This window comes from Nomascus leucogenys, chromosome 7b (assembly GCF_006542625.1).
Source record: "Nomascus leucogenys isolate Asia chromosome 7b, Asia_NLE_v1, whole genome shotgun sequence".
NCBI lineage: Eukaryota > Metazoa > Chordata > Mammalia > Primates > Hylobatidae > Nomascus > Nomascus leucogenys.
In genome coordinates this window covers 52,248,516-52,319,335 of record NC_044387.1, presented here as the reverse complement: position 1 = coordinate 52,319,335, position 70,820 = coordinate 52,248,516, and the positions used below count along the sequence as shown (strand labels likewise).

Sequence of the window (70,820 nt, the reverse complement as noted above, 5' to 3'; positions counted from 1 at the left end):
TAAAAATACAAAAATTAGCCAGGCATGGTGGTGCACGCCTGTAACCCAGCTATTCAGGAGGCTGAGGCACAAGAATCGCTTGAACCCAGGAAGCAGAAGCTGCAGTGAGTCGAGATTGCACCACTGCACGCCAGCCTGTGTGAAAGATTGAGACCCTGTCTGAAAAAAAGAAAAAATGCATCTTGCCTGGCACTGAGTAGATCCTCAATAAAGATCATAGCACTTCCTCTATTTATTTTGCTTCATTTTACCCTGGCATGTTAGAGAAGATACTGAAACTAGTTGTTCGCAGTCATTACACTTGAAGCAGGAAGACCCCTTACCAAAAATAACATCTCCCTAGGGCATTTCTAGGAACCAAAATGGCAAAAACATTTGCATTTACAAACAAGAACAATTACTGTTTTGGCAGAAAGAACAAGGAGTCCAAAATTTGATCCTCTAACTGAGGCCCCTGCACCATTTGAGTCAGCTGACTCAATTACCCAGGGGTATTTTTTTCTGGTGTTCATAGTGTATGAATTTCTGTTCCCTGGCTGTCTCTTTGGTTGTCTCACTTTCTCCACCCCCTCTTCTTTCTCTTTCTCTTGCCTCTCTTGACACTGAACAGCTTTTTGTGTTCACTGCAAACAAAAGGGGTTAATGACAGTGATAAAATTGTCATAACTGACCTGCTGGATCCTGTCACTAAACACCATCCCCAGCCTGTAATCATCACAAAGAACAGAGAAAACAAATAGCAACCCATTTGTACTTAGCTAATAATGCTCCCTTGCAAATAATTACGTTTCCCACCCCCAGAGGATTTAAATGACTTAGGGCTCACGCTGCTTGTGATAACAGACAAAACTCCAGCGTTCCCACAAGATTCATAATGTTCCCTTTTCTTCTTTTCTATGCCTTTCCATCATTAGAGGAGATGTTGCTGAGATGGGTGCATTAAAGTTTAGGCTTTCCAGAGTTTATATTGCTAACAACTTGAAAGGAAAAAAGCTAACTAGAGAACTGACTGGTCTTACTTGTTTTAGATTCTGGGCTTTACTAGGACTTCCTACTCTCAGAATCTCTGGACTATAAACGCTGGGTGGGGTGGGAGCTGGGAATGTCATTCTGGGAAATTAATCACAAATGAAAAGAAAATCAACTCTAAGACTTCAGTTAGAGGATTTTTGAAAATGGTAGAACATGACTGGCCTTCATTCAAGTCAGAATATTTAAAGCAATCCTAAGAAGAACTTGATTTTGTGTAAGCAGTCCCTTAAATACAGTTGCTTCTCAGGAAAACCACACACAATTGATGTTTGAATGACTTTATTTACAAACATCTCACTCTGTAAGCCTCTGCAGGTATTTCTAGCCTCCCGGGGGGGCCACTGTCCCGTTTCACCTGTAATTTGGATCGCAATTCTGTTTGTTGTCACACACATCATACGAACTGCTTTTCATGCTACTTTTATCCACAAAGCTTTACAAACTTTAATGGCAGCCCTATATATGACAGCTTTATAAAGATCTGCCAAAAGGTATGATACCAAGCTTTGGTTTTATGAAACTATTAGCTATTAGCATTGAAATGATGTTCAACACAGAAGTACTTTCCTTTCAATATGTGAGTGGAAACACATTTCTCTATGGGGACTGCTGGTCAGGGAGTCAGTCTAAAGAAAAGCCACAGTGTTGTGGTTCAGAGCATGGGCTCAAAAGTCAAATGGAAAAGAAGCCCAAGACCAGTCCTTCTGAGCTGTGTGACCTTAGACAACTTGTCCGATCTCTCTGTGTCTCAGCTCTGTCTCAGTGTTGTTAATGGGATTGCCGTGAGAGCAATGCTGTAACATGTAAAAAGCACTTAGAACTGTGTCTGGCACACAGAAAGCACTCGATAAATATTGACCTGGTTAGCAGCAGCAGCAGCATCATTGGAGCATCTCTACATCATACAGGGCCTGAAGGAAAGAGACCAGCACTGAGAATGAATAAAACAGTGCTGGCTCTGACCCGCTGGCTCTGGCATTGCTGAGTAACTCTAAGCAAGTCTCTTAAGCTTTTTAAATACCATTTTTCACCAATAACTAATGAAGGGGTTGAAGGAGCAGGTCCCCGGATGTCTTTTCAAATTCTGAAATTCTCCAGCTTTATTTAATCCTGCAGTGAATCATTTTGCAAGGTAAAGAATACTTGCTCCCCTCAATAACATCTTATGAGTTTAGGTTTCGGTGCATAGGGCAATACCCAGGGCAGATGTTAGTATTTTTAAATGTGTCATCCGTATCTTTCAGACTGCTTTTTATTGTCTCGAAAATGTTAGGTTTTATCTACTAATGAAGAGAAATAAAACTGTCATTCAGACTGTTAGAAATAATAGGGTAATTTTACAAAAAGAAACATATTCAACCTTGAAACTAGAAACCATTTTTGTTTCCCCTAACAAGGGCCTGTCTGTCAATGTCCCACATTTTCAAAGCCCCACTGCACAACCTGAATGAAAACACAATGTCAGCCGGGCGCGGTGGCTCACGCCTGTAATCCCAGCACTTTGGGAGGCTGAGGCGGGTGGATCACGAGGTCAGGAGATCGAGACCATCCTGGCTAACATGGTGAAACCCCATCTCTACTAAAAAATACAAAAAATTAGCCGGGCGTGGTGGCAGGCGCCTGTAGTCCCAGCAACTCGGGAGGCTGAGGCAGGAGAATGGCGTGAACCCGGGAGGTGGAGCTTGCAGTGAGCCGAGATTGCGCCACTGCACTCCAGCCTGGGCGACAGAGCAAGACTCCATCTCAAAAAAAAAAAAAAAAAAAAAAAATGAATTTATAGATTCACAATCACCTAAGTCGAAAGGAGGCTAAAATCTGAAGTTAGCATTCAAACAACAGTGCTATTGGAAAAATAAGTTTAAAAAAGGAAAACTGGGGCTAAATAGCTGAATAGTTAATTATAGTACTTGAGCTATTAACATATTAATAATGAATTACTAATAACAATGATTAACAGTTTTGATATTTAGATATGAAAGAGTTCCTTCCAGAAGAGTTGTATCTGTCCTGTTTCACAAACAGGCAGCATCATCTGTAGCAGGGTATGGAAAGCAGTCACCAAGCACGAAGACACTAGAGTCATTTATGTGATCAAGAAAGGGCTTTGGCCGAGCGCGGTGACTCACGCCTATAATCCCAGCACTTTGGGAGGCCGAGGTGGGCGGATCATGAGGTCAGGAGTTCAAGACCAGCCTGACCAACATGGTGAAACCCAACTCTACTAAAAATACAAAAATTAGTCGGGTGTGGTGGTGGGCACCTGTAATCCCAGCTACTCAGCAAGCTGAAGAAGGAGATTCTCTTGAACCTAGGAGGCGGAGGTTGCAGGGAGCCAAGATCATGCAACTGCACTCCAGCCTGGGCAACAGAGCAAGACTCCATTAAAAAAAGGGGGGGGGGCTTTAGTTTTTAGGGAAGCAATGCCCTTTTCTCCCTATCCTTTCAAACAGAAATTTAATTTTAAAAATCCTGACCCACTGGGATTTTATTCCCCTTTTCTCTACTCATCAAAGTAATAGGTCATTAAATCCACGTTCCAAAGCCTGCTGTAATCAGAAGGCCCTTTCTGTATCCAGCTCAGCCTTTGTTATATCACATGGCTTCATGTGTCATAGTCATTATAAAAACAACTGATTTAAGAAGATACATGAGTTTTGGAAAATCTCCAGAGGATGCAGAGGTACAGAGTAGTGGTTCTCAAGCTTTGGGAGCTGCTAGAATCTTCTGGGCAGGCAAGTGGAGGAAAGAAGGACTGGTTCAAAATGCAGATTCCTGGCCCCAGCCCCAGAGACCCTAACTTGAAATGTCCAGGGTGGGGCCTGAGAGTCTGTACTTTTGTGCCAGCATCTTGGACAACACTGAAGCAGATGTGGTGTGGATCATTCAAGAACTCTATCTGGAAGCTCAGAGGATCAGACCCTTCCACCTGAAGACAAACCCAACAGCCACTCAGTGTATTTATTTTATGGGGGTACATCACAGGGTATGTATGATGGACCGAATATTTCTGTCTCCCTAAAATTCATGTTAAAGCTGAATTCCAATGTGATGTTTTTGGAAATGGGAACCTTTGGGAAGTAATTAGGTTTAGATGAAGTCATGGGGGCCAGGTTCCCATGATGGGATCCGTGTTCTTCTAAGAAGATGAAGAGACCAGGGCAATGTGCACTCTCTCTCTCTCTCTTTCCCTCTCTCTCTCTCTGTCTCTCTTTGCCTATCCCTCTCTCTCTCTCTCTCTGCCATAGGACACGGTAAGAAGGTGGGCACCTGCAAGACAGGAAAAGAGCCTTCACTGGGGAACTGAATCTGCCGGCACCTTGACCTTGAACTTCCCAGCCTCCAGATCTGTGAGAAATAAATTTCTGTTATTTGAGCCACCCAGTCTATGGTATTTTGTGATGGCAGCCTGAGCTGACTAAGACAGTGTGTGAGCATGTGAGTGTGGGGGTGTGATACAAGATGAACCAAAGCCAGCTAAAATCTGCCACAGGCTGAAACAGCTCATCAGCCAAAAAACTTCAGGTTCAGGCTACATAATATTGTTAGAGATCATCATGTGCAGGTTTTAAGTAAAATATTTTCTCTTCTGTAAAACTCATGAATTTAAAAACTCATGAATATGTTACTGTGTTGGAATTGTTTACATACTTTGCATTTTATAAAGGAAAGCTTCATTCAATCAATATAGTCAGGCTCTGACTCTGATAATAAACGTTTTAATTTCTCATGTGTTTGAAACCACCCCTATGAACTTTATAAAATTAATCAGGAAAAAAGGGAGGAGGAGAAATGAAAATGAAACAAGATTGTAGCACATTCAGCATTAATCATTAAGTCAGCCTGCTCTCTGACCTGCTTCCTCATATTTGTGTGGTACCTATTGTCCTACAATCACGTAGACTCTGTTACAAGATTATACCTCCCCTTAACTGCTCTATAGATAACAACCTGAACATTACAAAACATTAAGTTTTCCTTTTGAGATAGTCCTTCTGGTCCTGCATACTAATAAGACTATAACACTAGCCAATCTGAAGGACCCAATGAGAATCTGACTGCCAAAGAATGCAGTTTTCACATCCTAATGATTTCAGCCCCCTTTCCCTGATCAATCAACAGTCCCAATTCTCTAGTCCCTCACCCTCCATGATCCCCTTAAAAAACCCAGCCCAGGGCTGGGCATGATGGCTCATGCCTGTAATCTCAGCACTTTGGGAGGCCGAGGCGGGCGGATCACCTGAGGTCAGGAGTTCAAGGCCAGCCTGGTCAATGTGGTGAAACCCCATCTGTACTAAAAATATATATATACATATATAAACTAGCTGGGGGTGGTGGTGAATGCCAGCTACTCGGGAGGCTGAGGCAGGAGAATTGCTTGAACCCAGGAGACGGAGGTTGCAGTGAGCTGACACAGTGCCACCGCACTCCAGCCTTGGTGACAGAGTGAGACTCTGTCTCAAAAAACAAAACAAAAACAAAAACAAAAAAAGACCCAGCCCAGAACTCCTTGGGGAGATGGATTTGAGGGTCTCCTCCCATCTCCTCACTCAGTGCCCTATGATCATGGATCTCTTTCTCTGTTGCAAACCTTGCTGTCTCAGTGTAATTGGTCTGTTACTGCACAGTGGACATACAAACCTGTTGGTCCTATAACATGATTGTCCTTCTAGGGATGATCAGCAGAACTGTATTTGCCTGAAAGTGTTCTTAGCTGTAGATGCTGGAGGCATCTGAGTTTTAATTATAATATGTACCTAGATGTGGGTAGGTACAGGCACATGCATTACATACATTGTATCTGACACCTCTTGGGCACCACTGTGGACTTCTGGCCTCTGCTATTTTTGGGACCCATGGCTACTGGCTCTATTCCGTTGCCATGGGGGTGATTGACTGTGCATGGGCTCTGACCACCTCTACACAGGGAAAGCTCTGCAGCCCTTGCTCACCGATCATGTTGATGCTGAGACTTAAGAGCAGCAGAGCTGACTCAGCCACCATTCATAAGCAACTTGGGTTTTTAATGATTGCCCTTTGCAGCAAACCTTTGACAAATCTAGACTGGAAGTTGATGCATTTGTTCCTTCCCCTTCCGGCTCCCAGTTGAATGATATTTAAACACAGTAATTCATGTAGCCCCACCAAAGATGGTCCCATGAGAGGGGCAACCAGTAGCTCTTGATACCAAGAGATGACCAGACAGGATCGCATGCTTGCGTTGTCTCTGCTTTCTTGCCTGTCTCATTCCTCTTTTCCTTCACTCATATTTCCCTGGGACTGCACCCCCGCTTGTAAAAGAGCAACACGTAAGCTTTTGCCTCAAGTTCTGCTTTCTGGGAAATGCAGGCTAATGCACATGGACATACAAACTCCATAGGGGCAGAGACTTTTGTCCATTTTGTTCACTGTTGCATCTTCAGCACTTACTGGCACATAGTAGGAGCTTAACCAATATTTGCTAAGTGAAAAGTAAATATGCCAGGCTCTGTGCTAATGTCATTTCATTTTCACAACAACCCTGTGACATAGGTACTATTATTATCTGTATTTTACAGGTGAGGAAAGAGTCTCAGAGAGGTCAAGCAACTTGCTCAAGGTCACTCAGCAAGAAACTGATAGAGCTGGGATAGGAACACAGGAGATCTGAGCCACGATCCAAACAAAAGTGGTATATTCATGCCACTAATCAGTTATTCAAACTGGTAACAGTTAATCAAACTGTTACCTTCTAATTTTAGAGCTCTCTCACCTTCCTTTTTCCTTTTTAATTGTAAAAAAACACACAATGTAAAATGTACCATCTCAACCATTTTTAATGTACAATTCAGTGGCATTCGTTTACTCGTGTTATTGTATAACCATAACCACCATCCATCTCCAGAAGTCTTCATCTTGCAAAACTGAAACTCTGTACCAATTAAACAATAACTCCCATCTCCCCTTTCCCCGTAGCCCTTGGCAACTACCATTCTATTTCCTGTCTATGAATTTGCCTATTCTGGGCACTTCATTGAAATAGAATCACACAGTATTTGTCTTTTTGTGACTGACTGATTTCATTTAGCATAATATATTCAAGGTTCATCCATGTTGTAGCATGTGTGATAATTTCCTTCTGTTTTAAGGCTGAAGAGTATTCTGCTGTATAGATTGATGACATTTTGTTTATCCATGCATCGCTGGATGGACCCTTGGGTTGTTTCCCCATTTAGCTATTGTGAATAATGCTGCTATCAATATGGGTGTACAAATACCTCTTTGAGACCCTGTTTTCAATTCTTTTGGGTTTATATGCAGAAGTGGATTCCACTTTCTCTTTTATACCACTCACTGCATAATGGTCAAAGAGTCTTGTGCCTCTGATTCTCCACCCTCCTCCTCCCCCAAGCTTCATCACTCCTAGCCAAGGGCCTTTAATTATTCTCTCTGGTGTGGTGGGAAAGAAACAAGGGAAATGACAGGAAGGCACCAGGGATGCAGATGTAGTAGGGATGGATGAAATGTTAAGGGGCCAGAAGTGAAGACTAATGGAAATGGGATGGGAAGGTGAGGATTGGAGAGCAGGATCCTTCCACCCCAGTGAAACCACCACAAGAAACTTCTTAGGGCCCGTCATGATCTGTGAATATTCAAGGACTCCACTGGCAGCAGGTCACTGCCTCCCAGGAGGTCTTGCCACCTCTCTGGGCCTCAGTTTTCATGAGCGTAAAACACGTGGCTTGGATAAGTTTAGGGAACTGAACCAGTAGTTTAAAACTCTTATGATATGTCACAACCTGTGCTAAGCACGTTTCATGTATTATCTCGTTTAATTCTCTCAGTGCTCCCATGAGGTAAGGGTGGTCCCCATTTTACAGATGAGGAAGCAGAAGCACAGGGTGAATGAATAACTTGCCCGATGTTTTGTTGCCAGGAAATGCTAGAATTTGTGCCACAGAGTTTGCATCTAAGCTCTCTGGACATAATCACTAACCTGTGCTGCCAACTGGCCACAGGCCAGCCTTGGAGATCCCTGAGCCAGGCAGTGCCAGTCCTCTGGCTACTTTGTCATCCCTCTTCCCCCAGCCCTACTATTGAAGACTATTAGGATTCCCAGAAACTGGAGCGTGGTGAGATGCTTAAATATGGGAACAAGGAGAAATTACTAACTTAGCCAAATCATACAGAGTAGGGTGAAGCTAGGCTCAAAAAATGAAATGAAGTTAAATATAAATGAATGAATAAATAAAAAGATATGCAAGGCTGGGCACGGCGGCTCACGCCTGTAATCCCAGCATTTTGGGAGGCTGAGGTGGGTGGATCACGCAGTCAGGATACAGAGACCATCCTGGCCAACATGGTGAAACCCCATCTCTATTAAAAATACAAAAATTAGCTGGGCCTGGTGGCACGTGCCTGTAGTCCCTGTAGCGCGTGCCTGTAGCTACTCAGGAGGCTGAGACAGGAGAATCGCTTGAACTGGAGAGGCAGAAGTTACAGTGAGCCGAGATCGTGCCACTGCACTCCTGCCTGGCGACAGTGCGAGACTCCGTCTCAAAAAAAAAAAAAAGAAGGTATTCAGAAAGAGAGGTAAGCAGACTGTGAAGGCATATTCTGCTTTATTGCCTTTTAGATTCAAATTTCACCTGATGAATTTGCCAAAGATACAAACCCAAAGTCTCTGAATTTAGCAATTTTGGAACTTGTAAAAACAGAAATTTGTCCTTGCATTTACCTACGTAAGTTTTTAAACTTTCCAGGACCCTTCCAGACTTCTATAGTGGAAAGCATGAGAAGGTCTGATTTCTGGTTTTAGCTGTGTGACCTTGTACCAGTCACTTATCCTCTCTGGGCCTCAGTTTCCCTGTGTATCAAACAGTGGTTGGCCTGGATAGACATTAAAGTCCATTCAAGCCATGGCCTGATTTTATGTTCTGGTGCCCATTTCAGCCTCATGACTTATGACTAAGGTAGACAAACCAGGCACAAGTCTTTGTAAATGACAAGAAGAGGAAATAGAGGCCAAGGGAGGTGAAGTTATAGTTAACAGTCACTGGCAAGGCTGGGAAAGGGACTCCAGCCAGAGTTCTGGGCCATTAACCTGTGGACCTCATAGTCATGTGAACAAGATAGAAGATAAAACCATTAATGTTTTCCTGAGCGTAAGCAAGATATTAGCTCATTCCCTGGACTCAGCCCAGAGCCTGGCATAGAGTAGGTGCTCAATAAATTCTTGCAGATCAATAAAGGAATAGACGTGAAAGCATAAAGACATTGAAACCAAAACATTTTTACCTGCTTTTTAAAGGTAATTTAAAATAACCTTTTTGTTTTAGAATAGTCTTAGATTTACTGAAAAATTGCAAAGGGAGTGCAGAGTGCTCCAACAAACCACACACCCAGTTTCCCCTATTGTTAACATCTTACATTCAGATGATGCACTATTCACAATTAATGAACTAATATTAATACATCATTACTGCTATGGTTTGGATGTCCCCTCCAAAACTTAGGTTGAAATTTAATTGCCATTGTGATGGTATTAAGAGGTGGGACCATTAAGAGGTGATTTGATCATGAGGACTTTGTCTTCATGAATGGATTAATGCTGTCATGGGGGAGGTAGGTTAGCTATTGCAGGAGTGGGCTCCTGATAGAAAGATGAGTTCAGCCTGATTTCCTTTTTCTCACATGCTCACTTACTCCTCCACGTTTTGCAATGGGATGACACAGCACAAAGGTCCTTGCCAGATACTGGTGCCATGCTCTTGGACTTTCCAGCTTGCAGAATCATGAGCCAAATACATTTCTTTTCTTTACAAATTACCCAGTCTGTGGTATTGTGTTATAGCAACATAAAATGGACTAAGGCAGTTATTAACTACAGTCTGTACTTTATTCAGATTTCTTTAGTTTTTACCTAATGTTCTTTTTCTGTCCCATGGTTTCATCCAGGACACCATATTACACTCATTACTTGGGCAAATGTTAAACTTCCCCGGAGCCCCATATTGCCTCTCTTGTTCACTATTGCCCTACTTCAATCCAGCTTCCACTTTGGAGCCAGCAAGATATTTAAAATATAAGAACCTGATCATTTACCCCACCCTTTGCTTCAAGAAGTCCCCCATGACTTTGAGGAAAGAGATGTAATTTGTTAAATGAATACCCAAGGCATTTTATAGCTTTTAAGGACCTGAATCTTCCACTCTGTCTTTATTGTGTTGTAAGATGCTGTCAATTGCAAGTTGTGACAAACCCAGTTCAAATGGCCTTAAACAATAAAGAGTATTGGCTTATGTGATAGTTAATTGTATGTGTCAGTTTTACTGGGCTAAGGGATACACAGATAGCTGGTAAAACATTATTTCTGGTGTGTCTATGAGGGTGTTGCTGGAAGAGATTAGCATTTGAATCAGTCGACTGAGTAAAGAAGATCCACCTTCAATTATGTAGGTGGGCACCATCCAATCCATTGAGGGCCTGAATAGACCAAAAAGGCAGAGAAAGGGAGAATTTTCTCTCTGCTTGAGCTGGGACATCTGTCTTCTTCTGTCCTCGAACATCAGTGATTCTGGCTCTCAAGCCTTTGGACTCAAAGTGGGACTTACACCACTGGCACCCCTGGTTTTGGGGCCTTCAACTTCGGATAGAAACTACACAACCAGCTTTCCTGGGCATCCAGCTTGCAGACAGCAGAGCATGGGACATCTCAGTCTCCACAGTCACATGAGCCAATCACTCGTAATAAATCTCTTTCTATATATCTCTCTATATAGAAATATATGTATTTCTGCTTGTTTCTGTTTCTTTGGAGAACCCTGAGTAACACAGCTTATATAAATGGAAAGTCAAACAGAAATGTGGGCTTCAGGCATAGTTTAATCCAGAGGTTCACTCTATCAGCAGGGCTCAGCTCCCTTTCCCTTCTCCTCCAGTCTGCCTTTCTATGTCCATTGATTTTGTCCTTCCTAGAACAGATTCTTACCTGGCAGCAACATAGCCCCAGAGTTCCATGACTCATATCCACACTCCAACACCTAGAAGAAAAAAGAACAAGCTTTTTTTCTAGTAAAGAGCTCTGGGATTCACTCTGACTGGACTAGCTGAGATCTCATGTCTATGAATGGCCATACCAGTTGGTTCAGGGATTATCACAAGTATTACTAGCATAGCCTTTATTGCATTGAACTACAATTCTGATTTTCTCATTGGTGTCTCCAATAGATGGTGTTATGTTATTCTCCTTCATATCCGCACTGCCTAGGACATAGTCATACTCAAGAAATGTGAATTGGATTTTCAAAGCACAGGGTTAGTTGTCCTCTTCTCTTACCAAACTCTTGTGCTAGCTTAACCCGGGCCTCAGCAGTCTGTAGGCATAAAAGGTGCCCCATTAATAGTTGTAAATACATAAATAAATACCAGCTTGACTGCCTCTTGGCTCCATAGGACCTCAGCTCTTACAATTCCTCCACAGCCGGGTATTCAAGCCCATCTCAGGGGCTGTCTCAGACAGGTTTACAAACATGATTAGTATGTTCCCTGTGGAACAGGCAGGTACCACTGTCCTTACCAAGTACCATGTCTTTGCTGGGTGCTGCAGTGTCTATCTTTGGGTCTCCATGGAGATCATGGGAGAGTTGTGGGGGCGGTGCATACACCTTCTCCCTCCTCCTTGTAGTTGACGGGTCCTGCAGCAGTGGGCTCAGGCTCCAGTGTGTTGCAGAGGTCTGCATGGAGCCCACTGTCCATTCTTCTTTGCTGCCCTCACTCCTCCGGGGCCCCAGACATGAGCCCGTGGACTGGGCCTAAGTAAGAGACCAGAGATGGTTATCTCACTCCACTCAGAATCTCTTCTGCTCTCTGGCCCTGAGATGTGGGATTGGAGCCAAGCCTGTCCTGCTAGATTTCTATTCCTGTCCTTTGCACTCGGAGCTTCTTGGCTGCACACAGAGACTGCCTCACTGACAATCAGACCTTCCTGGAAGTATCTGGACCTCTGCAGTGGCCACATCTTAGGCCTAGCAAGGATGCCTCAGGGTGTCTGGTACCTTCCAGGTGCAGCAGAGAACGCTGGCCACTGTGCCTTGATTTTTCTGGGCCTTCTGTTGAAATGGGGCAATATTTCCAACCTCTTCGGGGTTCTCTAGGGGGTTAAATGGGGTAAAGAACTTGAAAATCCACAGATGATACTTCTTATTTTTCAGGCTGATTTAGGCCAGGCACACTAGACATGCACAGTGCTTATAAATACCTCCCTGGGTATTACCAAACACTTCTAATTACCAAACACACCTGCTTTTCCCAGAAGATGTAGGCTCCTAAAAACAAGGGCTATATATGTATGATTTGTATTTGTATATTTAGTCCCCAAACTAAGTTTAGTACAGTATAGACAAAATCAATCAACCAAGCAAGCAAGCAAAGCTGAGATTTATTGTGCACATACTATGCACCAGATTTTACATCAAGTACTTTTTTTTTTTTTTTTTTTTGAGATGGAGTTTTGCTCCTGTTCCGCAGGCTGGAGTGCAGTGGCGCAATCTCAGCTCACTGCAACCTCCACCTCCCGGGTTGAAGCAATTCTCCTGCCTTAGCCTCCTGAGTAGCTGGGATTACAGGTGCCCGCCACATGCCTAGCTAATTTTTTGTATTTTTAGTAGAGACGGGGTTTCGCCATGTTGGCCAGGCTGGTCCCAAACTCCTGACCTCAGGTAATCCACCCACCTGGGCCTCCCAAAGTGCTGGGATTACAGGCATGAGCCACCGCGCCCGGCCAGGCTTCCTATTTTTAAAGCCAAGGTCAGGGTACCCTGCCCACCACCAACATTTCCAGTACTGGAAGCTTCAAAAACTTCACCTCCCACCAACCCAGCAGCAGAGACAGGCTCTGTGCACAGGGCTGTGCAGTGACCATGGGCGGCCAGGAGAGAGGCCTCCAGCATGGTTGGAGGTGGTTTTGGAGTGCCGTGGTGCAAGGAAAGCCAGAGAGACTGACCACCCGGGGTGGGATAGAGCCCTGGGTTCAAACCCAGCTTTTTCATTTTCCACCAGTATGGCCTTGAGCAAATCATCTCCCCCTTTCTGAGCCTTAGGGACTCCCCTAGAAAATGGGAATAAGCCACAGGTGTCATAGCTTCAGGCGTGAGGAAATCAGCCAGCAATCACTTAATAAATGCCTCCTGTGAGCCTGTCATGGTACGCGGTGGTGGTAATGCAATGGTGAACAAGATGTGCTTCACTGAGCTTTCATTCTAACAGGGAAACCAACATTAAAGAAAAATTGAAGGCTGGGGGCTGTGGCTCATACCTATAATCCCAGTGCTTTGGGAGACCGAGATGGGAAGATTGCTTGAGCTGAGCCCAGGAGTTTGAGACCAGCCTAGGCAACACAGTGAGACCCCACCTCTACAAAAAATAAAAATAAAAAATTATCCAGACATGATGGTGCACACCTGTAGTCCCAGCTACATGGGAGGCTCAGCCAGGAGGATCACTTGAGCTCAGGAGATCAGGGCTCAGTGAGCTGTGATGGCACCACTGCTCTCCAACCTGGGCAAGAGTGAGACCCTATCTCTAAAAAGAAGAATATAGTTTGCCTCCTGAATATATAATAATGATGAATATAAAGTATGCCTGGAAGAAAAGGAGGATTTGACCAATACGTGGACCAATCTTTAGGACAGAAACTATCTTGGGAAATGGCAGCGTGAGCCACCTGGTTGATGTTTCCTAATTCCTGGATTAATGGAGAGAAAGAAAATTTATGCCCAATCCACTCAATGTTGCCTTCTTTAGTGAAAAAAAAGAATAATAACTTTATGAAGAAACAGCATTAACTATAAACTGGTCTTGGAAAATGAACATATCACCCACCTATTTTCATGAAAGAAAGATGCAGAAAGGTGAACAATTTAAAGAAATACAAAACCCAAAGGCAATGGTAGCCAGATGCAATGGCTGACACCTATAATCCCAGCACTTTGGGAGACTGAGGCAGGAGGATCACTTGAGCCCAGGAGTTCAAGATCAGCCTGGACAACATAGCAAGACCCTATTTCGGCAAAGCAATGGTTCTCAAACTTGGGTTTACAGTTGGGACACCCCTCCCACCCAAATTGTGATTCAGTAGGTCTAGGGTAGGACTGAGAACTTGCATTTCTTTTTATTTATTGAGACACATTCTCACTCTTTTGCCCAGGCTGGAGTGCAATGGTGTGATCATAGCTCACTGCAGCCTTGAACTCCTAGGCTCAAGTGATCCTCCCACCTCAGCCTCCTGAGTAGCTACGACTACAGGTGTGCACCACCACGCCTAGCTAATTTTTTATTTTTTATAGAGATGGGGTCTTACCATGTTGTCCAGGCTGGTCTTGAATTCCTGGCCCCAAGCGATCCTCCCACCTCAGTTTCCCAAAGTGTTGGGATTATAGGCCTGAGCCACGGCTCCTGATCAGAACTTGCATTTCTAACAAGATCCCAGGTGATGCCAGTGATGCTGGTTTGTGGCTCACACGCTGAGAACCGCAGCTTCAGGGCAGCTGGGAATGCCTTTGGGGATTCGCTAATCTGAGCCCTGCTTCATTGAGTCTCTTTTCTCACAGGAGGAGCCAGGAAGCCCTCGACAGCTTCTTAGGGTCAGAAGGGTCTGGTTTTCAGTTTTGTGCTGGGAGGAGCTTGGGGCAGCCTCTGAGCTCCTTCCCATCCACATCCCCAGCCAGCTGCTTCATCACTTGGGAGGTGATAGTCAACCTGCCCAGCACCTCAGTCCCACCTTGATAGAAACCAATTCCATTGCTGTAGCAGAAGATGGGTGGGGTGGAAATCCATATCCCAGGGGATTCTGAGGCAGGCATCCCATCCTGAGCACGCATGGTTCTCCCCACTGGATGAGATCTTATCTGAGAGAGAGAAAGTGCTCTTCTCCACCTGTTTTTTTTTTTAAATCCTTCCCACCACTCCGCTCACCTGGGTTGTTGCTGCTTTGCAGACTCACCCCTAGTGGTTTTCTTATTTCAGCCCAGGGTGCACCAAAAAAGCAAGAAAAGTTTTGTTCCTCCCGTGTCAAGGTCCTGAGACTCACTCCACAGAATGATCCTGTTTTCCAGAAAAACTTGAAACACCCCAGAGGCCAGCAATGGCCAAGGAAGTGCAGAAAACCCCTCTCCTAGGGCTGATGACTGTGTTTTCAGCTTCTCCCGACAGCAGTGACCGCATCTCCACTTCTACTTTCCAAGGCCTCCTCATGGGTGGGGGATTTTTTAGAGTCATTGCCAGTCAGGAGTGAGAGGGACAGAACACAACACCCTTCCAGGACTCGTGATGATGAAAAGAGAAACTTCCTGGAAATTGAAAAAAAAACAAAACAAAACAGAAAAGCACAAAGCAAACAGTAACAATTGCCTAAATTGCCCAGAGCACAAACTCACCATTTTTAATAATCTGGCGTGTTTTCCAGTCTTTTTTCTATGTGCATACTTTAAAAAAATTATGTAACTCATATATCAAAATCATTAGCGTTTTGTTTAGAAAATTGGACAGCAGCTATGTTAAATCTTTCTGAAAAAACAAACATTATGTTTATTTGTGTCTATTGCCAGATAAGCTAAAGGAAAGGTCAGCAAGCCATGGCTTGCAGGACAAACCTGGCCGATACTTCATTTTATACAACCCACAAGCTACAAATAGTTTTTACATTTTTAAATGGCTGGGGAAAAATCAAAGGAAGAAATTCGCATGTTCTCACTCATATGTGGGAGTTTAAAAAGTGGATCTCACGGAAGTAGAGAGTAGATTGGTGATTACCAGAGGCTGGGAAGGGAAGGTGGGGAGGGAAGGATGAAAGAGAAGTTGGATAACGGTACAGAAATACACTTAGATAGAAGAAATAAGTTCTTGTATTCAGGCCGGGCATGGTGGCTCATGCCTGTAATCCCAGCCCTTTGGGAGGCAGAGGCAGATGGATTGCTTGAGCTCAGCAGTTTGAGACCAGCCTGGGTAACATGGTGAAACCCTGACTCTACAAAAAACACAAAAATTAGCCAGGCGTGGTGGCACGTGCCTGTAATCCCAGCTACTCAGGAGGCTGAGGTGGGAGGATTGCTTGGGCCCAGGAGGTGGAGGTTGCAGTGAGCCAAGATTACACTACTGCGCTCCAGCCTGGGCAACACAGCGAGACCTTGCCTCAAAAAAAAAAAAAAAAAAAGTTCTTGTATTCAGTAGTACAGCAGGGAAATTAGAGTTAACAATAATGTCTTACAGATTTCAGAATATCCAGAAGAGGAAAATTGTGTTGGGTAATGTCCCCAACACAAAGAAAAGATAAAAGATAAATGTTTGAGGGGATGGGTATCCTGATTACCCTGACTTGATCATTATATATTATGTGTATCAGAATATCACATCTACCCCCAAATATGAACCAATATATTTTTAAAATATAAAAAGTAATAAAAATATTTGCATAATACATAAAAATGAAATTCAAATTTCAGCGTTCATAAAGTTTTACAGAGGTACAGCCACACCCATTCATTTACCTACAGCTGCTTCTATGTGATGCCAGCAGGGTTGAGTAGTTGCCAGAGACCATATTGCCCCCCAAAATGTGAAATATTTACTACCTAGTTCTTTACAGAAAAAGTTTGCCAACACCTACTCAAAGTCTGGTCGGTGGTAATTGTTTGTTACCAATCTACGATGAGACAAACATAGAAATTGAGAGTAAGACTTCAGAAACTTTTGGCTGGGCGTGGTGGACTCACCCCCATAATCCCAGCACTTTGGGTGGCTGAGGCAGGAAAATCTCTTGAGGCCAGGGGTTCAAGACCAGCCTGGGCAACATAGTGAGACACCCCTCCACCATCTCTTAAAAAAAAAAAAAAGAAGAAGAAGACTTTTAATAATTTGACAGTCTGTTTTAATTGTTAATTAAAAAATTTAAAGTTGGGGATGATTGCTGTATTTTTTCATTTTGCATTTCCGGTAATTGATTTTTGTTGTATTCTACTAACTTTTCAGTCCATAAGGGATCAAAAAAGGTGAAACACAAAAAAACTGATCCTCACTACAGATAATGTGCATTTTAAAAACATTCTTATAAATACCAAATATTGTTCTGTAACTTGCCTGGCTTTTTTTTTTTTGAGACGGAGTCTCACTCTGTCACCCAGGCTGGAGTGCAGTGGCGCAATCTCAGCTCACTGCAAGCTCCGCCTCCCGGGTTCACGCCATTCTCCTGCCTCAGCCTCCCGAGTAGCTGGGACTACAGGCGCCCGCCACCACGCCCAGCTAATTTTTTGTGTTTTTAGTAAGAGACGGGGTTTCACCATGTTAGGCAGGATGGTATCAATCTCCTGACCTCGTGATCCGCCCACCTCAGCCTCCCAAAGTGCTGGCATTACAGGCGTGAGCCACCACGCCCGGCCTTTTTTTTAAATTTTTTTTTATTTTTTTTACCTCCGGGAATGTTTCTGAGATATGCCCATGTTGAATATGTAAGGTTTTGTGTATCCCTTTTGTCTGTTGCATGATAATACTATTGCATGCTGATTATTTACTCATTCCCCTTCTCATGGACGTGTAGGTTATTTCCAGTTTTTTGCTAGCACAGACAGTGCTGCTCTGAGCATCCTGAACTTATCTCCTGGTACAGATGTGGGAGAGATTTTCCAGGGTAAACACCCAGTGAAGAAATAGTTGGGCCTCCAGATTTCTGCATCTTCAACATTACTAGAATCTGTCAAATTCTAATTTTTGCAACAGGATCACTTGAAAGCCCAGGAGTTGGAGGCTGCAGTGAGCTATGACTGTGCCACCACACTCCAGCCTGGACAACAGAGTGAGACCCTATCTCTTAAGAAAAACTGCACTTGCAATGACCCAGTTTCCAAATAAGGTCACATTCTTTAAGGTACTGAGGATTAGGATTTCAGCATATGAATTTGGGGAGTTCTCATTCAACCCATAATAATCACCACTGCTCTACTCTCAAACTATTACAATCCCCCCCAGAGTGAGAGCTTCTAGGGGCAGTGAATCTGTTTTACTTACTTTGTATCCCTACTCTGCCCAGTTCCAGGAGTGAAATAGGCACTCAATAAGTATTGGTTGAAGAATCAATGAAGAAATGGATGAGAGTAACATTTATTTAGCACTTACTAGTTTCCACCTTTATGATAATCATTTTAACCACTTTAACAAGGTTTTCTGTGTGCCCCCCATCTCTGCATTCCAGCCACCACCGTGCCTTTGCGGAGTTTCTCAGAGCTACCAGGCTCCTCCCACCACAGGGCCTTTGCACATGCCGCTCTCATCTGGGACACTCTTCTTTGGCCTCTTTACTCCTGCAACTTCTACTCCTCCTTGAGATCTCAGTTCAAGTCTTTTCCTCAAGGAAGTAGCTTAGACTTGTGCGGATTCTGTTTTTTTAACTTTTATTTTAGGTTTGGGGATACATGTGCAGGTTTGTTATAAACTCGTGCCATGGGGGTTTGCTGTAGATTATTTCATCACCCAGGTACTAAGCCAAGTATCCAAATAGGCTCTCAGTAGGTATTGGTTGAAGAATGAATGAAGAAATAGATGATAGTAACATTTATTGAGCACTTACTGGTTTCTTTTTTTAACTTATTATTTATTTATGTATTTATTCATTTATTTTTGAGATGGAGTCTCACTCTTTCGCCCAGGCTGGAGTGCAGTGGCACGATCTCGACTCACTGCAACCTCTGCCTCCCAGGTTCAAGCAATTCTTCTGCCTCAGCCTCCCGAGTAGCTGGGATTACAGGCGCCTGCCACCACACCTGGCTAATTTTTTGTATTTTTAGTAGAGATGAGGTTTCACCTTGTTAGCCAGGATGGCCTCGATCTCCTGACCTCGTGATCTGCCTGCCTCCGCCTCTCAAAGTGCTGGGATTACAGGCATGAGCCACCTTGCCCGGCCTTTTTTTTGTGTAATATTTTAATTTCTGGGATACATGTGCAGAGCGTGCAGGCTTGTTACATAGGTACACATGTGCCATGGTGGTTTGCTGTACTCATCAACTCGTCATCTAGGTTTTAAGCCCTGCATGCATTTGGTATTTGTCCTAATGCTCTCTCTCCCCTTGTCCCCCATCCCCTGACAGGCCTTGGTGTGTGATGTTCCCCTCCCTGTGTCCGTGTGTTCTCACTGTTCAACTCCCACTTATGAGTGAGAACATGTGGTGTTTGGTTTTCTGTTTCTGTGTTAGTTTGCTGAGAATGATGGTTTCCAGCTTCATCCATGTCCCTGCAAAGGACATGAACTCATTCTTTTTTATGGCTGCATACTATTCCATGGTGTATATGGAGCACTTACTGGTTTCTACCTTTATGATAACCATTTTAACCACTTTAGCTCATTCAACAAGGTTTTCCACTTTTCCAAATGTGAGGGGATGCTTCTAAATGGAGTCCTAAAAGGGCAAGAATATCTAAAACATTCCTGAAGAAGAATCATGTTATAGGGCAGTGGTCCCCAAATGTTTTGGCACCAGGGATTGATTTTGTGGAAGACAATTTTTCACGGGCTGTGGGCAGGGGACATTAGATTCTCATTAGAGCATGCAACCTAGATCCTTTTCATGTGCAGTTCACAATAGGGTTTGCACCCCTATGAGAATCTAATGCCGCCGCTGGTCTGACAGGAGGTGGAGCTCAGGCTGTAATGCCCATCTCCTGCTGTGCAGGCCCCATTCCAGGCCACAGGAGGCCTGGGGGTGGAGGGGCTAGAAAATCACCCCACCTGCGGGGAAGGGGATAGATCAGCAAGGTGACATTGTGCCACAGTGCAGGAAATGGACCCCTTCATGAATGATTTTAAGACACTGGATGTCCAAAGTGGAAAAAAAAAGAAACTGAATCTCTACCATACACTACATACAAGAATCAGCTCCAGAAGGATTAAGAACGCAAATGTGAAGAGCAAAAGTTTTAAAAGTTTAGGGAAAGAAATATATATTGCGGAATTTCTTTGCAACCAGGGATTAGAAAGAATTTCTTCAAGGTTGGCCAGGCACAGTGGCTCATGCCTGTAATCCCAGCACTTTGGGAGGCCGAAGCAGGTGGATCACAAGTTCAGGGGTTCAAGACCAGCCTGGCCAACGTGGTGAAACCCCATGTCTACTGAAAATACAAAAATTAGCCAGGTATGGTGGTGCATGCCTGTAATCCCAGTTACTCGGGAGGCTGAAGCAGGAGAACTGCTTGAACCCGGGAGGCAGAAGTTGCAGTGAGCCAAGATTATACCACTGAACTCCAGCCTGGGCAACAGAGCAAGACTCTGTCTTGGGGGAAAAAAAAAGAAAGAAAGAATTTCTTCAAGGAGATTTGAAAGGCATAAACCCTAAAGGAAAATATTGCTGTTTGACCACATTAAAATTTAAAATGTCATCAAGCGACACCAAAAACAAAGTGGCCAGAGGCTACACCCAGGAAGCAGATATTTGCACTACAAATTAACCAACAAAACCTGAGTCTAAAGACAGAAGGCCTGCAGCATCTCATTTCAGCCCCATCGCAATCGCATTAGGAAGGTACTATTTCTCTCCCATCTTCCTGAGTAGAAACATCAAAGCTCTGAAGGCAAAAGGGTTTGCCTGAGCCTCTATCCCTGGCCAGTGCCCCAGAAGAGCAGTGTAAACCCAGCCTTCATTCCTAGATCATTGCATCACCTTGAGCCTGGCTATAGCCAAGATCCTCACAGCTTAATAGTCTCTTCCTCACTGAAGTAGCTTAGAGGTTGTATAGATTCTTCAGTTACTAATAGTTGCCCCCCAGCCATATGAGGAATGAATGAACACACTCACAAACATGGCATTCTGACCTCTCTCCGGGCTGGAGTGGGGGTTTCAGGGTTCTTGGCTTCTCTTGCAGATCCAAAAAGACTCCCAGACTCAAGGGGATAATGTGATAATGTGAGATCGACAGGCAGCGGATATGGGCTGGGGCACCCATCACATGCCCCTGAGAGTGACTGTGCCCAGCAACCAGCATGTAACAGGGAGCTCAGGAGCTCAACCAAGCCAGCCGCTCAGAGGCAAGGGAATTACAAGTCAGGTGAAGAAACAAAGGCTCAGAGAGGTTGGGCACTGTGTCCAAGGTCACACAGCTAAGCAGCTGCAGAACTGTAAGACTCAATAAGCCTTCTGTTGCCCTACTCCTAGCCCAGATACCTGCTGATTCTCATTTCTCTCTCTCTGTCACTCTCTCTCTCACACACACACACACCCCAGCTGCCAGGGGAGATCAAAGACCCACAGCAGACAAGTTGCAAGTCACACTTTATTCACTCTCTGGGAGGTCTGGAGGGTTCCTGGGCAGCAGACCTGGGTCCTGGCAAGGAGGCATGGTGGGGAGGGCACTAGTTGGAGGGGTGGAAGGCGCCACGTTGGTGCCACTGCATGTCGCGGATACGGCGCACGGACTGCACCTGGGGGTGAGGGGCCCCAAAGTCGCTGCTGTCCTTGTAGTCTCCCTTCTCCAGCAGGTACTGCAGCCCGCGGTAGCCAGGGTACTGGTAGCCAACCCACCTGCAGGGCCAGAGGTGAGGGGAGGGTGAACCAGGGGGACAGGAAGAGAAGCAGAGATAGAGGCAAGAGAAGAGAGATAGAGCATCCATAAGCCACTAGGAAGGGTGAAGGCTCCCAACCATTGCCACTTCCAAGGGTAAGCAGGACACCCTTTCCACCCCACCCTTCCAGCACTGAGCCTCTGCTTTCTTCCTTCTCTTGACGGGGAGCTCACTGCCTCCTGAAGCAAATTTTGACTGAAGGCCTGTACTGTACTGTACTGGGGTCAGAGCAAGGGGGTGATATCTTAAGCTCACTGAAGCTTAGAATAAGCCAGGCCTTTGAACCATCTCCCTCCACTCCTATCCCACCTCCAAGCCCAGCTACAAGGTCAAAGAAGAGTTGGGGGAGGTTCCAGGGGCTACTTAATGAAAGTGCTGGTCTTCTCTCCAGAAAATGTCACACGGGCCTGGCCTGCAAGGACCTGCCTGGCCAGTCTCTGTGGACACCTCCAGCTCTACTTCGCATTCTTATGCTCCCACATCTCTGCATTCCAGCCACCGTGGCCTTTGTAGAGTTTCTCAGACCTATCAGGCTCCCCCCACACACACCACAGGGCCTTTGCACATGCTGCTCTCATTGTCTGGGATGCTCTTCCTTGGCCTCTTTACCCCTGCAATTCCTACTGTTCCTTGAGATCTCAGCTCAAGAATCTTTTCTCCAAGGAAGTAGCTTAGATTCATGTGGATTCTTAAAGTATTAACAGTTGCCCCTTCTAGACTGTTGGCTACACAGGGCCGAAGCCAGATCTCTTTAATCTCCTTCACCCTGGGCACCTAACACAATGCCTGGCATATGGCAGCACTGACAGATTGAATGAATGAATGAATGAATGAGGGAATGAAGGGGAAAAGAAGCACAGAACTTTGCACACTATTTTAGGAGTTTGACAAACCCCAAGAAGCCAGTACGTTTGGCTAAACTGGTTCTGTTGTGGGGAAAGAGCCTTAATTACTAGCACTTGCTGATTTCTGCTGTAAATGCACCTACTGTGGCTGGTTTCAAGCTGCCAGTGATTAGTCAACCAGTTCACACAAATTCTGAAAATTTAAGAGTCGGTTCCAGGCCGGGCACGGTGGTTCACACTTGTAATCCCAGCACTTTGGGAGGCCGAGGTGGGCAGATCATGAGGTCAGGAGTTTGAGACCAACCTGGCCAACATAGTGAAACCCTGTCTCTACTAAAAATGCAAAAAATTAGCTGAGCTTGGTGGTGGGCACCTGTAATCCCAGCTACTTGGGAGGCTGAGGCAGGAGAATCGCTTGAACCTGGGAGGTGGAGGTTACAGTGAGCCGAGATCGTTCCACTGCACTCCAGCCAGGGTGACAGTGCGAGACCCCATCTCAATTAAAAAAAAAACCAGTTCTTACAAGCTGGTATAAGCTGTTTCCAGCACACCACTGCCCAAAGCTCATCTGTGGACCCCCATGGAATCCAAATTTTTTACCATGAGAAATCCCTCATTGCTGATGGCCAGGGTCGATGTGCCCAGGAACTTCAATTCAGTGGAAAATGACACCTCCTGTTCCCAAACTTAGGGACACACGCAGTCAAAGGCAGCATGGGCTGGTCCTCCTGCTTCTCATAGCTTTCAGACTACTCAACTCATTCCTTCCTTCCTGCCTCAACCTAATCCTCCCTCTGCCTCAACTTGCCCCTCTGACATACATGTCTTGCTCACTGGCGCTGAGGTTAAGGCCAAGGTTTCTCCACTCCGAAGGCATACCATTTCCCCAAAGGCAGCTCTAGAAAGAAATTCAGGGGCTGTAAGCCAACTATGGGCAGAGAATTCCCATTTACTTTCCAGTGGGAAGCCAGAGGTCAGCAGAGCACACTGATGTGTGCAAGATCACTAGTGTGTACAGGGCAGAGCAGGACTTAGGACCCCAGAGTCTCAGTTCCTGGGGCAGGGTGAGCCAGGGCTGGCAATGCACTTACGTGCCACTCTGCACCCGCACAGATGACACCTTCTCCTGGTAGCCATGGGCGTGGAAGCTGGGTACATCGTCATCTATGATTTCCATCTTCTTCCCGGTGAAGTTGGGGTTTTCATAGAGGATGATCTTGTGCTCTTGGCTGTCCTATTGGCAGAGGATGGGGGGAAGTGAGTATGGGTGAGGGGGCCCAGGGTTGGCCTTCCCACCCCATGCTCATGCCCCAGAGTTGGGATCAGCATGTCCCACACATCACTCTCTGCCCAATGCACCTACCACGTGTCTATGACAACTGCTGTTGGATCACAGCCATTTGTTAAGTTTCTACTGGGCCATTTTCATGTAACAGGCACTCTGCAACACTTTGGGGAATGTTTGATTCTGAAATGTCATTTTTTCTTCCTCAAGTTTCTCTTTTATAAATGGTGGCTACGATCTACCTACCCACCCACATGTGAACACCCACACATGCACACACACATGCACACCCACACTTGCACACACACATGCACACACACGTGTGCACACCCACACATGCACACACACACACATGCACAGGCTAATTGTGCCTCTAATAGGCACCTGAGATATTTTGATTTTTCTTCATTTCTACATCTCTTCCCATCCTCCTGTTTCTATGACATTTTCCTTAGTTATCTCATCTAATCCTTTAGACATAAAACCCTTGTCCCTTAGACATAAAATCCTTTTATGCCATTTAGCCGATGAAGAAAGTGAGGCACAGAGAGGTCAAATGACGTGCTCAAGGTCACAGAGCTGGGAGCAGCACAGCCAACTTGGGAACCTGGGCCTGTGGGGTGCAAAGTCCAGTATTCTCCAACTTTCCAGTAGGTCCTGGGAGGAGGTAGACTGGGCTTGGAGGGTTTGAGAGTGTAACTGAGCAGTGACGGGCCCTGTCCCCTTCCCAAGAGGTGACACACTCACACACTAGTAAGAATCAGGATCTCAGAAGCACTGAAAACTCATAGTGGCACGAGTCTTGAAGAAGAGATAACCACCTTCTTCTCCAGCCCCAAACTCATTATTTCTTGTAGTATTTCTGATGGCTATTGGTTATTGAGCAATGACGGGAGTTGCCCAACCCTGGCGGGGCGGGGGGGTGTGGGCACCAACCACATAAAATAGAATGTGAATAGTGCCCTCTGGAGAATTTCATAGTCTTGTGATTGCAGCCCCCTCGATTTGCGCAGTGTGACAACCCTCAAGCTAATAAGCACATTGGAATCTCAGGACAGTAGATACCAATATGCCCATTTTACAGATGAAGAAACTGAGGCTCAGGGAAGTAAAATGACTTTTGCAAGGTCACCCAGTGAGGAGGTTCCTCACCAATCAGAAGGGGCACAATGCTAGAGGGGCAGGCTCCTTCCTGGTCCCCAGACCTCTGGCTCCAAGGTGGCAGAGAGAGAAAGTAGGATGATGGGCAGAGAGAGGAAGTAGGATGATGGCAGGGGGCTCACCACTTTGATGGGCCTCAGGGAGCTGAGGGAGTCCGTCCTCCGGCTGCTGGTCCATGAGTCCCAGCGGGGGTACTCACCCTTCTCAAACACAAACTGCTCGCCCTTGCAGTTGGCCTGTTCATAGCCCACCCAGCTGCCACAGAGACAGAGAGAAAGGGGGCAGGTCAGTTCCACTCCAAGCTTCCTATGGCAGAATCCTGGCTACTCACGTTGGCCCCTAGGGGTCACTCTTGCCCAGCCCGGCAAGATCTAATAGCCCCACACAAACCTTAGCACAGCAAATCCAAGTGCAAAATCCCCTCAGTTATCTAGAACTCAGTGCTCTGCTGCCTTTACCCACCTGGAACACAGTTAAGAAATAAGAAGGCAGTCTAAATAACGGCCCAGCAACAAATACCAACATATAGACGCCATGCACTAAAGCCAATAGCATGCTGGTAAGTTAATAGCCAACTCTCAAAAAACAAAACAGAAATTAACACTCTTGATTTGCAGCGTTCACCAATTCCCATGGTGTAAATGCTCCCACTGTGGCAGATTTCAAGCTATCAATATGACACGGCTGCAAGTGAAGTTAGGAAGAGAGATGCACAGTCAGCCTTCACCACTGAGAACTGACTCCAGAACATCGCTGTGCCCAAAGCCCCTCTCCTTGGATCTGTTTCTTCTCTTGTTCCTGTTGTTAGACTCTGCCCAGACTCTGTTTTTGTAGATCCACATTAGAAGAAAAATAGTACATTAAAAAGGGAGGGATGGCCTTCAGGTCGGGCACGGCTAATAGAGGAAAGCAGAAAATAGGAGAAAGAAGACACATTCTGGGGCCAACCAGTGCAGAGGCGAACATTTCAGCAATGTGCAATAATGGCTGTTCAGAGGAATAATGTTATTAACGAAAGAGGAGACCGTGTTTATTATCCTCTTTTGGAAGAGTAGTCTTGGTCCAGCAGTTCTACTTTAGGCAATGGGTCCTTAGAAAGCAGTTGTCAAGGGGCTAGGCGCTGTGGCTCACGCCTGTAATCCCAGCACTTTGGGATGCTGAGGCGGGTGGATCACCTGAGGTCAGTAGCTCGAGATCATCCTGGCCAACATGGTGAAACTCCGTCTCTACTAAAAACACAAAAAGTTAGCCAGGCACAGTGGTGCATGCTTGTAATCCCAGCTACTCAGTAGTCTGAGGCAGGAGAATTGCTTGAACCCGGGAGGCGGAGGTTGCAGTGACTTGAGATCGCGCCATTGAACTCCAGCCTAGGTGACAAGAGCTACAACTCTGTCTCAACAAAACAAAACAAAACAAAACAAACAAACAAACAAACAAAAACAGTTGTCAAGGGATCACAGATATCTGAATAAGGATGTTCACTGTGGCATTGTTTATAATATCCAGTGACTGAAAAACTTAAACATCCTACAGTCAGGGCCTGGATATGACATATTCAATCACGGACTGTTACAAAGCCATGGTAAGTAATGACATAGGATGTGGGTTCTCAAATGTAATTGGTGTTAACTATCACCAGGTAAGCTTGTTAAATGCAGATTCCAGGCTCCACAGCTAAGTTTGATTTAGTGGGGCTGAATTGGGGCCCAAGAACCTCCATTTTAAAGCATCTCCCTTCTGTGAATCTGATGCTAATTTTCCTCAAACTACTTTGAAAAACACCAACATAAAATGCTATTTAATGACATGGAGAGAGTTCATGCTACCTTGTAAAGTTTCCAAAGTGAGTAATAAAACATTATATTTAGTATGATCCAAGTTTGATTTGATCATATATATACACACAGACAGAGAGAGAGAGAGAAATCCAAATTCATGCCAAAATCTTAACAATGGTTACTTCTGAGTAGTGAATACAAGTCACACGGTTTTTTGCCTTAAACCATATCTTCTTAGTTTTAAAATAAATGATAATTAATAAAAATACTAAATGTTATATTTTTATAAAAGAAAGCAGAAGAGTGTAAAATCTCTTTGGGAAATTTTTTTTCATCAAAATATTTGAAAAGGCAGCTGAAAATCAGATGTGGTGCTTAAACGGTCAAATCTCAGCTATCCAGAAAGGGATTCTCTTGGACGTAACAGATTCCCTGAGTGTGTCAGATGACCAAGGCTTGGCAGGGCCACTGCTTTAGCTGTGTTCTGCACATCTTCAGGTTCTGACCCATGTAGGGCCATGGAACTCTGCAAAATTCCCTGAGAACCTGGAGGTGTGGTATGGGTCACCTTAGGATCTCCAGCTATATCTGACTTACTGGCCACCAGTGGACATTCCTACATCCTGAGGCTTTTACAGAGAAGGAGTGATCAGAGAAGCTGTGGTTTTGTGTCCCAGCCTCTCTGAAGGCTCACATAGGACTATGCTCAGCTACATCACATAAGGTGAGTCAACCATTCAGCTCCCCTTCTCTCTTGGATAGAGACCTGGCCCCCAAGTGTGCCAAAAAATCTGTAAAGACCCAGTATTGTCAGGATTTGGGAAGGGAGGAGAGGATGCAGAGCTGGAACATCCAGCCTTAAACCTCCCAGGAGTGAGGACACTCCTGGAGCCAGAGATTGGCAGTTCTAAAAGCTTCATGAGTCACTATGTCCATCTTCCCGCCTTGAGGAAGTGGCTGACCTCTGTATCAGGCTTTCCACATGACCCTCTCCCTTCATCCCCAGAGTACATGGTTAACCTCATCCTACAGAGGAGGAAACTGAGGCTCAGAGGGGGAAGGTCCTGGTCCAACACCACACAACCCAGAAGTGGTGGAACCTGGATTTGAACCCAGCTCTGACTGCAAAGCATGAAATATCTCCATAGGCTGCCAGACCCCAAAACTTGGTCCCCAGATTTGCATACAGGAGCAAGGGTAGATTCCCCCACTCCACAACCTGATCACCTCACCCAAAGTCCCTGACCAGGAGAGGCCACCCAGGTACTTACGGTCCAGCCTGCACTAGGACAGAGCCTGCCTTCTCCACGCCAGTTTCCTTCAGGTTGGGGCAGGGCCCATTGAGCTCATGCGAGTGGCCTTGAAAGTTTTCCTGCTCAAAGATGATGATCTGCAACAGGAAGCAAGACTCGGACCCTCATCATGATGAAGAGGAGTGAGAGCTGGGTGGTAGACGTGGGGAGGGAGCTCACAGAACCCAAAGGATGCTGAAGGGTTCACCTCCAGAGCGACAAATCAAACATAAAATCAAATAGCCCTGCCTCTGGCTATAAGCAGCCGTGGGACCTTGAGCCTGCATTTCTCCTCTCTGAGCGTCAGTCTCCCCATCTGTAAAATGGGAAATAAAGACAGAACCTAGGCCAGGTGTGGTTGCTCACCCCTGTAATCCCAGCATTTTGGGAGGCTGAGGTGCGAGGATTGCTTGAGCCCAGGAGTTCCAGACCAGCCTGGGCAAGATGGCAAGACCCCACTTCTAATTTTTTTAAAAAAGAAAAAGAAGGCTGGGCGCGGTGGCTCACGCTTGTAATCCCAGCACTTTGGGAGGCCGAGGCGGGTGGATCACGAAGTCAGGAGATTGAGACCATGGTGAAACCCCGTCTCTACTAAAAATACAAAAAAATTAGCCGGGCGTGGTGGCGGGTGCCTGTAGTCCCAGCTACTCGGAGAGGCTGAGGCAGGAGAATGGCGTGAACTCGGGAGGTGGAGCTTGCAGTGAGCCGAGATTGCCCCACTGCACTCCAGCCTGGGCGACAGAGTGAGACTCCGTCTCAAAAAAAAAAAAAAGAAAAAGAAACAAAGACAGAAACTGCCTTGTGATATTGTTTGTTAGAAGGATTCAGTGGAGCATAATGGTTAGCACACAGTATTTGCTCTGCTTGTGGGACACCTAATTGTGACTTAATTAAGACATAATTATGTTAAGAGATATGGTACAGATCCCAGCAAGTGGCAGAGCTGAAATTGGAGCCCAGGCTTGTCTGATGCAGCTGAAATGGAAGCAGCACATTGCATACCCTAACACTCAACCCTAATGTTCTCATCAGCCCCAGGGAGGGGGCCATGGGATCCCCATCGGGGAAACTGAAGCTCTGCAAAGTGAAGGGACCCACCCAACATCCCACATCCAAGCATTAACCATGAGGCTAGCTGCCGCCTTTCATGGTTCCAGTGAAGATTTTGGAGGTAGAGCTTTTCCAGCCACATTTCCCCAGCAAACTGCCCCTGGATGAAAAGATGGGCTCAGGTCAGCACACTCCCAGTCGGGGCAGCTACAGAATCAACACGGTCAGCACAGGCTGGATAAACATAGCCCTCTCTCCCAGGCCTGGGATTAGCCACACAAAGAAAGGGAAAGGGGTGCCCTACAGGGCTTAGAGGCGAATTCCACGGGCTCAATCCAGCCTTTACAGTCAGTGACCCAGCCCTTTACAGTCACTGACTCAGCCAGAGATAGGGTCAGGAGACAAGGGTTCCAATGTGTCCTCTGTTACATCCAGTTGTACAAACCTAAAAAGCAATTCAATACTTTGGGCCTCAGCTCCCTCATCTGTAAAATAGGGACTCAAGAATGTGGAAGTTCGGGGCTAGAGTTTATTATTACCCTGGCCTGGGAGACCAGGGCTTGTGGGTGGGTAGCACATAGTATTTGCACTGCTTGTGGGAGACATAATTATGTTAATTAAAAGACATGCTACAGATCCCATGTGAATAAGTGGAAGAGGTGAAATTGAAGCCCAGACTTGTCTGATGCAGCTGAAATTGAAGCAGCACTTTGCAGACTCTAACCTGTGCACATTAACACTGGGATCTTGATCAAATGCAGTTTCTGAGGTAGCAGGCCTGGGGTGCCCACCTGAATAGGGGTAGGCAGGTGAGGAAGGGCAGTTTCTCCACGCATTTGAAAGCCCAGAAGCTCAGAGGACCCAGGAGCTGAATAGCATTGTTATTAATCAATAGAGTAGAGGGCAAAATTTTACAAATTATCCAATCCTTTAAGCCTGCACTGTCCCACACAGCAGCCATTAGTAACATATGGCACTAAGCACATGTAATTAGCCCATATTATTACTTATACTGTGCTCTAAGTGTAACATACACATCATATTTTGAAAATTCAGAATGGAAAAAATAATGTAAAATATCTGCCTAATAATTCTTACATTGATTATATATTAACGTGCTCATCTTTTGGATATATTGGGTTTCATAAAATGTAATATGAAAATTAATTTCACCTATTTCTTTTTACTTTTTATGATGTGGCTACTAGAAAATTTTGCATTACCTAGGCCGGGCGCGGTGGCTCACGCTTGTAATCCCAGCACTTTGGGAGGCCGAGGCGGGCGGATCACGAGGTCAGAAGATCGAGACCACGGTGAAACCCCGTCTTTACTAAAAAAATACAAAAAATTAGCCAGGTGTGGTGGCGGGCGCCTGTAGTCCCAGCTACTCGGAGAGGCTGAGGCAGGAGAATGGCGTGAACCCGGGAGGCAGAGCTTGCAGTGAGCCGAGATCGCGCCACTGCACTCCAGCCTGGGTGACAGAGCGAGACTCTGTCTCAAAAAAAAAAAAAAAAAAAAAGAAAATTTTGCATTACCTATGTGGCTCACATTATAGGTCTAGTGGACAGAGCTTCTTGCTTTTTTCCAAACTCACCCAGCTCATTCCCACCTCAGAGTCTTTGCGCCTGTTCTTCCTTTTGTCTGGATGCTCTCATCAACCCTCACCTCCATTTTTCACTTTTCTGTGGAGATGGGATCTCACTATGATGCCCAGGCTGACCTCCAACTTTTGGGTTCAAACAGTCCTCCCGCCTCGGCCTCGCAAAGGCACCCCCAATTTTTATATAGCCGCTTCCTCACTTGACCCAGGCGTCTGCTCAAAGTCACCTCCTCAGAGAGGCCCTCCTGGACCACCTGAGCTAACACAACCACTGCGACGGTCAGGAGCCCCTTCCCCTAGTTTACAATTGTTTGTAGCACTTCTCACTACTGGAAATCATATATTCATTTATTTATTGTCTGTCCTTCTTCTGGAAAGTAAGCCTCAAAAGGGACGGATTGGGGTGAGCAGGTGAGGGGCTGCATCTGCTCAGGCTTCCCTGGCCCAGGAGGCACCGAGTCAGACAAAGGGGCCATTCCTGAAGGAACTTGTGCCAGGGGCTACCAAAGCAGGGAGGCACAGGAGGGCAGTCAAGTGGGTGCTCCTCGATAGAGGTTTGAGGGCAGACTGGGTGTGACAAGCCTCTGACGTTGGGATAAGATCCTGCCGCCCTTGGGTGGGCAGGTGGATGAGAAATCAAAGAAGGAATTATTTGCTGGTGTTAGGTGGATGCTCACCCCGGGCCGGGTGTTAGGCTGAGCCTGGTTTCTTTGGCTCTCACAACTTCCCTATGCAATAAATCTGACTCCTCCTTTTACAGAGATGGAACTGAGGCTCAGAGGGATCAAATAATTGGCCCGGGTCACACAGCAGGTGCAGAGCCAGGACTCACACCCACCTTCCGTCTACTAATCCCATCTCTGACTGAGAATGAGGGTCTACTCCAGTTTTAGGGAGCCCTGTGGACAATAGGGTGTGGCAAAACAGGTAAGGGAGAGAGAAACTGAAGTCTCCAAAGCCAGAGGCTGATACTGGGAATCCCAGCATGCCAGCTATGGGCTGGGGAGGGACTTTCAGAATCAGCCCCAACTGTGTGGGTAGAGGAGACTGAGTCCCAGAGAGGGGCAGGGGCAGAGAGGGGGTACCCATGAAGAAAGATGCCAAGCCCATTTTACAGAAGGGCAACTAAATCTGGGAGAGAAGCATTGCACGCCCCCTCCTCCGAGAGGTACCCACCTTGGGGTTGAGGGACTGTGGCTTGCCCGCCTGGGTCTGGTGGTCTGAGGCCATGGTGGACTGTCCCGTGCAGGAATGACCTGGAAGAAAGCAGCGAGGACCTGGAGGGACCACTGGCTTTTTCACTCTGTGGGGCCTTGAGACTACTCCCCTCTGGCCCCAAACATTCTCTTTTTTCTCTGGTTTCAGACCATCCCAGAGCTGTGGGGTCCGTAAGCAGCGACTTCAACTTCTGTCCTTAGCTTCATTTATTTCTATCCAGGCCAGCTCCAGAAGGAGGGAAAAACGAGGTCTACTCAAAGAAAAAGAGCGGTAATAAACTAGAGCTTAAATGAGGTCCCAAGTGGGTCCCCAACACTCAACCCCAGACAATAGATACCACACAGAATATAGAACGGTCAATCCCAGAACTTCTGCCTTTATGCAGAAATTTCTTAAATAAAATTGTGTGGAACAAACAAAACCTATGCACTGGCTGTATTTTGTGGTGTGGTGGTGCCCAGTTTAGAAACTCACAAAGTTCCCTGTTCCCCTGCTCCTTCTCCCACCCTCTCCCTGGGACTCCTCTCCCCATCCTGGTACCTAGATTTCTCTTCTCTGCCACTGGTTTTACTCCCCCATTAGTGAAATCATCTGATACAGAACCCACGTTACAAGAAAGGCAAGAAATGGGTGCGACGGTAGAAATCCAGGCACTGTGGCAGGCAGCAGGGTAGACCTGCCTTAGCTAGTGAGAACATCAGAAAAGTCTGGAAAATTGTCAGCCTCTTCCCCCTTCCTGCAGGAGGGGTGGTCAAACCAGCTAGTGAGAACATCAGAAAAGCCTGGAAAACTGTCAGCCTCTTCCCCCTTCCTGCAGGAGGGGTGGTCAAACCAGGCTGTGTTTCCTCAGGGGTAAGAGAGGAAGTCTGGCCTCCCTCTTCAGAGATAACGCCAGCTTCCAGAAGCCCCTTCCACATGAAAGGCCAAGACTGGATGTTTCCCAGGAGGAAGAAATGCAGTTACGCACCTTGGCAGCCAAACCTACTGCACTCCCGCAAGAAACCAGCCCTCTGGGCTTGTCAGAGTGCCTGCGGTCCCGCCATATCGCTTCCCAATCCTGAGTGTTCACAGACTGAAGAAGCTCAGTTGGTCCAGTTCAGGAGCCGTCTCTGCTGCCTACCAGAATTGAGACTCTGGGCAGGTCACATCCTCTCCCTATACCTCAACTTCCTGTTCTATAAAATGGGGACAGTAATGATGTCTAATAATACCTGTGAACAGGTTGTGAGGATTCAGTTATGTAATGTATAAAACCAGAAGCACTTGGCCGTGGTCCCAGAACACGCTCAGCATGCAGCAAATGGCAGCAATTGTGGCATTATTAGAGTCATTTCTACCACGCTTTAGTGGCATTGAAATCACCTGTTGCTGGGAGCTGTCACATACCTGAGGCTGCATCCTACCCCCTAGCACTCCCAGAAGCTAGGCACAGAGTGGGTGCCCCATAATTGCAGATGTGGAGGAAAACGGACTCACCCACCTAGAAACATTGCTGAACTGTCACTGGTTTGATTCTTGCAAAACCCTCAGTTACATTCTCCTCCTCAGCAACTGGTGAAACAAGGATGCTGACAGTCTGTTTAATATTAATAATAAAGAACATTACCCCAATGCCCACTGTGTGCCAGGCACTGTGCTGGATGATCCACCTAACTTCTCTTGAATCCGTACAATAAAGAAGGCTTTTTAACCCCCTTCCCAGTTACCAGAAAAGAAAACTGAGGCTAACAGCATTGAAGTCTCTGCCCAAAGTCACTTGTCAGAATCCAGGTGCTCCCACGCTTGCCGACAGGGGGTGAGGATGAGAGAAAGAAGGGAAGACAAGCAAGAGAGGCAATCTTACCAGTGACACCAGCCCCTGCGAGTGCCGTGAAGCTCAGCCAGCGGGAGGTGGCATTTATACCTTCCCCAGAAGTGCCGGTGCCAAGATGAGTGACCGCTGTGTTCCTGCGAAAAGCAGGGTGAGAATGCTGGATTAAGCTCTCACCAAAGCTCAGGTCAGCAAATGCCCACAGACATTGTGTCTCTGCACAATAATGTCATTAGCTTTCAGATTCGGCTGCGCCAGGGCGGTCAGGCGGCTGGGCAAGGAGATGCCCACTTTGCATGCATCAGCCATCCGGCTGCCAGGGCCGGGGGCACGCTGGGTTCACTGGTACGGTCAGTCAGGCCCTGAGGCATGGCAGACAGAGAAACATCTCAGTGGGCCTGGGGAAGAACAAGTAAAGAAGGGTGGTTTGGCAGAGTCCGGGCTTCATTCATCTACCCATTTATTCATTCAACAAATATTTGTCGGGCATCCACTTGGTGACAATCTCTGTTCTAGGGGAGAGTGTCAGGAAGAGGACCTACCCCAGCCCAGGCCATTCAGAAAAGCTCCTGGGAGGTAGCGCATCCCTCAGGGATGGAGAAAAGGAAGCCTGGGAACAGAGTGGGGGGACAGTTCCAAGCAGAAAGCGTCCATATACAAGGAACCAGCATGGTGTATTTCAAGAAGACCTGAAAACAGGTTAACAAAGCTAAAGCATGACATGTGACAAATAGGGCCTGTGCCAGGTGGCCAAGGTGGGCAGGGCCTGCTGTTGCAGGGCCAGGGAGGCCAATTATGGAGAGTGCATTTTATTCTCAAGGCCCCTGGCTGTTTCTCTTTCTTTTCTTTTCTTTCTTTTCTTTCTTTCTTTCTTCTTTCTTTCTTTCTTTCTTCTTTCTTTCTTTCTTTCTTTCTTTCTTTCTTTCTTTCTTTCTTTTTTCTTTCTTTCTTTCTTTCTTTCTTTCTTTCTTTCTTTCTTCTTTCTTTCTCTTTCTTTCTTTCCTTTCTTTCTTTCTTCCTTTCTTTTTCTTTCTTTTTCTCTTTCTTTCTTTCTCTCTTTCTCCTTTCTTGCTTGCTTGCTTGCTTCTTCTTTCTTTCTTTCTTCTTTATTTCTTTTGAGATGGAATCTCACTCTGTCACCCAGGCTGGAGTGCAGTGGTGTGATCTCGGCTCACTGCAACCTCTGCCTCCCAGGTTCAAGCGATTCTCCTGCCTCAGCCTCCCTAGTAGCTGGGACTACAGGTGTGCGCCACCAGGTCCAGCTAAATTTTTTTTGTGTGTATTTTATTAGAGACAGGGTTTCCACATGTTGCCCAGGGTGGTCTCGAACTCTTGAGCTCAGGCAATCCATCCGCCTTGGCCTCCTAAAGTGCTGGGATTCCAGGCATGAGCCACCGCACCCGGCCTGTTTCTTAACCACTGTCCTGGAGTGAGGTGCTCTTAGATCCCTACCACTGGCCCCATCACTGCCACATGGGTGCCCAGCCTTTACTCACGTTTCTTTCCTTTTTTTTTTTTTTTTGAGACGGAGTCTCGCTCTGTCACCCAGGCTGGAGTGCAGTGACACGATCTCGGCTCACTGCAAGCTCTGCCTCCTGGGTTCACGCCATTCTCCTGCCTCAGCCTCCTGAGTAGCTGGGACTACAGGCACCTGCCAACACGCCAGGCTAATTTTTTGTATTTTTAGCAGAGACAGGGTTTCACTGTGTTAGCCAGGATGGTCTCAATCTCCTGACCTCATGATCTGCCTGCCTTGGCCTCCCAAAGTGCTGGGATTACAGGTGTGAGCCACCGCGCCAGGCCTTTACTCACATTTCTTTAGTGCACACACCTTCCTTGCAGCCCAGGCTGTGTCTTGAGCCAATCCGAGGCTTGGAGATTGGGTCAAGTACACCTGCTTTCCCGTCTCTCGTTTTCTTAATGCACATATGCATGCACACACATGCACACACACTACGCACACATGCCCCAGCCCCCTAGCTGGGCTGTTCCTTTTGCAGCACTCATCACCACCCAACATTCTGTTACTCATTTATTTTCTGTCTTTCCAATGAGAAGATAAGCACCACAAAAGCAAAGTAGTCCCCCTGGTTTACCATGGTATCTCCAGAGCCCAGTGCCCGACGCATAGTAGGTACTTGTTTTAAAATCCCAGGGCTGGCCAGGCACAGTGGCTAACACCTGTAATCCCAGCACTTTGGGAGGCCGAGCTGGGCAGATCACCTGAGGTCAGGAGTTCGAGACCAGCCTGAGCAACATGGAGAAACCCTATCTCTACTAAAAATACAAAATTAGCTGGGCATGATGGTGCATGCCTGTAATCCCAGCTATTCGGGAGGCTGAGGCAGGAGAATCGCTTGAACCCGTGAGGCAGAGGATGCAGTGAGCTGAGATCATGGCATTGCACTCCAACCTGGGCAACAAGAGCAAAACTCTGTCTCAAAGAAAATAAATAAATAAAATAAAATAAATCCCAGAGCTGCTGTAATAAAGTGTCACAAACCGAGCGGCTTAAAAACAACAGAAATTGGGAAAGTAAAATGGTGTTGCCACTATGGAAAACAGTGTGGCTGTCTCAAAAAAAAAAAAAAATCCAACATAGAATTACCATATGAGCCAGCCATTCCACTTCTGCACACGTGCCCCAAAGAATTGAAAGCAGGGAATTGAAGAGATATTTACACACCCATGTTCATAGCAGCATTATTCACAATAGCCGAAAGATGGAAACCACCCAAATATCCATCAACGGATGAATGGATAAACACTATGTGGTCTATCCATACAATGGAATATTATTCAGCCTTAAAAAGAAAGGAAATTCTGACTCCAACATGATGAGGTTTGAAAATGTTACGCAAAGTGAAATAAACCAGACACAAAAGGACAAATATTGTATGATTCCACTTACGTAAGTTACCTAGGGTAGGCAAATTCATGGAGACTGGAAGTAGAATAGAGGTTACCAGGGGCTAGGAGGAGCGGGGAATGGGGAGTTATTGCTTAATGGGTACAGAGTTTCTGTTTAGGATGATGAAAAAGCTGGGGATGGATAGTGGTGATGGTCCCATAACAGTGCCACTGAACTGTACTCTTAAAAATGGTTAAAATGGTTAATTTTATGTTTTGCAGTATTTTACCACAAAAATGTCCAAAAAAAAAAAAAAAACCCAGAAGTTTATTGTTGTGTAATTCTGGAGGCTGCAAGTCTGACATCAAGCTGTCAGCAGGGCCATGCCTGCCCCAGGGGTTCTAGGAGAGGGTCCTTCCTTGTCTCTCCCAGCCCTTTGTGTTTGCCGGTAATTGTTGGTGTTCCTTGGATGGGAGTTGCATCACTTCAATCACGTGACTGTCTTCTCCCTGTGTCTTCACATCATCTTCCCTTAGTGCATGGCTGATTCTATGTCTAAATTTCTGCTTTTATAAGGATGCCAGTCATGTTGGCTTAGGTGACTTCAATAGGTAACTTCACCCTGATGACTTCATTTTAAATTGATCCCTTCTGTAAAGACCCTATTTCCAAATAGAAGGTCACATTCTGAGGTAGTGGGGGTTAGGACTTTGGAATATCTTTTATGGACACAGGTCAGCCCATAATAGATCTCAGTTAATATGTGTTGAATAAATGAATGGATTCAAGACCTGGCTGTGTCCTTATAAATAAGAAAGAATTCCTAACATTTCGGTAGTATGAGAGCTTGACATGAGTCAGGCATTGTCCATACTCATCTTTTTTTAATCCTCCCAACAAACTCAAGATGTAAGTATTGTATTTATCGATCATTCCATTTTATAAGAGAGAAAATTGAGGCTCAGAGAGACTAAGCCACTTGCCCAAATTTGCACGGCCAGTGAGTAGTAGGACTAGGCTTTATGGATTAAGCCCTGAAACTGTCTGGTTTCATTAATTTAATCCTCACAACCATCTTTGAAGTAGGTATTATTAATGTCCCCTAATACAGATTAGGAAGCCAAGGCTCATAGAGCTTAAGTAACTTGTTTGAGGTCACACAGCCAGGAAGTGGTAGGACCAGTGCTTGAACTTACATCAGACTGACTTCAAGATAAATGCTCTTAACTTTTAAACTATAAAGCTTTCTACAGAGCTCTGGGAATTTAGTGAAGTTTTTCTCTTCCAGGCCTCAATTTCCCCATCAGAAATGAAGTCCTTGGCGCCAAGACCATCTTGGTCGGGGAGACCCTAACCTAGCGGTGCTAGAGGAATTAAAGACACACACACAGAAATACAGAGGTGTGGAATGGGAAATCAGGGGTCTCATAGCCTTCAGAGCTGACAGCCTCAAACAGAGATTTACCCACATATTTATTAACAGCAAGCCAGTGATAAGCATTGTTTCTATAGATTGTAGATTAGCTAAAAGTATTCCTTATGGGAAACAAAGGGATGGGCTGAAATAAAGGGATGGGTCTGGCTAGTTATCTGCAGCAGGAGCATATCCTTAAGGCACAGATCACTCATGCTATTGTTTGTGGTTTAAGAACGCCTTTAAGTGATTTTCTGCCCTGGGCAGGCCAGATGTTCCTTGCCCTCATTCTGGTAAACCCACAAACTTCCAGTGTGGGCATCATGGCCATCACAAACATGTCACAGTGCTGCAGAGATTTTGTTTATGGCCAGTTTTGGGGCCAGTTTATGGCCAGATTTTGGGGGGCCTGTTCCCAATACTTGGTCCCTGCACCATGTATTAGGTTGGTGCAAAAGTAATCACAGGTTTTGGCATTACTTTTGATGGCAAAAACCACAATTACTTTTGCACCAACCTATTATTCTCATTGAGTAAGCAGTCAGGGTTTTCACTGGCTGATAGAAGTGGTAAAACATGCTAGGGAGATGTTTGATTATTATTCCTATTTTTACAGATAAGCAAAGTGAGGCTCAGAGAGGAGACTTTCTTGCCCAAAGGCTCACAGCTACGAAGTGGTAGAGCTGGGATTTGAACTCAAAGATCAGGATTTGTAGACTCCAAAACCTTCAGCCTAGCCTACTTCTCTTCTCTTACCTGTTTCCTTCTCCTTCACACTTGCGAAGAATTAAATATTTTGGCCCATGGACATTACAATATTTGTAATTATACCCTTTGTAAATGAGCCAATCATGTGAAGCCCTCAGTAGCGGCTCCTACAAATATTATAGAAAGCGCTCAGTAACTATGGCTTGTATGCTATTCATTATTATTACATCTGTGCAGATGGCAATGTTTTAAAAGACTTTTTATTTCTTTTCACTCCCTCACTCAAAGTAGGTGCCAAGACAGAGACTGTCAGCAACCTGCCTGTTTCTTTCTACTAATTCATTATTCATTTCTACTTCCAGCAAATGTGTCAACTATGAACTCAGTGGGGAGTGATACAGATAGGGTCCCCACCTTGGTGCAACTTACAGCCCATAGGTTCCTATGATCTCAAAATGCTTTGCCTTTTTAAAAATTTGAGGTAGGGTCTTGCTCTGCTGCCCAGGCTGGAGCGCGGTGGTGCTATCACAGCTCAATGCAGGCTCCAACTGCTGGGCTCAAGTGATCCTCCTGTCTCAGCCTCCTGAGTAGCTCAGACTACAGGTATACACATCTGTGCACAGCTAATTAAAAAAATTTTTTAGGGGTAGGGTCTTACTATGTTGTCTAGGCAGGTCGTGAACTCCAAGCCTCAAGCAATTTTTCTGCCTTGGCCTTCCAAAGTACTAGAGTTTCGGTCATGGGCCACTGCATCTGGCTGATCTTTGCTTTTGATGTGACCTGGGTAGTTTGCTCATCTAGCCAATGAGCTAGGTCGTGGAGAGCTGAGCCATGGCTCAGTCATCTTCATGCCCCCAGTGCCTACATAGGATCTAGCACATAGTAGGTGCTCAGAAAATATGTATTGACTGGCTGAATTAATTAATGATAAAGAGCAGGGGTGTCTTCATTTGGGCTCTACCAGAAGCAGACTCTAAGACAACAAGTTCAGATGCATATAATTTATTTGGAAAGTGATCCCAGGGAGCATCAGGAAGTAGGAAGTGGGGAAGCAAGCCAGAAAAAGGCAGGCAGGCAATTCAGGGTGTATTAGTGAGCAGGTTACCACTGGGTCTTCTTAAAATTAGGGGGTGTCATGTGACTCATTCTGGTCAGTGGATTCTGAACAAACATGACTGGTGTAATTTCCAGGTGAAATCATCTTCTTACAGGTGCCACACTTTCCAGTGCTCTCTTCTCTTCTGCTGTCCTGAGATGGCAACATTGCAAAATGGCAGAGCCTACACCAGCCTGGGTCCCTGAGTGACTCTGTAGAGAAGAGCCCCCTGCTGACCAGCACTAGACATCTTTCATGAGTGAGAAATGTTTCGTTGTTTTCAACCACCAAGAATTGGGGGCTGTTTGTTACCGCAGCATAGCCTGACAGATACATAGAGAGAAGGGACTCAAACCTTCCTCTCCACTTCATCTTCTTGCTCCCATGAGGAGAATAGGTCTTGGTGTTCCCCTTGGACAAACAATATTTAACTTTTAGATACAAAAGAGTCAGAGCTGGAAGGAGGCTCTGAGATCATCAAAAGGTGTTCTCATAGCTATCAGAAACAACACTCCCTTCTTATGACAATTTTTTGTAACAGCCCTTTTACTCTCTTGAAATAAAATTGATAATGTAACCCATCTACATGCATGCTTTCAAAATAAATTAATAATAAAATGTCCTAACTCTAACTGTATTATAAAAGAATAATAAGGATAGAATGTATAACAATATGTATTTTGGTATGTAAAGGCTTCAAGCAGATGATGTAAGAAAGCAGTTAGGCAATTACTCCTATTTATAATGCATACATTTAGACAGGAAGTTAATATTAAACTTAATATGCATTAGACATTTTCATACACTTATGTAGCATTGCCATGGGTGACATTAACTTCCAAAATAGTGAAGAATGCTTGGTAAAGTTCTCACCTGAGCGCTGGGGAGCTGGGGAATTGATACCCCAGCTCCTGTTAGTCATTGGATGAAGGTTGCTCCTAGTAGGTATTCATTCCCCCAAGATTATAGCTGCTTCCCACCTCTCCAGGCACAAGAGAGAGTTTCCAGGCACATAGACATGCGGATGCTGGCTGGTGGAAGTGGCCCTCACACAGCAACATTGTAAGGTCTGCAGAGTAGGAAAAGCACAGCCAGCATCTTTTACAATCCAGACAGCAGATCAAAGATGTCCAGTGGAAAGGCAAGGGAAAGAGGAAGCTGGCAACAGGAAATGGCCAGAAGGTCCTCCCAAGAGAGCCAAGACTTGGGGATGCATTTGCTGAGGCCCCCTAATGGTGGATTCCTGGGGGCGGTGACCACAAAGCCAGCTGTCCAGCTCCCAAGAGCTCTCAGGCTCCAGTTTCTCTCTCCATGATGCCTGTTCACTGTCTGGGTCCTGGCCCCCTGCCCCTGCCATGAACCCTCTTTGTAGGGCTTTCACTTGGATTCTCTGAGTGTGGCCATGTAGCCTAGTTTTCTAATTTCCCTGTTTCTACAGATGTCTTTAGAATAAACCCCCATTATTGAGTAACTGCAAAGTCTCTCTGCTCCATACAACTAAGGAGCATGTCTTCAGCATCTTGTGTCTGGAACGGAGCTCTGGAAGCCTGTCTGTTGCCCTCTTTCTTGTCATCAAAAAAATGATCAAGAGAAGAGGATGATGAACACTCACATTGCACGTCCTTGGTTTTACTCATTGTTCTAAGCCCTTTCTGCAAAGTAAACTCAGGTTACTACCAGCAACAACCTTATGAGATAGATAGCATTATTATCTCCATGTTACAGATGAGGCAACAGAAGCACAGAGAGGTTAAGTGACTTGCCCAAAGGCACACAGTGAGTGGTGGAGCCAGGAGAGAGGAAACCAGGTGGTGTAAATCAAGGGCCTAACTCAGTCACTCTGCCTCCTATCACTTGACTCTACTGCCTGCAATCACTGAGCAATACTGCCTCTCAATTAAGCTGGTGAAACGATCTCTTGGAGCTAAACCTCGCTCTCTTGTAACTGAGGGATATTCTTGCTTCACTGTCACTCTCGGGTTCTGCCCCGTAGAAGACAAAATTTGAAGGCCGGGATCAGTGGCTCATGCCTGTAATCCTAGCAGTTTGGGAGGCTGAGGTGGGTGGATGATGAGATCAGGAGTTCGAGACCAACCTGGCCAACATAATGAAACCCCATCTCTACTAAAAAAATTAGCAGAGTGTGGTGGAGCACGCCTGTAGTCCCAGCTACTCAGGAGGCTGAGGCAGGAGAATCGCTTGAACCATGGAGGCAGAGGTTGCAGTGAGCCGAGATTGCGCCACTGTGCTCCAGCCTGGGTGACAGAGCAAGACTCCACCTCAAAAAAAAAAAAAAAAAAAAAAGAGTCTAGGTTGAGGCTAAGAGCAGCCTTTTGGAGTTAGACGGGCCTGGGGTCAAATCCCAGTTCTGCCCCTCCCTGGCTGTGTGACCTCAGCAGTTGGCTTCCCCACTCTGAGCCTTTTGGAGCTGAAGACTGGAGAGGACAACGTATGGGAGTACTTGCAAAGAACAAGAGCTTCCTGACGCAGATGGTTATTATGGGTGTGAGGCTTTGGATGGAGTCCCTTGGACATCAGTGACTGCCTAGGGCTGCCATGAATCTGGCAGTGCAGCTGAACCCCACCTCTGGAATCAACCCAACTCCAGATCCCGGGGCTGCGTTTGGCCTGGGAGTGGACACGGTGAGTGGGCACACTGACTCACACTTGAGCCAGCCTCCCTGTAAGCCTTCCTGTTACCCAGGAGCCAGTCAAGGGGCCTGTTGGTGTTAACTGAGATCAGGCATGGACAGCTTGTGGCCTGATGCCTAGACTATAGTAGATGCTCAGTAAATGAAGTCACTGCCCACACCAGCAGTGGCATTAGGTTGGCCGACCACAGCATCAACAGCTGATGAATATAGAGAAACGGGCTTTGGAGACAGACCTGAATATGAGTCCTGGTCCCATCACTTAAGAGCTGTGGCACTTGGGGCAATTTGCTTCAGCTCTCTGGGCCTCAGTTTCTCTCCTTGCATATGAGGATCACTATTGCCTGTCTGTAGAGTCGAGATGAAACTCTAGAGCACTCAATAATGTGCTTGGGTTTCAGCAGCAGCTCTACAGTGGCAGCTATTATTACCGTTGTTTCTGCTGCAACTGCTGATGTTACTTTCATCTATATCTCCCTGGTGACTTCCTGTCCTTGATGGATACATCAGAGTGTATGGCACTCAGGAATGGATTCAGGTCTCAGTTCTACCACTTCTTATCTGTGTGGCTCTAGGAAGGTGATGTTGCCTCCCTGAACCTTTTTTATTCATCTGTTAAATAGAATTAATAACCACACCTACCTCCCAATGGCATTCTTAGGGTTCAATGAGATGATGTAAGCGCTGATTTATAAAGCATGACAGGCCGGGCGCGGTGGCTCACGCCTGTAATCCCAGCACTTTGGGAGGCCGAGATGGATGGATCATGAGGTCAGGAGTTGAGACCAGCCTGGCCAACATTGTAAAACCCCGTCTCTACTAAAAATACAAAGATTATCCTGGTGTGGTGGCACATGCCTGTAATACCAGCTACTCAGGAGACTGAGGCAGGAGAATTGCTTTAACCTGGGAGGCGGAGGTTGCCATGAGCCAAGATCGAGCCATTGCACTCCAGCCTGGGTGACAGAGTGAGACTCTGCTTCAAAAAAAAAAAAAAAAAAAAAAAAAACAGACTGGATGGCATCTGGTTCATGTCTATAATCCCAACACTTTGGGAGGTTGAGGCAGGAAGATCGCTTGAGGCCAGGAGTTTGAGACAAGCCTGGGCAATACAGCAAGACCCTCATCTCTACAAAAAGCACATTTTAAAAAGTAGCTGGGCATGGTGGTGTGCGCCTGCAATCCCAGTGCTTTGGGAGGCTGAGGAAAGAGGATTGCTTGAGACCAGGAGTTCAAGGCTGCAGTGAGCTATGATCACGCCACTGCACTCCAGCCTGGGCGACAAAGCAAGACCACATCTCAAAAGATAAAAAAAAGAATAAAGCACGATAAGGCCTCTCCTTGTGAAAGGGAGGAAGGGGTGGGGCCAGCGGGGAGAAAGGGGTGGGCAATAGGGGTGCTGTATCTCTGCACTGGGGATGTCAAGCCCCTGCCTTCCATCTGTCTCATTGCTGAGCCACCCCTGCCCCATCTGATCCTGATGCCCAGCCCAGGTCTCTCACACACTCGGAAAAAGTCAAGGTGATTTCTCACCTTGTTTGTAAAATATGCAAGTTAAAGTAATTGAAAATTACTGTATCCTTTTGAACGCCTTCCTGAGGCCCCCATAGGCCTCCCACACACCAGCTGCATCACCCAATGGGAGGCTGCAGGTGGCTGAGACAGGCTCCAGGCACAAAAGGGGAACAAAGTCAGGGAAATGATGCAGAGTTGGCTCGTGGAGGTGGGACGGGTGAGGGGTGGTCCCAGGGCCTGCCTGCAGGAAGTCCGTTGTCAGCTGGCTATCAGAGAGGAGGCCCCTCCCTTTCCTACCTAGGGGCAGAAGAGACTCAGTTATGGCTGAGCATGGTGGCTCACGCCTATAATCCCAGCACTTTGCAGGGCCGAAGTGGGTGGGTCACCTGAGGTCAGGAGTTCGAGACCAGCCTGACCAACATGGTAAAACCCCGTCTCTTCTAAAAACACAAAAATTAGCCGGGCGTGGTGCTGCGCACCTGTAGTCCTAGCTACTTGGGACGCTGAGGCAGGAGAATTGCTTGAGCCCAGGAAGTGGAGGTTGCAGTGAGCCAAGATGGTGCCACTGCCTGGGCAACAGAGCGAGACTCTGTCTCAAAATAAATAAATAAATAAATAAATAAATAAATGCCTCATTTATGCCTGGAACTGCCCCAGTGTCTCTGTTCAGCTCTTCAGCAACTCCTGCTGCCCAGATGAAGCCACGGGGGCCCAGAGCAGTGGTCAGTGGGGGGAGGTGGGATGGGCACTCAGTACCCCAGGTGAGGCTGCAGAAGGCCTCTGGGCAAGGGGACAGAGATACTGAGGCATGAGAGAGAGAGGCTCAGGTGGACCGCACCAACACAGCTCACCAGGCTCTCTGCAGTAGCCTCCCAACTGGTCTCTCTGCATCCCTCCTTGGCCACTAAGTGTATTATCTGCACCCCAGCCAGAGTGATCCTATGAAACCCCAATGCAGACCATGGCTCCCACCTCCCTCAGAGAACAAGCAAAGTCCACTATGGTCTGCAAAGCCCTAAATGACCTGACCCTGTTCCCTCTGAACCCTACCCCCAGTCTTTTACTCCATTCCAGACCAGCTGGCCCCCTGGCTATTTCCCATTAGGCCAGCACACTCCTGCCTAGGGCCTTTGCACCTGTTATTTCTCTGCCTGGAATGTTCTGGTAGTTCACTGAGGACTCGGCTCCTCTGCAGAGAGTTCCCTGGCCACCACCCCCATCACTTCCATATTTTTATCCAGCTTTATTTTTCTTGGTATTTACTGCCTCCCAACATTATAGCCCTCATCGACCTGTTTATTTACTTTCTGTCTCTCCCACAGAAGGTGAGAACCTGGAGGGTAGGACATTGTGCCCTGTCCTTAGGCCTTGAACAGGGCATGGCATTTGCTGAATACACTGAACAGGGCATGGCATTTGCTGAATACATTAATGACAACAGAGACTGACCCACAGAGAGGTGGAAGGGGAGATAATGGATAGATGAATGGAAGGAAGGAGGGAAGGAAGGAAGGAAGGAAGATCAGATGGACACATTGATGGACAAGTAGATTGAAAGAAAAATTGATGGATAAGTGGATAAAAGGATAGATAGAAAGATGGGTGAATGGAAGGAAAAATGGATGAATTAATGGAAAGAAGAAATATAGGAAGATGGAAGGAAGAATGAATGGATGGATGGGTAAGTGGGTGGATGAATGGATGGATGGATGGATGCATGGATGGATGAATGGGTGGTAGGTAGATAGATGCATGAATGAATGGGTAGATGGGTGGGTGGGTGGATGGATGGATGAATGGGTGAGTAGATGAATGGATGGGCACATGGGTGGGTGAATGGGTGGATGAATGGGTGGGTGGGTGGGTGGGTGGATGGATGGATGGGTGAGTGGATAGCTAGACTGACAGACATTCAGATGGAAACATGCAGCAGCAGAAAAACACAAGATCAGGGCAGTAGGGGCACATGGTTCTGCCTGAAACGATTAGAGCCTAGGATATGGGCAAAGTTCCCAGCCCCTTCCTGGGAGTCTCAGAACGCTCAAGCCCCAGCCTCCTTCAGCGAGCCTCTCCCACAGGTCCTGCCCCAGGCCTGGCTCCCTCAGGAAGTGATGCTGAGGAACATGGCAGGTGGGGGACCAACCCCAGGCTTTATTGAGCAGATTCCAGGGAAGGGTGGACAGGTCGGCCCTCGCCCCAACCCTGGAGCCTCCTCTTCTTGCCCTTGCAGCCCCCCAGGGTGGGTCTGGGTCCTTGAAGTCTGGGTGCCTTTCAGCTGCTGGGGAAGCAGCCCCGCTTGTGCCACTTCTGGTCGCGGATGCGGCGCACAGACTGCAGCTGTGGCTGGCTGGCGTCCCACTCATTCCAGTGGCGGTACTCGCCCCGCTCAAACACATACTGGCGCCCACGGTAGCCAGGGAACTCATAGCCAACCCACCTGCCGGGAGACCAAGGTTGAGATGTGGATGGTCTGCTTCCAGTCACCCTGCCTCCAGCCAGCATCTGACCATGCACTCTGCCTGCCTACATTCCTCTTTAGCTCCCCAGAGCCCTCGGGATGAATCCAAACTCCTTACCCTGCTCACAGGACCCTTCACAAAGCATCTCTAGCCTTATCTCTCAACATCCCATTCACACTCGACACCATGGCCTCTCATTCTACTTTCCCAGAACCTGCTGTGTTGGGGGGCCTTTATATGCATGATTCCTTCTGCCTGGAACACTCTTGCACACCTCATGCTTCTCCTTCCCCCTTTTTTCCACTTGCATCCTTTACAGCTCAATTTAGATGTCTCCAGACTCCTGCAGGCTGAATCGAGTACCTCACTGGGACTCCCAGAGCCCCTTGTGCATCCCAGTCCCAATCCTGATCATAATACATTGTGAATACCTGTTACTTTGTCTGTCTCTCCATCAGACTATGTATTTTTTTTTTTTTTTTTTAGATGGAGTTTCACTCTTGTTGCCCAGGCTGGAGTGCAGTGGCGTGATCTCGGCTGACCACAACCTCCACCTCCCAGGTTCAAGCGATTCTCCTGTCTCAGCCTCTTGAGTAGCTGAGATTACAGGCATGCGCCACCATGCCCGGCTAATTTTGTATTTTTAGTAGAGACAGGGTTTCTCCATGGTGGTCAGGCTGGTCATGAACTCCTGACTTCAGGTGATCCGCCAGCTTCAGCCTCCCAAAGTGCTGGGATTACAGGTGTGAGCCACTGTGCCCGGCCCCAGACTACGCAATTTCTTTGAGGGCAGAGGATGTGCCATTCTTGTTGTTCTCTGTATCTGCACACCAGCATATAGCAGATGTTCAGTAAAAAAATTGTTGAGTAAATTATTAGCAGGGATAGGTGGCACCTCTCAAGGCCCAACCCCAGATTACAAGCCCACAAGTGAGATGTAACCACCTACAAAAAGCAGGTGATCCTAAGACTGCATCAATGTTGATATTAAGCCTAGAAAGAGGGAGGTGATAAGCCTGCTCTTCTCTGTACAACTTGTGTCATATCTCAATAACTGCATACATCCTGGGCCCCTTGTTAAGAAGAACAAGAATTGTGAGGGGGAAGAACATTTCAAAAATCAGTTCAAGGGTGTGGGGATGTTTAAAAAAGGAGGAAGGACTCAGATGGGAACAGGTGGAGAGAACAGATTTTACTAGTTTTAAGTCAAGGCTGCCTAGAAATCTCAACAGTACAGGAGTGCAGGAAACATGAATCATGCAAGAAATTATGGGCACTGATGGCTGGGCGCCATGGCTCACACCTGTAATCCCAGCGCTTTGGGAGGCCGAGGCGGGCAGATCATGAGGTCAGATTGAGACCATCCTGGATAACACGGTGAAACCCCGTCTCTACTAAAAATACAAAAAATTAGCCGGGCATGGTGGCGAGCGCCTGTAGTCCCAGCTACATGGGAGGCTAAGGCAGGAGAATGGCGTGAACCTGGGAGGCGGAGCTTGCAGTGAGCTGAGATCGCGCCACTGCACTCTAGCCTGGGCGACAGAGCAAGACTCCATCTCAAAAATAAATAAATAAATAAATAAATAAATAAATAAATAAATAAATAAAGTAGTAAACTATCGGCACTGATTCTGTTTGGAGCCAGAGGTATGGCTGACCAGAAGATGGGGCAAGGGTGAGGGTTGGGTCCCTTACGTCCCGTTGATGGCACGGACACTCGCCACACGGTCCCGGAAGCCATGAGCCCACAGGCTGGGCACGTCATCATCCACTATCTCCATCTTGCGGCCACTGAAAGCTGGGTTCTCAAACAGATGCAGTTTGTGATCTGGACTATCCTGAGGGCAATATCATGGGGTGAGCGGCTGCTCCCATATCCAGAACAGAGGTCAAGGAGGCTCCAGATGCCGGAAAGAATCAAGAAGTCACCACAAAATAACACCCACCCCCAAACCCGCTGCAGGAGGGAAGGGCCTCAGGAGATGCCTAAACCCCCAAATTCACTGTAGGAGGGACGGGGAGATTCCTCCAAAGCTGGTTGATTTAGGAACCTAGAGCCGTAGATTATAAAACTGAAAAGGAATTTCCAGATCTTGTTCAATCCCGTCATTTAAATGATAGAGAAACTGAGGCCTGGAGAGGGTGGACAGAGATCAAAAGTATCAACATATGAGCTTTCCCTCTTTCCTAACCAGATGCCAGTTTCATCTTCCCAGTTTCCCCTCTTCCACTGCCCTCTAAGGAGGACTCAGTTATGTGACAAAGAGAAAGGGCTAGAGCAGCTGCTGGGTGTAAGCGAAGCAGGGGAGGGAGAAGGGTGATGTTTAAAGTGTCACTGTGGGCCGGGCACGGTGGCTCAGGCCTGTAATCCCAGTACTTTGGGAGGCCGAGGCAGGCAGATCACTTGAGGCCAGGACTTCAAGACCAGCTTGGCCAACATGGCGAAATGCCACCTCTACTAAAAATACAAAAATTAGCCAGGCATGGTGGCATGCGCCTTCAGTCCCAGCTACTCAGGAGGCTGAGGCAGGAGAATCACTTGAACCACATGAATCACATGAGCAGAGATCATGCCACTGCACTCCAGCCTGGGTGACAGAGCGAGACTGCAACTCAAAATGAAATAAAAATACATAAATAAAAATGTTTAAAAAGAGAGAGGGAAAGAGAAAGACTGCACTCCAGCGTGGGTGACAGAGCAGGAGTCTGTCTCGAAAAATAAATAAATAAACAAATAAATAAAAAGTGTCACTGTGGACTGTGTGCCTTTCAGGTGCTAGAAAAACACAAGTGGAGAACTTAAAGTATTTTGAGGTCACTTTCTGAAGTTATTTCCTGGACTGCATTTCTTTGATAACAATACTGATTTGAGACTGGGCCATGTGGCTCATCGTTTTAGTAGGGTTACAAAGAAAAGTCCCAGTGCTATGCTGGTTTAATTCAAGATGTGAGTCCTGGTGTCTCAACCCCCAACCCAATATCCCTTCAATATCCCACTTCTTGTCCCACACAATTGTTCAAATCAGAAATATGAGGGCCCTTCCCAGGCCAGGTCCATATGGGCCAAGCCCTCAGCCCAGCTTGTGCAATGAGCTGCCTGACCAGCTCTCAGTGCACCCTGCTTCCAGGAATGCCCAGAAGTGGGCAGGAACCACACTCACAATATTCAGAGGCCGGAGGGACAGAAGGCTGTCACTATTACGGCTGTTGGACCAGGCATCCCAGCGAGGATAATCACCCTTCTCCAGAACAAACTGCTCCCCGCGGAAGGCCCTGGACTCAAATGCCAGCCACCTGAGGGAGGAAGAGGCTTGGCTGGGTCACCTTTGCTGCAGCTGAGGAAGGATTCAAGTTTAGTGAGAGAAGGATCCAAGAGCTGCTGACCTTGAACCTTGTACCCTCCCTCCAACCCTACTGCTAATTCCTGGACCTGTAATTAAAGGAGCTGCTAGGACACACTGAGAACTGAGACTCTGGGCCAGAAAACCATCCTAGGGAATGTTATTGAGAATCTAGCCTCTGTGCAAGGTACTCAGAAAAGTCTTTAGCACAATGCCCGGCACACAATAAGTATTCCATAAGTGACAGCGACTTCTTCCTCTTCCTTTTCTTCTTCTTTGTACTGTATTGTTGTTAATATGTATTTATTTGCATCATTCCATTCATTTTCATAAAAACCCTCTCTGAAGTACGTACCATTGTTATCCCCATTCAACAGATGAGAAAACAGAGGCCTGGTGTGTGAAGCAACTTGCCAAAGATCACCCAGATGGTTAGTGCCAGAGCCTGGACTTGCAATCCAAAGGCGGGAATTCAGGGCCCAGCTGGGATACCTGCCTGCCTTGTGGACATGGACGGGACACTTACGCACTTTGGCCTCAGTTTCTCCATCTATAAAGTGGGGATAAGAATGACACCTCTCTCACAGGGTCATGAGGATTCAATGACATAATGCATGTTACATTTTAGGTGTTACAATTATCATTAAAATTATACATATTAAATCCCATGTTCCAGTCACTGAGTTAGGTGCTAGGTTGACCTTGCTGTTCTTCTTCCAACTTCAGGTATCCTGGGATTTTCTGCAGACATCTAGGATTCTAGAGAATTATTCAACTCTCATTTTACAGATGCGGAAAATGAGGCCAGAGCAGGCAGGGGAGTCGTCAAAAGCCCCACAACAGATCTAGAGCTCAGACTCTAGATCTTCTAGAGCGTGGGCCTCCACGCTCCCAGAAGGCCCAGGGCTGTGGCGAGGGACTGGGGGTCTAGGTACTCACGGCCCGGACTCCACTTGGATGGAGCCCACCTTCTCCAGCAGGCTGTCGGTCAGGCTGGGGCACTCGGCCGAGAGCTCGCAGCGTTTGCCTTGGAAGTTCTCTAGTTCGTACACGATCACCTAGAAGAGCAGCGTCCTCAACATCCCACCTCTGCTGGGCTCCGGGCTTCCAGCCTCTGCCCCTCCTTGGGGCATTAGAGGGAGGTACCGTCTGCTTTCTGCCTCTCTCCAGCCTGGAGCCGGCACCGAGGCGGGCCTGCACTGCCCTCTAATGGTCATGGAGGGAAAAGCCTGCAGGAACTTCAATGAGACCAATTAAACTAGGGATTGCAACTCTGATGTCCGGCAGGAGTCAGGTGGGGAGTCCAGCGGACTGAAATAACCCAGGAGAGGTCGGTGGGGAAATGAAGCTGCTTCTGGCAATGAGGGAATGAGGTCCCAGTTCCAATTTTTTCAAGAGAGGTCAGAAATCTGTATTTTCCTTAATATGAAATTTCCCCCTTTAAAAAATGAAACACCTGTTTGCAGTCTCTGGGAAGACCTCTGCCTGCTCCAAGCCTAGGAAGAGAGGGGCTGCAAAGGCAGACCAAGGTTTTGCCTCTCTCGCCCACCTGGAAACACAAACTGACTTTGTAGAAGATCCCCAGAGAACATCTGTTCTAGTCATTTTTTTACAGAAGGGATCAAAGAAGCTCAGAAAGGATAAGATACTTGCCTCCGGCTGCACAGCAAGTTAAGAGGAGGCACTGGGATTCAACCCATCCTTAGACTCTGTCTGGAATAGTTTCCCAAAAAGATGCCAGAGATGGTTTGGAAAGGGCAGAGTCAACACATTCAAACCTTCTCTCAGATTCCTAGCGTGCCTCCCTCTGCTAGCTGGCTTCACTCGTGTCTTTTAGCCTTTACACCAACTCTGGCACAATGTCTGGGCACCATCCCCATTTCAAAGATGGGGCTGTTGAGGCCCAGAGAGCCTCCAAAACCTGTGCCCTTTTCCCCAGAGATGGCAAGACACCAGGCTGAGGTCAGACAGGAGAGTCAGAGCTCAGAGCCATGTTTCCAGAAACTCCTGGGCCTTTCTGATCCATTGGCACAGGAAGGATGTGGGTGACCATTTCTGTTTTGCAGATGAGGGAAGATGCAGCAAAGTCATGAAGCAAGTTTCTAACAGGAGGGTGGCAGTGAGAGGACCCACCCGGACGTTTTGTCCTGGCTCGGGTGGTTGGAAGGATGGCTCTTCCTTTCTGCAGAGGTGCTGCTTGGCTGGGAAGATGACCCTGAGGCCCAGGAGCAGCCCTCTGACCCCCTCCCTGCCCAGTACCTTGTAGCTGTCCCCAAGGCCTCCATGGCTCTTGCCAGCTGCAGCCTGTTCGGGTGCTCCGTGCTGTTCTGCCATCTCCCCAGGAACACCTCTGGCTTCAAACCAAAGGAAAATGGGTCACTGGATCCACCCAGGAGAAGCCAGGTGTTGATGTGACTGGAGTCCAGGATGAGCTACAGAGCCTTGCTGCCCATGGGGCATGGCCATAACTTATGATCGACATTCGGTCATTCAGTCATTCAGCAAACATCCATTGAGCACCTGCCATGGGCCATGTGGACTGAGACAGTGGGATCAGGAGACCCATTGTACAGAGGGGAACTCTGAGGCTCAGCAAAGCGAGGCCACTTCCTCAAGCACATAGTGAGGAAGTGGCCTGGGTCGGGCCTGGCTCCAAAGCCCGTGCCCTTTTCCCCTGATCCAGATGCTCCCCGAAACCCAGGTTTCTCAGAGCTCTCTGCAGATGTCTCACCCCCAGACCCTGGCTAAAGGGTGGGCTTCAGGGAGTTTCCTCTACAGGGGTCTCTCCCACCTCCGTACTCCAGAACTCTTTTGTTCACTGGTTACTTTATTCAGCAAAGATTCCATGAGCACGCACACAGTGCCAGGCTCTGGGCTGGGTGACCAGGAGGGACAGGAGACCCCATATGTTGGCAGGTAGACAGACAGACCTCTAGAGAAAGGGCTTGTAAGACCAGGTCGTTGGACACCTGCTCCAGGTCAGTTTCCCTGCGTTCGGTTACTCACTCCTTAAGCATTTATTGAACACAACTGTGTACCAGCCGCTTCAAGACCCAGACACCGACAGTTCTCCTTCATTGCTACAGGGACAGTGACACGCATTACAGGCCCCTGCCGCAGTCACATGGAAGGATTCTCATCATTGTTGCACCCATGGACACACACAGGACTGTTCTGTGTGTCAGCACACACACATAGGTGCACACACTCGCAAAAGTTTCTGTGGTCACTATCAGTCATATTTCACCCATAGGCTCACAGGACAGCTTTTCTCTCTCTCTCTCTCTCTCTCTCTCTCTCTCTCTCCTCACACACACACACACACGCACACGCACACCCCTGCCCATTTCAGACATCCACGGTGGTACACAAGGCACCTACATCTACACCCCACATCCAACTGTTACCCACCCACGGCTCCCAGCACGGCCACCCCAGCATGCACAGCTGCACAGCCCACATACTCTGGATGCAGGCCTAACCATGCACAGCCTGCGGGCTGTCAGTTCTGTCTGTTCTAGCCTCAGCAGGAAACAGGGCTTGGTCCAGCTCACAGGGGACTCTCGGGGGACTTGGCAGGTACCATGTGTGCCCACTCCCCTCCCTCAGAGGGGCTGTTTTGGAAGGTCCCCTGCCCTAAGCACATGTCCAGGGGCTTGGACCGTGGCCACTGCAGACAACGGTCCCTCGTTCCACCCCCAGCTGGGCTGTCAGGGTCCTCTCACTAGGATCTGACCCTTAAGGGAGGCCTTGTTTTTTTTTTGCAGGCGGTCAGCCATGCACGTCCCACAGAGACCACCGAAGGTCCGGGCCTGGCAGGGTGGCTTTTGCCTCCCCACCCCCAACCCATCCCAGAATGAACCTGTTGCTGTAGCCTCGGGAAGAACAGAGGAGCCACGGCCGTCTGCAGACTCGCCAGCCTTCGCAAGGGGCATGCTATTTATGAGAACTTTCTGACAGCCCAGCACATCCCAGCCTGCTGAGGCGGCACCCTGTCCACCCAATTCCATCCAGGCCACTTCACTCCAATAGCGGGTCCACGGAGGCCCCCAGTGCCTGTCTCCTCAGCCACAGCCTCTGATGACTTCCTGGGGGCAGATGGACCTCACTGGCTTTGTGGGGAGCCCAGCAGTGCCAGGCAAGGGGCACGGTGTGCAGCTCTCCGGTGTCTCCCCACAACTACCAACTCCCTTTCTTTGGTTTCTTGGGGTCACCTTTCCTATTGAGTCACATGCAACCTTTGGAAAAATTCTAGTTCTTAAAGTGAGGGACCCCAGACACTCTCCACTTTCCATGTGCCATGTGGCCTAAATTTTAAGTCAGATCACCCGAACCATACTCTCCAACTTGGGCGCAAATCCACCCAACTGTTTCCATAGGATGCTGTCACAGAACTGACAGACTGACTTTCTTCATGTAGAAGACACACACAAATAACAGCTACCATTTACTGAACACCTACTACATGCAAGGCATTGTTCCAGCTTCACAAGCATTGTATGGAATTCTCACCCAGCCATCCTTAGGGGAGGAATTCTGATTCCATTTTATACATGGAGAAACTGAGTTCAGAGAGGTGAACTCATTTACTCAGAATCACACAGCAGAGAGAAGGGGCTGGCCTACTCCAGGGCCTGGGCTCTGGTTTTAATAGAAATAAAAGTGACCATCACAGTCAACTTATTTATGACCAAATAAAAGGTAGATCCAGGTATTTTATTATTATTTTTTTTAGAGGTAGGATCTTGCTACATTGCCCAGGCTGGACTCAAACTCCTGGGCTCAAGCAATCCTTTCTCCTCAGTGTCCTGAGTAACTGGAACTATAGGCACGTGCCACTGCACCCAGCTTCCAGGAATTTTTTAAGTGTCTAACAAAGTATAATTTTGCCTGTAATCAGTATCTAATAAGTGATTATTTTATGAATAAATTATACTGGAGCAAAGGAGTGAGTTGACAAGGTTTTCTTTTGTTGTTGTCGGTATTTGTTTTTGGCTAAAATCCTCAAGTCAGCATAAAACCCAGTTACAGGCCGGGCGTGGTGGCTCACACCTGTAATCCCAACACTTTGGGAGGCCGAGGCGGGTGGATCACAAAGTCAGGAGATTGAGACCATCCTGGCTAACACAGTGAAACCCCGTCTCTACTAAAAACACAAAAAATTAGCCAGGCGTGGTGGTGGGCACCTGTAGTCCCAGCTACACAGCAGGCTGAGGCAGGAGAATGGTGTGAACCCGGGAGGTGGAGCTTGCAGTGAGCTGAGATCGTGCCACTGCACTCCAGCCTGGGCAACAGAGCAAGACTCCGTCTCAAAAAACAAACAAAAACCCAGTTACCCTGTACCCCTTAGAGGGAGATGGTGGTGAGATGCTGTGGATGACAGCTGGACTCATGAGTCAGGCAGATCCGTGTGACCTTGGACAAGTTCCTGAAGGTCTCAGAGCTACTGTCTCCTCACCATAAATGGGGAACCTTCTCTCTACTTGGGCCATTTTGGGAGGTCATGCAAGCAAAGCACTGCGCACAGTATCTGTTATTTTTGACTTTTATTCCCAGCATCCTGCCTACTCTGGACAGTTCAAGCCAAAGCGCCACTTCCTGCTGAAGGTCACAGAAAGCAGTCAGTTTGGACCCCCTGAGTTGGGATGTAGTTGCTGCCAGCTGGGATAGAAGGAGGAAGGCAGAGGTGGGGATGGCGTGGCCCCCCCTCCCATCACATCTTTCAGGATCTTGCAGACCTACTGCGTGCTCAGCACTTTGATGTACCACATCTCCCCAATCTAGACTTTTCAACCTTGACACTACTGCCATTTGGGGTTGGGTCATTCTTTGTGGTGGGGTCACGGTGGGAACTGTCCTGTGCATTGTAGGATGCTGAGCAGCATCCCTGGCCTCTACTCACTTCCTGCAGCATCTTCTCTCCTCCTTGTGATAACCAGTAACGCCTCCTTTCATTACCAGACATGCTCTGGAGGGCACAGTCCACCCAGTTGAGAACCACCGCCTTAAACTCTTATCTGCGAATGTCCCGATCACCACTCCCACTGTATATAAGGAGAACCAATGCTTAAAAGAAATCCCACAGCCAGGAGGTGGCAGAAGGAGGACTCAACCCCTTGTCAGTCTGAATGGAAATCCTGCCTTGTTTCCATGGCCTCCCATTCTGCATGGATACCCTTTCCCAGGACCCCAGCTCTGCCCTCTCACTGGCTGGCCCACAGCTCAGCACAGGACAGACTGACTCAGCCAGCCCCAGTCAGGGCCTGCATGCATGGGAGACTCTATTCATTCACACATGGACGCACCGACTTCTCCAATGCAACTTGCACCAAAGCTTTATTTGCTATTTTCATAGTCTGAATGCAACATCTTTGTACATGCAAAGGTCATCTTGTTTTATTGCAGTCGACCAGATTTCCAACTGCTCTTCTGTGCATATGAAACTTCTTTACAGTTACAAAATATAAAAGCACTTGTAGACGTCCAATACTCTGTGAGGTCTGGTAAGCCCCATTTGTTTTTACATTAAAAATATAAGTTTTTCTAGATGACTTCTCAGTCACACAGTTAGAGATTCTTTCTGGGATTGGATAAAGTGCCTCTCGTCTGCCTTCCGTTCAGAACTCCTAGAGCTTGTGAATTCCTAAGGCAATTGCAAGAACACCGCAGGCAGGAAGCTTAACTTTCCTACACAAAGAACTCAAGCTCCTTTTCTATCGTGACTCAAAGATCTGAGGAAGGACCCAGAAGAAAGGTTAGGAAAATATATACTATACTTGTGTGTGTGTGTGTCTCTGTGTGTGTATATATCTATTTCCAAGCCCCACCCCATCTTACAAAGCATTCTGAGGATCACAATCATCTGGGAAGTGCATGACTTTAGGATATTGGTATGATTTAGGAAACAGCACAGTAGAAAATTATCTTCCATAACACAATATATTACCTTTGTGACCCCCCCTATTTACAGGATCTATAAGGCTATGTGGAATGAGATTATTAAAAAGCTCAAATTCAGCTGGGCATGGTGGCTCAGGCCTGTAATCCCAGCACTTTGGGAGGCTGAGGCAGTAGGATCGCTTGAGACCAAGTTTAAGACCAGCTTGGGCAATATAGCGAGATCCTGTTTCTACAAAACAGATTTAAAAAATCAGCTGGGCACGGTGGTGTGCGCCTGTCATCTAGGCTACTCTGGAGGTGGAGATGGGAGGATTGCTTGAGCCCAGGAGTTGGAGGCTGGAGTGAGCCATGATTGTGCCACTGCATTCCAGCCTGGCCAACAGAGCAAGACCGTGTCTCAAGAAAAGAAAAAAAAAAGTTCAAATTCTCTAGAAAACAGCGTAATTTGTAGCCGGTGTGATGCCAACAGGGATTGTCAAGGAAGTGCCCGTCCAAGTCATGGAAGATGATGTTATGGCACAGGTGTGAGAGCAACCACTGAAGGAGACTCTGGGAAGGCCAAAGGGGAGGGTGGGCTGAGGGGTGTCGATTTTAAGGGTTAACTTGCCAGAAACCTCAGGCCGACTTTCCAGAGCAGAGGGCCTAGCTTTCTGCCCTTCCCCCTGCAGGAGCCAATTTAGTCAAAAGAAAGAAAACTCTGGATTGGGGGGTGCAAAAGGAGACGCAGGCTGGCAAAGACCTGGCACATTCATGCCTACCAGCTTTCTACGTGGCTCTAAACTTCCCGAGCCTGCCCAGAATTCCAATTGGGTGAGTCCTAGCAGCCTCTCAGCACACAGCAAGGGTTCCCCACTCGCTAAGGGGACCGAGCCCAAAGCAGATCCTCTTCAGATGTGGAGTGGGTCCTATCCCTCCAGCCCCTTGGAATCATGACGCCATGGAACTTCGGCTTTTGTGTTTTAACACACGGTGAGGGGGAAGGCACATTCAGAGACCACAGAATGTCTCCCCATCACTTATTCTGGTTTAAATATCTACACTGGGGAGGAGGGATTTTTATAGTTTGCAATTATGACTAGTTCCAGGAGCCATCTGGGGGCATATTATAAAGAAAAAATTTAAAGCATAGATCGACAAAGCAGCTGTCAACACCAGGTCAGAGCAGCTGAGGTCTCTTTTAGGAAAATCATGCTAAGGGTCTTTCTAAATCCCTCGCCCAGCCTGTAAAGTTTAAAACCACAGGCTCATGCCTATTTCTCTTCTGGCTTCTTGGTGATACCCTTAAGTTGGCCTCCCTTCCAGGGAGGCACAAAGGCAAACACAATTGTCTGAAACCACGTGATTTGGCTCGTCTCCCTGGAAAACACTGCCATCTGATTGTCCTGTCCCTGAATCCTGAGGCTATCAGGTCAGGTTCACTCAAAATCCCAACATCCTAAAGACCACGAGGTTTCTCTTTCACCAGTTTCTCTGGTGGCATGGAGTAATCCTCCACAATACTGATTTCTGAGGCCTTGTCATGGATTTTCAAAGGCCAAAGGCCTCTGTTTCATTAGGCAAAGGACCATGAAGAAGGGTATCCACTGAAGAGGAAAAAGATACAGGCTTCTCAAAAGACCAGCTGTCAAAATGCTGATGTGCAAAGGGGTGGTGGAGGTGAGGAGGAAGAGAAATGAGGGAGAGAGAGATTGTACATATAGAGGATTTTCCATTCTGCATGAAACTCTCATTGAGGACAGCCAAAGCCCCAGGGGAGGAGGGTTAGATGAGGAGCGGATGACTCCATTGCACACAGATGATTAAGGCGTATTAAGTGAGTTTAAAAAGAAGATGACGGATTTCCAAAGGGGTCTCCAGGCAAAGTCTAGAAACCAGCATACAATGCCCCCTTGCTTAGCCTCAAAGAGAGCTCACTCCATTTAGAATGGGGCTAAGTAAATCACCCATTTGCCCAGCTATCTGCAAAGGCTCCCAATCATCAGTTACTTCTAACTTCATCGCACTGATCATAAGCAGGACTCAGAGGTCATGGCGGAGCCCGCATGAAAGAGGGTTGCTCTTGACCCACTGTGATTGTCTGCCCTGTGGTGCTGGAGGAGACAAGGTTATAGAAAAATAAAAGGGGATGAGGAAGATTTTCAGGGCTTGCCCTAGTCACTTTCAAGGAGCGTGAACTTTGTATATCCTAATTAACATAGAATTAAATTCATTATTTTTCCAATTAAGGTATGAGAGATTACGGAAAAAAAAATCTCCAGGTCAATCTCATTTTCAAGTGTGTTTCATTCCTGTCTGATATCCTTGAGCTGAGACATGACTAATTGAGAATTGAGAGTTTTGCATGAGGACCATCAATATATGTAAGAGCAGGTCCTTTCCTACTGCTTGAGATGGTACCAAGGGGTCCTTTCCACCTGAAGGAAAGACAGACAGCAGCCAAGATAAGAAGTCAGGATCAAAAGACTAGGAATGTGTTTTAGGCCAGGTGTGGTGGCTCACATCTGTAATCCAAGCACTTTGGGAGGCTGAGCGGGGAGAACTGCTTGAGCCCAGAAGTTCGAGACCAGCCTGGGCAACATGGTAAGACCCTTGTCTCTACAAAAATATTTAAAAATTAGCTGGTCATGGTAGCATACACCTGTAGTCCCAGCTACTTGGGAGGCTGAGGTGGGAGAATCACTTGGGCCTAGGTGTTAGAGGCTGCAGTGAGCTATGATCGTGCCACTCCACTCCAGTTTGAGCAACAGAGTAAGACCTTGTCTCAGAAAAACAAAACAAAACAAAACAAAACACTAGCAGGGTATTTTTAAAGGGGATCCTATTGACTTTGAAAGCCATAAGATCAAAATTATTATAAAACATAAACTGGATCTTTAAAAAAGAATTCAGCTGAAGCAGTTGCAGGCATGAATCCCCAAATGGCCACAGAGAACTGATGACTAATTCAGGGAATGAAGAGACAACAAACTATCATCAGCAGGGCCAAACTCCCAAACCCAGATGCATGAGGCTCCCAGGTGTAAAAGGCTGGGTGGGTGACATGGTCTGGCAATTGCTCATCAGTAACCAAAGCTCATTGAACAGGACACAAGGTGGGCTCCTGCCTCACAGCCCTGCAGTTGCTGTCCCTGGTGCTGAACAGCAACTGCCTCACCAGGGCCCAGGTGTTTATCCTAACCTAAAGAAACAGGACTTCTATCCACGCCCATCCACCCACTAAGACAGTGAAGAGGGGTAAAGGAAGATGAGGGAGGAAGCTGAGATAGAGAGACAAATGAACTCCTGAGAGGTAGCCAGGGAGAAGGGAAGCATGTTTTGACAGCATTTGCAAATAATGGATTCATCGAGAAAGATGGGGGAAAATGAGGTGAGCAAAAGCAAAAAGTACCCTTCATTCATGCATCTGTTCTGAGGCCAGTTTGGACCAACTCCTCCATGCCAGCAGCCCAGCCCAGGTCATGTTCAAAGAAGACTCTGGAGAAAAAGATTCCTAGGGCAGGTCTGATGATTCAGTGGCAAAGGCACCACCACTTGGGCTGCAGTTTATGAACCCTTAAGGCCAAGGGGCAAAGGTCACCCTACCGAAACCAGAGCTCAAATGAAAAGAAGCCATGGAAATAAATACAAGAGTGACAATTATAACTTCTAAACAGCTTGGATAGGGATAAGATAACCTGAGGTGACTGGATACTTCAGAACAAATTATTCCCACATCTTTCCTCCTGTCCTTTAACGTAAACACATACATAACTATCAAGTTTCAAAGAAAATTAGCTGAATTATTGCTTTATCACCTTCTAAAGCAAACAAAAATGACATACAATAACATAGGCCAACGATGCACACAGCCCCACTAGAAAGAGAAATACACATAATCAGGGAGAGTATGTTTAAAAATTGGAACTGCTGATTCCTCGAGGGGAAGGGGGAACTCACCAAAAAAAAGAATAAGAAACCTCAACCCAGCGGTAATACCCTGCACCGAGACTACAGCAGGAAATGAACAGTTTGATCTTCCTTGGAAATATCCTTCCAAAAAAAGACCTGCCCTGGGGTCGGGTGAGGAGGTGCTTTCACAAATTCAGGTGTTTTTCAGAACCTGGGGAGACAATTCCAGCATCACGCTGATGTTCTTGGAGCTGATGAAGGTGTCTAAAATAGGTAGAAATGCAAAGTTTTACATAAAAAGCAAAACCACCCACATGGACATTTCTGGGCAGCCTGGCTCCTTTCCCAGCCTGAAGTGCTGTCTGGGGAGATGAGCGAGTGCTCCTGGAGGTTGGGTCTTCCCGTCTGGATCCAGAGAGAGACTGGCGAGGACAGGGGCACTGGATAGCATTCTCAATCCAATGGGAAGGGCCCAGGCACGTAAGCATTGTGCAGGAAGAAATGGCAGCAGCTCGGCCTCGTCTGCAGGTTCTGATGGTTAAGGCTTCTGTTACGTAGACGTGGCAGTGTTCCCTGCCTGGAGAGGAAGGGACAGTCCTGGTGTCAGCAGTGGGAACATTTGGCTCCATTTCTCTCTACCCTCAGTCCTTAAAATCTCACCTGATATTCTCCAATTAAAGTCACCCCTAGAAGCCTAAGGAGATTTTTTGTGTTGGGGGGAAAGGGGAGGTGAGGAGGGTGGCAGGCATGGAATACAGTGAAACCAACATGAAATTTAGGGTCAGGTCAGGGTTCCAGTCTCAATTCTGAGCCTCAGTTTCCTCAAAGGGGTTGCTGGAGGCTTAAATGAGATATTACATGTACTGCACCAAACACAAAATAAACACAGGTCCCGATCCCTTATCCAAATCCCTTGAGCATAGTTTTATTTGGGAATTTATAATTTTTAGAATTTATTATATATGCACGCACATGTGCATCATACATATATAATCATGTAATATATACACATATACGTATATATATACATATGTAACACCACCATAATCAAGCAGATAATATTCCTGCAGTGTATTATGAACATTCATCTCAAGTGGGGAAAATAGAGTCAAAGTAGAATTATATTCACTCAGGTCAGGTTTCACCACTGAGTTAGGAAAAAGCTTTGTTTTGCAGGGCTTTCTGGAATTTGGCTTTGTGGATAAGGGATGGTGAGTCTCTTGTGCTCAACACATCAATGCTGACTTTGATGGTGCACGTACCATGAGCTCCTATACTGAGGAGAAACAGGCAGCGCTCGGTCAAGCACCACAGGTGCATTCTCAGTGAGCCCTGAGGACAGCTCGGTGGTGTGGACACTGCTAACCCATTTTACAGATGAGGAAACTGAAGTCCATGATGTTCAGTCATTTGCAACTTACACCAGGGCCTATCTAATTGTAATTTTTAATGTGTATTTTTTCAAATTCATTTTTAACTACATAGGTTGTATATGAAACATTCCCCCTATAAAAATTGTAACCATTTCTGGCTGGGCGCGGTGGCTCACGCCTATAATCCCAGCACTTTGGGAGCCTGAGGCGAATGGATCACCTGAGGTCAGGTGTTCGAGACCAGCCTGTCCAACATGGTGAAACTCCAACTCAACAAAAAATATAAAAATCAGCTGGGCATGGTGGCAGGCACCTGTAATTCCAGCTACTTGGGAGGCTGAGGCAGGAGAATCGTTTGAACCCGGGAGGCAGAGGCTGCAGTGAGCCAAGATCCAAGATTGCGTCATTGAACTCCAGCCTGGGTGACAAGGGCGAAACTCCATCTCAAAAAAAAAAAAAAAAAAAGTAACCATTTCTAATTAAGCTAACCTCTGATGTCCCACCCTTTTGTTTTATCAGAGGGGACTGTGATGCAGCTAGAAGGGCCAGCCAAGTGCATGAGCCCAGAGCCCCAGTCACCTGCCTCCTGGCCTGGTACCTTTCCCCCTCTCCAGGCAGCCCAGCTTTGTTTTCTCCCTAAATGGAAACAGACATAACCATCCTCTTTGCAGGAACTCAGAACACCCCCCACCCCTCACTTTTCCCCTTGCACAGCCTCTTTCCTTGGGTACAACAGTCCCAGTCTCTGAGGTGTGGCCCCCCTGAGTTCCCCATTCCTGCGACTGCAGGGCTCTTCCCAGGTTCCCCAACAGAGCCCCTTCATACCTGGTCAAACTTGGTTCTCATAAAGACTTTGCCTCTTCTTGGATTTCAATTCCTTTAGCCACTGGGGAGAGGGTTCATCCGACCTGAAACCACAAAGCCAGTTAAGAGACTAGCTGAAACCAGACTGTGGGCTCCTTGTGGGCAGGACTGAGTGGTACCCGACTGTCTATCTCTGGGCCCAGGCGGGGCTGGGGCAAGCACTCAGAGGTGGCAAAGATGCCTGTATTAACGGGACTGATAAGCAAGAAGTAGAAATTAACCACAGTGTCCAACGATAGGGAATATTAAATACATCTGGGGTCCCCAACCCCCTGGGCCACAGACCGATACTGGTCCATGGCCTGTTAGGAATGGGGCCATACAGCAGGAGGTGAGTGGTGGGCGAGTGAGTGAAGCTTCATCTGTATTTCACAGCCACTCTCCATCACTCACATTCCACCTGATCTCTGCGCCCTGTCAGATCAGCAGCAGCATTAGATTCTCATAGGAGTGTGAACCCTATTGTGAACTGTGCATGCAAGGGATCTAGGTTGCGAGCTTCTTATGAGAATCTAATGCCTGATGATCTGTCACTGTCTCCTGTTACCCCCAGATGGAACCATCTAGTTGCAGGAAAACAAGCTCAGGGTTCTCACTGATTCTACATGACTGTGAGTTGTAGAATTATTTCATTATAATTACAATGTAATAATAATAGAAATAAAGCACACAATGAATGTAATGTGTTTGAATCATCACAAAACCACCCCCCATAGCCCTGCCCTGTGGAAAAATTGTCTTTCACAAAACTGGTCCATGGTGCCAAAAAGGTTGGGGACCACTGAAATAAATCACAATATATCCGTTCTATGAGATAATCTGCAGGTATAAAAATTTATCTTGGTTGGACACAGTGGCTCGTGCCTGTAACTCCAACACTTAGGGAGGCAGAGGCAGGACGATAGCTTGAGCCCAGGAGTTTGAGACCAGCCTGGGCAACACAGTGAAACCCCATTCTCCACAAAAAGCAAACAAACAAACAAAAAATTCGTCCTATAAAATTATTTCCATCCATCTATTTGTCATGCAAATAGCTATTCATCCTTCCATCTCTCTATCCAGGTAAGGGTCTGTGATGGTTAGTTTTATCCATCAACTTAAACCTAATGTGTACCCAGATATTTGGTCAGACATTATTCTAGATGTTTATGCAAAAGATATTTTTTCTTAGATGAGGTTAACATTTAAATCGGTAGGTGCTGAGTAGCGCAGACTACCCTCCATGATATGAAAGGGCCTCATCTACTCAGTTGAAGGCCTGAATAGAGAAAGACTGGCCTCGCCAGGTGCGGTGACTCACGCCTGTAATCCCAGCACTTTGGGAGGCCGAGGCGGGCGGATCACGAGGTCAGGAGACCGAGACCATCCTGGCTAACACGGTGAAACCCCGTCTCTACTAAAAATACAAAAAAATTAGCCAGGTGTGGTGGCGGGCACCTGTAGTCCCAGCTACTCGGGAGGCTGAGGCAGGAGAATAGCATGAACCTGGGAGGCGGAGGTTGCAGTGAGCCCAGATGGCGCCACTGCACTCCAGCCTGGGCGACAGAGCGAGACTCTGTCTCAAAAACAAAAAAACAAAAAAAGAAAAAGACTGGCCTCCCAGGAAGAAGAGGGAAGCCTTTTGGACTTCGACTCTTTCTCGCATCCCCAGCCTGCTGGTCTACTCTGTAGATTTGGGACCTGCCTGCCTCCACAATTACATAAGCCAATTCCTTAAAATCAATCTCTATACATACATACATGCGTCTACACGTGCATACATATATATATATATATGTACATGTATATACAGCTGACCCTTGAACAACACAGTTTGAACTGTGTGGGTCCACTTGGATTTTCTTCTGCCTCTGCCACCCGAGGCAGCAAGACCAATCCCTCCTCTTCCGCCTCCCCCTCAGCCTACTCAATGGGAAAACAATAAGGATGAAAGATGAAGACCTTTATGATGATCCACTTCCACTTAATGAACAGGAAATATATTTTCTCTTCCTTATGATTTTCTTAATAACATCTTTCCTCTAGCTTACTTTATTGTAAGAATATATAAAATATAACATATAAAATATACGTATGTGGTTATGAATGAGGCTTCTGGTCAACACTAGGCTATTAGTAGTTAAATTTTAGAAAGTCAAAAGCTACATGCAGATTTTTGACTAAGTAGGAAGTCAGTACCCCTAATCTCTGCCTTGTTCAGGGATCAACTGTATTATTTACACACACACACACACACACACACACACCCGACTGGCTCTGTTTCTCTGGAGAACTCTGAACAATACAATGCCCATAAGACATACAGAGATGCCTTTTATCGAAGGTCAACAATAATTGTTTTGGGGAGGTGAGATTTGTTGAAACTGTTTTTTTTGTTTTTTGTTTTTTGTTTGAGATGGAGTCTTGCTCTGTTGCCCAGGCTGGAGTGTAGTGGCACCATCTCAGCTCGCTGCAAGCTCTGCCTCCTGGGTTCACGCCATTCTCCTGCCTCAACCTCCCAAGTAGCTGGGACTACAGGCGCCCGCCACCACATCTTTCTAATTTTTTGTATTTTTAGTAGAGACGGGATTTCACTGTGTTAGCCAGGATGGTCTTGATCTCCTGAGCTTGTGATCCGCCCACCTCGGCCTCCCAAAGTGCTGGGATTACAGGCGTGAGCCACCATGCCCAGCCTGTTCAAACTTTTTTAAATGGAAGAACACATACAGAAAGGTACTCAAATCAAAATGTGCACAGCTCAATGAATTTTCTCAAAGTGAATACATCTGAGTAGCCACCATCTACACGGTACTACTTTTGAGTTTTATTTTTTTACCTTCTTCTTAGCAGTTTTCTGTGTTCTCAGAATTTCTTATAATGAGAACACATCATTGTAATAAAAAACAATAAAGTCAGGCCAGGCACGGTAGCTCATGCCTGTAATTCTAGTGCTTTGGGAGGCAGACGATTGCCCAGGAATTCGAGACCAGCCTGGGCAACATGGCGAAATCCTGTCTCTACAAAAAAATACAAAAATTAGCCAGTCATGGTGGCACATAACTATGGTCCCAGCCACTCATGGAGGCTGAGGCGGGAGGATTCACCTGAGACTGGGGAGGTTGAGGCTATAATCACGGCATTGCATTCCAGCCTGGGCAACAGAGTGAGACCCTGTCTCAAAAACAAAAAAATAAAGCAAAACAAAAACCAATCAAGTCACCATTGTTTAAAACTTTATTCAAGAAAAAAAATCATGTTTATGAAGATTGTTAAACGGGCACGGGAAAACATTCATATAGAACACGGAGCAGAGGAATCAAACTACGCAAACGTCGTGATCTCAGCTACGTTACAAAGAAAAAGAAAATGGAAGGAGAGATGCCCAGATATCAACAGTAGTGGTCTTTGCACAGTAGGATCGTGGATGATTTTCTTTTCCCCTTTGTATTCTTTTTGTATTTTCTACAGTAAAGATCTACTGCTTTTATAATCAAACACACATGCACACAAGACGTGACTAATTCTGTTCTCAGAGAAAGTTCCTGAGACCTGTGGCCCTGGAGGGGTCGGAAAAGATGCTGGCCTGGTTGGTGGTACAGTGGGGGACTGCACCTGAGGGGATGAGAGATGAGGTGACTCTGGAGTCTAGGGGCAGGCCTCCAACTGCTATGCCTACCAGCCTAGGAATGAGGAAGAAGAGGGCCCCCTGGGCAGATGGGGGTCTAGGGTACTCCAGACTTCAGCCAAGCTTTGCCTAATAGTTGAACACAAGTGCAGGCCTCCAGAGGTGCCTCTGAGACCCTAGTCTGGGGGTTCCTCCAGCCACAGAGAAATGCTGGAGCCCTCCACTGACTCTGGAGCCGGAATTCTGGCATTACCAGAGCAGGGAGGCACTGTCTCAACTATGGCCCTCTTTCTCTAATGTCTCACCTTCTGGTTCCCACAGCCCACTCTGTGCCATGCATTTTACACTGCCTGAGGCTCCCAGGTACATCTGGCCTCCAGGCCTTTGCATGTGCAGTGGCTTTAGCCTGGGATCCCCTCTCACTGCCCGTGGTCTAGCTAAGACCCAACTGTCCACCATGATTCAGTTCAAGTATCTCCTTCTCTTGGAAGCTTCTTTTTTTTTATTAGAGAGGCAGGGACTCACTGCATTGCCCAGACTGGAGTGCAGTGCCACGATCATAGCCTCCATCTCCTGGGCTCAAGGGATCCTCCCACTTCCACCTCTGGAGTAGCTGGGACCACAGACAGGCATGCGCCACCACAGCCAGCTAATTTTTTTTCTTTTCTTTATTTATTGTATTTTTCGTGACAAGGTCTCATTCTGTAGTCCAGGCTGGAGTGCAATGGTGCAATCATAGCTCACTGCAGCCTCCAACCCCTGGCCTCAAGTGATCCTCTCACAAAGTCCTGGGACTATAGACGTGAGCCACTGCACCCAGCTGGAAGTCTTTTCTGCCGCCCATCCTCAAGTGTGCATTATGAGCCCTTCCTCTGCCTCCCTCCATCACAGGGGTCAGAGAAAGGGCCAGGGAGTAAAATATTCCTGATTCTGTGGGCTGTGAGGTGTCTGTGCTACTTCTTAACTCTGCAGTGGTAGCACTAAAGCAGTTATAGACAATACATAAATGAATGCATGTGGCTGTGTTCCAATAAAGCTTACTTACAAAAACAGATGTGGGCTGGATTTGGCCTGTGGGCCATAGCTTACCCACTCTTGCTCTGATCCAGCCAGCACTTACTATCATTACAAATCTAGCATCAGGAATAATCCCTAACTTTCATGGGTTAACAGTGCTCATGGTAAGATTTCCACTCTGCTTCACTGAGTACTTCTGCATCCCAGGGCTCAGGCACAGGGCTTTAGACACACTCTTGTTTCATCCTCATGGCCACCTCAGAAGGTTAGGAGGTTAGAAAACCCACTTTACAGAAGAGGAAACTGAGGTTCAGGAGGTCAAGTACCTTTTCCCACGTCATGCAGCTCTTAAGCAGCAAAGCTGGAATTAAAACCCTGGCTGTGTGACCTTAGATCCCCTGTTCCTAACCTCCACCTCCAGCTGCTGAAACACCCCAGTCTGAGAGCCTCCTGCGGGGCAGAAGCTGCTTTGTGCTCATCTCTACACAGAGCAGCCCAGGATCGGGACAGCTGTTCCACGAAGGGAGGGAGTGAAACTGATCGCATTCAACCTGGCCATGCCCTTTGATCCACCTTCCCAGGTCCCCCAGATCTCTGAAGATAAAGATACTTCCCCGAAGGGTAACAGGAGGGAGAATGCCTCAGTTTCCCCATCGGTCTGGAGCGGGCTAAACTGCATCAGTAGTTCTCCAACAATGGTGCCCTGGCGTTCCATGTAGGAGGTGGCAGGGGGCGGGGGAAGAGGAGAGGCCAGCTGGCCTGATTCCCCGGCCTCTGTTGTACTTTTCAGGTATCCGAGTGTTGAGAATTCACATGAACAAAGCTTCTGCTGCTAGAGAAAATTAAAAAGTTGAAACTCTCCTCTATTCAGCTCTAAAACCGATGCAAGCACCTCTCTAAAAGTATAGCCTGAGTTTGGAAGGAGAGGGACCCCCCATTCCCCAAGACCTCTCACCTCTCATCCTTGTCCATGCTGGAAGGCAGCACGCGACTGCCCAGCACCCCAGGCTGGAAGGGGGACTTGGGGCTCTTGGGCTGGGGTGCCCAGCTGGGGGTCTCGCCAGGACTGTCCACTTCTGGCCTCTTGTGCAGCTGAGCCTGGGGAGAGAAGAGAGCTGAGTCTGTAAACCGCCCTTTGTCTGGTGAAGGGCCCCCTCCCATGGCAATGTCAGGTACAATGAGCCTTCTGTAAACACTCGGGGGTCCCTGAATCAGAATAAACCCAGACAGGAAACATGGGGGCTGAGAAAAGTCAGAGGTCTGGCATTCCAGGCAGCCACCCTCGACCCCCAAGATCGAATCACCACCCAAACCCCACATAATCACATTCTCTTTTGCTGAAAAGCCACCATTTGTAGTGTGCTCAGCGCACGGCATGCCACCCTGAGAACCCTACACGGAGAGAGCAGCTCCCTCCATCCAACAGCTGCAGCTTAGCTCCGTTCAGTTACTTATTCCTGGAGCCATGTAAATAAAATGAAGTTTTTGACAGTCCATTAGAGTCCCATAGGAAAACCAGAGGGCAAATATCCACCCATTTTTGGAGGGCATGTTGGGAATGGAATACAATGGTGTGCATAAAATTCCCTTGCGGGACCTGAGGTGTGAGTGGTGGCAAGTGGCTTCTCTCTCCCAGGCATGCTGGGTCAGCCCCCGGCAACAGCAGTCATCACCATTGTCCACTGATAGCTTCTGTGCACTGATCACCCATCATTTGTGCTCTACCAGGCTCAAGTAATATGACAAATGTGAGTTCGTTCCATGTGTGTATGATTCTTTTAGGGCAGATCCTGGCTTTCCCCATTTTACAGGGCGAGAGAGCCCAAAGCTCAAAGGTCAAGCCCGAAGTCACACAGCTTTTATGAACTGGGATTCACACCGGGTCTGCCCGTAGCCCAACTCCAGGGTTCTTTCTAGGACAAGCCCTGCAACCTCCCCTGGTTGTTAATAATCGCCTAAAACTGTTGTGGTAGAGATTAAAGTTTAAGCTAACATTGATGAATGAATGGCTAGAGCCCCGTTTTCACAGAGCACAGTGGACTGGAGCTGTGTTCTGGAATCCCAAGATCTGCCTCAGCAGTTACTCGGTGCATCCACATGGGAGCCCCAAGGCCTCCATCTCACCTACACCCAGGGCCTGTGGCTGTCTGCCTCCTGCGTTAGGCTACCTTATAAGATCATTTGCTTTGTGGCAAGAAAGAAAATGAAGGAAGGAAGGAAAGAAGGGAGGGAGGGAGGGAGGGAGGGAGGGAGGAGGGAGGGAGAGGGGAAGGCCGGATCAGGTGGCTCACGCCTGTAATCCCAGCACTTTGGGAGGCCGAGGCAGGCGGATCAGGAGGTCAGGAGATTGAGACCATCCTGGCTAACACAGTGAAACCCCATTTCTACTAAAAATACAAAAAATTAGCCAGGCATAGTGGCCAGCACCTGTAGTCCCAGCTACTTGGGAGGCTGAGGCAGGAGAATCGCTTGAACCTGGCAGGTGGAGCTTGCAGTGGATCATACCACTGCACTCTAGCCTGGGTGACAGAGCAAGACTCTGTCTCAAAAAACAAAAAAAAAGAAGAAAGAAGGAAAGAAGGAAGGAAGGAAGGAAGGAAGGAAGGAAGGAAGGAAGGAAGGAGAGAGGGAGGGAGGGAGGGAGGAAGGAAGGAAGGAAGGAAGGAGAAAGAGGAAGGGAGGGAGGGAGGGAAGAGGGAGAGGAGGGAGGGAGGGAGGGAGGGAGGAAGGAAGGAAGGAAGGAGAGAGGGAGGGAGGGAGGGAGAGAGGGAGAGAGGGAGGGAGGGAGGGAGGGAGGGAGGAGGAAGGAAGGAAGGAAGGAAGGAAGGAAGGAAGGAAGGAGAAAGAGGAAGGAAGGGAGGGAGGGAGGGAGGGAGGGAGGGAAAGAAAGTCAGAAAACCTCCAACCTAGTTCTAGTGACTGAAAGATGTTCACACTTTAAGGGCCTGTAAAATCAATTACAGACACAAGCACGCATCTACTACTGCCTGACTTTCTATTCTTGGAAGAAATGACAGAAAAGCAAAACTTTCGTCTACTACAGGAGCAAGAGTCACGGCGCTCCCACATGGGGATTGCGTGGCCTGCATGGGATACACAGAGTTGAGAAATTCCACCAACAGTTCAGGCTTGTTTGCCTTCATTTCTTCAATAAAAGGGGAAAGAGCTACCTTTTGCTAGGTTGCTGGAGCATAAAGTGATTTTGCAAGCACATGATGTCTGACACAGAACAGGGGGGCAAAAGGGCCTCTTTCCTCACCCAAATTAAGTGCCATTTGGTTCCAGGACTATGAGAGACACTTGTGAGAGTTGGAGGTGGGGAGAAGGGAGGCAGCTCAGCCTTTCCCTCGGCATTGCGTAATACAGTTGGCATTCTGGTGCAATTTGGGAGACTGGGACGTGGTTCCAGAACTGGCTTCCTGTGTCATCTGGTATCGAAATGATCATTTTCTGTGCCTGCCTTCCCCAGCAGACCGGATTCCTCAAGGGCTTC

At 47.1% G+C, this 70,820-nt stretch overlaps 3 protein-coding genes across 6 annotated transcripts in view; all 3 read right to left on the bottom strand.

The window, feature by feature from the left end:
* Positions 1–21,300: 21,300 nt before the first annotated feature.
* Positions 21,301–33,758, bottom strand: LOC100602585 (beta-crystallin B2). The gene is made up of 6 exons (XM_003277720.3): positions 33,680–33,758; positions 31,795–31,874; positions 27,948–28,066; positions 25,021–25,153; positions 23,544–23,686; positions 21,301–21,566 (listed from the first exon to the last, which is right to left on the bottom strand). The coding sequence occupies exons 2-6, from the start codon at positions 31,846–31,848 to the stop codon at positions 21,398–21,400; spliced, it is 618 nt and encodes a 205-aa protein (XP_003277768.1). The 5' UTR covers positions 31,849–31,874; positions 33,680–33,758; the 3' UTR covers positions 21,301–21,397.
* A 12,247-nt stretch (positions 33,759–46,005) lies between these two features.
* CRYBB3 (crystallin beta B3) lies at positions 46,006–53,589 on the bottom strand. Its single transcript, XM_003277719.2, has 6 exons — positions 53,544–53,589; positions 51,941–52,035; positions 50,621–50,739; positions 49,502–49,634; positions 48,036–48,178; positions 46,006–46,318 (listed from the first exon to the last, which is right to left on the bottom strand). Exons 2-6 carry the CDS (start codon positions 52,013–52,015, stop codon positions 46,153–46,155), a joined length of 636 nt encoding a protein of 211 aa, XP_003277767.2. The 5' UTR covers positions 52,016–52,035; positions 53,544–53,589; the 3' UTR covers positions 46,006–46,152.
* Positions 53,590–55,990: 2,401 nt separating this feature from the next.
* The window catches only part of KIAA1671 (KIAA1671 ortholog), a 247,480-nt gene continuing 232,650 nt past the window's right edge, over positions 55,991–70,820 (bottom strand). For 2 of the 4 annotated variants that reach the window (XM_030815991.1, XM_030815992.1), the window contains 3 exons: positions 68,283–68,425; positions 62,668–62,750; positions 55,991–61,046 (listed from right to left, as the gene is read on the bottom strand). In XM_030815991.1, coding sequence (XP_030671851.1) covers positions 62,672–62,750; positions 68,283–68,425 — 222 coding nt within the window. In that variant the 3' untranslated portion in view covers positions 55,991–61,046; positions 62,668–62,671. Of the gene's footprint in view, positions 61,047–62,667; positions 62,751–67,091; positions 68,157–68,282; positions 68,426–70,820 lie in introns of those variants that run through there. The other 2 variants (XM_030815993.1, XM_030815994.1) reach the window with 2 other exon arrangements.

Coding starts and splice junctions, on each gene's coding strand:
- LOC100602585 (XM_003277720.3), bottom strand. CDS start 31,848: ATGGCCTCAGACCACCAGACCCAGGCGGGCAAGCCACAGTCCCTCAAC. Junction 23,687..25,020: donor CCCTGAGGCCCATCAAAGTG/GTGAGCCCCCTG, acceptor CTCTGCCAATAG/GACAGCCAAGAGCACAAGAT. Junction 21,567..23,543: donor GTGCGGGTGCAGAGTGGCAC/GTAAGTGCATTG, acceptor CTGGCCCTGCAG/GTGGGTTGGCTACCAGTACC.
- CRYBB3 (XM_003277719.2), bottom strand. CDS start 52,015: ATGGCAGAACAGCACGGAGCACCCGAACAGGCTGCAGCTGGCAAGAGC. Junction 49,635..50,620: donor ATCCAAGTGGAGTCCGGGCC/GTGAGTACCTAG, acceptor TTCCTCCCTCAG/GTGGCTGGCATTTGAGTCCA. Junction 46,319..48,035: donor GTCCGTGCCATCAACGGGAC/GTAAGGGACCCA, acceptor GTCTCCCGGCAG/GTGGGTTGGCTATGAGTTCC.